The sequence below is a fragment of the Impatiens glandulifera genome, chromosome 5, assembly GCF_907164915.1.
Source record: "Impatiens glandulifera chromosome 5, dImpGla2.1, whole genome shotgun sequence".
NCBI lineage: Eukaryota > Viridiplantae > Streptophyta > Magnoliopsida > Ericales > Balsaminaceae > Impatiens > Impatiens glandulifera.
This window is the reverse complement of record NC_061866.1, coordinates 16343937-16416025: the sequence shown is the minus strand read 5'-3', so window position 1 is coordinate 16416025 and position 72089 is coordinate 16343937. Positions and strand designations below refer to the sequence as shown.

The 72089-nt window shown below is 35.1% G+C and overlaps 3 protein-coding genes across 4 annotated transcripts; 1 reads left to right on the top strand and 2 right to left on the bottom strand.

Moving 5' to 3' along the window:
- Positions 1 to 22155: 22155 nt before the first annotated feature.
- On the top strand, positions 22156 to 24805 carry LOC124938727 (V-type proton ATPase subunit D-like). Its single transcript, XM_047479227.1, has 2 exons — positions 22156 to 22422; positions 23767 to 24805. Exon 2 carries the CDS (start codon positions 23802 to 23804, stop codon positions 24573 to 24575), a length of 774 nt encoding a protein of 257 aa, XP_047335183.1. The 5' UTR covers positions 22156 to 22422; positions 23767 to 23801; the 3' UTR covers positions 24576 to 24805.
- A 2043-nt stretch (positions 24806 to 26848) lies between these two features.
- On the bottom strand, positions 26849 to 32110 carry LOC124938168 (cleavage and polyadenylation specificity factor subunit 3-I-like). The gene is made up of 5 exons (XM_047478557.1): positions 31923 to 32110; positions 31743 to 31840; positions 29412 to 29457; positions 29182 to 29331; positions 26849 to 28568 (listed from the first exon to the last, which is right to left on the bottom strand). The coding sequence occupies exons 1-5, from the start codon at positions 32076 to 32078 to the stop codon at positions 26919 to 26921; spliced, it is 2100 nt and encodes a 699-aa protein (XP_047334513.1). The 5' UTR covers positions 32079 to 32110; the 3' UTR covers positions 26849 to 26918.
- A 31965-nt stretch (positions 32111 to 64075) lies between these two features.
- Positions 64076 to 69454, bottom strand: LOC124939920 (NAC domain containing protein 50-like). 2 transcript variants are annotated; one of them, XR_007099425.1, is made up of 6 exons: positions 69142 to 69454; positions 68787 to 69008; positions 68118 to 68395; positions 67853 to 68032; positions 65605 to 66202; positions 64076 to 64582 (listed from the first exon to the last, which is right to left on the bottom strand). XR_007099425.1 is itself a non-coding variant. In XM_047480383.1 (5 exons), the coding sequence occupies exons 2-5, from the start codon at positions 69001 to 69003 to the stop codon at positions 65672 to 65674; spliced, it is 1206 nt and encodes a 401-aa protein (XP_047336339.1). In that variant the 5' UTR covers positions 69004 to 69008; positions 69142 to 69454; the 3' UTR covers positions 65451 to 65671. The 2 variants fall into 2 exon arrangements, 1 of the variants encoding a protein (XP_047336339.1); XM_047480383.1 differs by lacking the exon at positions 64076 to 64582 and having other exon boundaries at positions 65451 to 66202.
- Between the last annotated feature and the right edge of the window lie 2635 nt (positions 69455 to 72089).

The window sequence follows — 72089 nt, the reverse complement described above, 5'->3', positions numbered from 1 at the left end:
AGGTCCATTAGATATCGAATGACAACATAAGACCAGTTCCATTCAATCGGTCCATGTTCCAAATTTTCACACATGGGTAGAAATCTATTTTTGAAGCAATGTGACTCAACTTATGGATTTAAATCGTATGTATGTAATTTTTTATCTTATTTTGGGCATCTTGCCTTATTTCATAGCTACGTCGTATTCGAGGGATTCAAGCTAAAATCAAGTTGAGAGGAATTGTAGAAAACTCTTATAGCTTTCCAATACAACTAAGATCATCCAAATTCATTTAGAATTGAGGTTTGGATTATTTTTAGAAATTGAGGTATAATATTGATCTTTATCCATCCGGGTGATACCAAATGTAGAACACACTTATATGTTTCTTATGTTTTAAGCCCGCTGATGTAAGAATGACATCACTCACACTTGTTGACCGGTCTAAGCGCATTTGACTTGCGTTGACTTTCATTGACCAAGCCTTGAATCGTCCGGTTTGACTTGTTTTCTTCTTTTTGACTTTTTGAACACATTCCTTGCAAAATTGAAAAAAGTAATATTACACACAAAATTTATAATTTTTGAACCGGTTAATTTGATCGTATAAGGTCCCCCAAATTTTGAATATTTATGAAAAGTTGTATTTGGGCACAAAAACAAGCATTACAATATATGTTTTGCACATTTGGCTAAATAAAAATATTATATATAAAATTCATGAATTTTCGAACGTATTGATTCATCCAAATTTTGATTATTTTTAGAAATTAGTATTTGGATCAAGTTCAAAAGGGAAACATGGGCCTATTTTGAAATTATTTTTTCTCTTTTTTGGTCTCCTAGTCAAGTAATCAAGTATGATCATCATACAACCGACAAATTTAGGTTGTAAAATTGGGGTGTTTAAAATTTTCATGCAAAAAAAGTCACATTTTAGTGAACTTGAATTTTAAGGTCTCGTTTTTGTAATCTCATTTCAATTAGATTTGTCTGTTGATTTCTGTTAGGATCGGGGACGCCCTTGGAGGACCGGGGTGTTTCCGGTTTTTGGTAAGGGTGGCCGCTTACAACACACACACTTTGGTGATAGTCCAGTTAAAGACTATAACCGTTCTCAGCACTGCACAAACTGTCATAGACTCTTGAACCGGGTTCAAGGGCGGAAATGTCTGTTTCAGGTTGAAGCAACGTTTGCGACTTTAGATGATATTTTAGGAGGAGTCGGTTTTGTGGATGTGAGTGACCGGTTTTAGGAGTATGATTAGTTTGAGGTTAGATAATGAAAGCAACGAAAGAACACGAGACAAAAGATTTGTTTATGGATGTTCGGAGCAAACCCTCCTACGTCACCCCTTCTTCTCAGGTTATGAGAAGGATTTCCACTAACTCTTAGAGTTACAACAATACTGGCGGTCGAGCCCAACTTCGCTACTCGCCGGTTACACCAAACTCACTCTTTGATGTAATACAACAACTCAACACAACAACACACAAAGAGCTTCCGGTTTTAGACACACCGGTTTTACAGTATAGGACTTTATCTCTCTAGAACTTAATGCTTTTCGTAATTCGTAATCTTACAACTTTCAGAACTGATGATGCTCACAACTGCATTAAATGAAGACGTTTGATCTTCCTTTTATAGCTGAAAGTAGCCAACGGTTACTTTCTTCTCTCTCCTCTGGATTGGTTGATCATTATCACGCCTGATGCAGAGAGGTTGCTTGCACGCTTCATTTTCCTCAACACCTGGCAGTCATGCAGGCAGCTCTGAGCAGAAGATGACATAGCCGGTTTTAGGAGGAGTCGGTTTTGTGGATGTGAGTGACCGGTTTTAGGAGTATGATTAGTTTGAGGTTAGATAATGAAAGCAACGAAAGAACACGAGACAAAAGATTTGTTTATGGATGTTCGGAGCAAACCCTCCTACGTCACCCCTTCTTCTCAGGTTATGAGAAGGATTTCCACTAACTCTTAGAGTTACAACAATACTGGCGGTCGAGCCCAACTTCGCTACTCGCCGGTTACACCAAACTCACTCTTTGATGTAATACAACAACTCAACACAACAACACAAAAAGAGCTTCCGGTTTTAGACACACCGGTTTTACAATATAGGACTTTATCTCTCTAGAACTTAATGCTTTTCGTAATTCGTAATCTTACAACTTTCAGAACTGATGATGCTCACAACTGCATTAAATGAAGACGTTTGATCTTCCTTTTATAGCTGAAAGTAGCCAACGGTTACTTTCTTCTCTCTCCTCTGGATTGGTTGATCATTATCACGCCTGATGCAGAGAGGTTGCTTGCACGCTTCATTTTCCTCAACACCTGGCAGTCATGCAGGCAGCTCTGAGCAGAAGATGACGTAGCCGGTTTTAGGAGGAGTCGGTTTTGTGGATGTGAGTGACCGGTTTTAGGAGTATGATTAGTTTGAGGTTAGATAATGAACATGCACCTCCGGTTGTCAATTTCAGATCAATAAAGCATCATTGCTTTCCTCGCATGCTTCCGATCGGATCTGATCTTCTTTTATTCTTTCAAGACACGTTTCTTTCGTCATGGTGCGTCACTCTTGAAGTTTGAATTTTCCGGTTTTTGTGTCTTGTGCTGTATGATCCGGTTGGTATGTAAGTTTTTGTCTTGGCTAACCGGTCGCTTGAGAAAGTGAAAACCAGTTCCTCTTATCTTTAACTTGATCACTTGAGACTAGTTTCTTTGAAGTATAGTAGCAACCGGTTTTGAAACGCCAACCGGTTCATACGGTTTTGATCTGTACCTGCACATGAATGTTGACAACTGTTTAGTTCGTCTGGCCGGTTCCAAAAATTAACTTACTTAATTTTACTATCAATTTCTCCCTTTTTGATTATTTAGAATAAATATTCAAAAATTGTAATGTGTGGCCGGTTTAAAATTAATCTACTTAATTTTTCTATCAATTTCTCCCTTTTTGATTATTTAGAATAAATATTCAAGACATGTAATGTGTGGCCGATTTTGAAAAATTTGCTTACTAGCCAGTTAGAAAAATTAACTTACTTAATTTTTCTATCAATTTCTCCCTTTTTGATTATTTAGAATAAGTATTCAAAACATGTAATGTGTGGCCGGTTTTAAAATCATGTGTTTTGATTGTTTTTGAAGAAAAATGTTTCAAAAGCATATGTTTTTCTAGCAAATATGTGAAAACCATCAGAAAAGTGTAGTGCGGTAACCAAGTTCAAGAACATAATTAGACATAATTGTTTTTGAGATAAATAAAGAGAGATTTAGGGCTTGGATGATCCCCCCTTGTGAAGCTCTTTTTCTTTTTCAAGTTCCTTCTCCAACCGTCTTCTTTCCTCGTCTTCTCTTGCCTTCCATTCTCTATCACGATGTTCAGCATCAATCAGCACTCCGGCCCATACACTTGAGTGGCCGGTACCCCTTTTCTTGAACCCAAAGTTGGCGCAAACCGGTTTTGGTGGTGGAGGCGGTGGAGCATTAGATGGTCTGAAGCTTGGAATTGAGGGTGAGCCTGCGGTTGCCCTTCTCTTTCGCCGGTTAAGTTCCTCAGCATCTTCTTCTTCTTCTTCTTCATCAAGCGGTTGCGCATTTATCACGACCGGTATAGCTGCTCTTTGTTCTGCCCGCTTGATCACGTTCTTAACAACGCTTCGTTTCTTCTTATTCCGTGTATCCATTGAGTGGGACGATTGAACCAGTGGAAGTTCCTGGATGTTGGCATGTTCCTCCTCGGTAAACTTTTGAGCGAGTTCAAAATCTCTTTCTTCAATCTCCTTCTGCAACCGGACCCTTTCAATTTCTTCCTCTTGCAGTTTCTTGGCGGTTTCAGCGTCCGATTTTATTTGTGTTTGGGTTGTACTGACCTGGGCTTTGGACATGTCCTCAATTTGGATGGCCATTGCCTGCAGCATGTCTAGAAATGGAGCGGTTGCGGCTTGGACAGACTCGGCAATCATGGTTTTAACTGAGGTCTGCATAGCTGTGTCCATCATGGTCTTTATAGAGTTTGACATGTTATCTTCAGCCGTTGCAATTCTTTCGTCGGTTACGGTTTTAAAATTTCCAAGGCATGAATCAACTGTTTTAGCCACCGCTTGCTTGATTTGATCAATTTCCGGAGCTTTGACCGGTTGAGAGGATTCTTGTTCTAGGTTTTCAGTGGTTCCGGATGTCTCTCCGCCTATATAGAATGGCTTACTTTGATATAAGTCGGCATTGTTGAATTGACGTTGGCAACCTTTCCTCCACTGCATGTCAAAACGATCAAGATTTTGTACAAGCTGTTCTCGCACCGCAATAAACCGTTCGGCCATTCTCATTTCAATCGGGTTTAGCGTCGATCCTTTAGTTTCTTGAAAGGCATTCTCCACTGCCTGTAACCGAGCGTTTTCAAGGATGACTGCAGTTTTGCTAAAAGCAGGTTGAATGAGGTTGGTGTTAGCTAACTGAAGTGCCCTCTCTTCCAGCTTGATGAGCCTGTCCCAATGCTTATTACCGCTCAGACCTGGAGCCATGTCGGATAATTTCGTTTCACATCTGAGCTTCACCCACAAGAGGTATGGAGCTAACGCATCATTCGCACCTTTGTTCATGTCTCGAATAAGTTCCTCGAAGATCTCATCTTCTTGTTCTACGGTGAAAAGGACCTCGTCTCCGGTTATGGTTTCTTGTTGAGGACCGGTTTGCAGCGTACCTTGTCCGGTTGCGGTTGAATCTTTAATGAGGACCCCTTTGCCTTTGTTGATCTGAATAGAAACTTCAGGTATTGTGGCTGGCTGGTTTTCTGGAGCTGTCTTGCCCCCTGCGGAACCGGAAGGTTCCTGTTCTTCAAAATTTTCCTCCTGAGCTGGAGGTGTAATCTCTGTTGTATTGGCCGCTTCTTCGGCCGGTTGAACTTCACTCTGATCAGGTATCTCAATCTGATCAACTGGCCTACGACGACTTGACACATCGTCCTCTTCAGTTTCCCTTGCAATGTCTTGGATAACATCCTCAATTGCTTTGGAGGTGTTTAAGCCTACGTCGACTAATACCTCTTCAATTCGCTTACTTGGTGACTTGGAGGTTTCAGAGTGAATACTTACCTCTGCTTCCTCCTTGGAAACTGACTTGTTTACTTGGCTCCCCGAGGATTCGGTTTGCCTTGGAGAATGGGATGGAACGGGGGTGGGAACGACGGTGTTGATGGGAATGGGTTGAAAGACGTCTGCGGTTCTTTCTGGTGGATTATCCGAGGAAAGCGTTTTCTCGGAGTCCGCCGGTTTCTTTGAACTTTTCTTCGCAGCTACCTTCTTCCTCCTCTTTGGTTCTGGTGGGGCTTCGGCTTCAACATCTTTTCTTGTCGGTTTCTTCTGTCTGGTTTCTTCTTCAGCCGGAACAGAGGAACTGGCTCCCTTGGACGACTTTGTTTTTGAGGATTTGGGTTTGATCGTTTTCTCCGGTTTTTCGATCATTGACTCTGAATCAAAAATAGTGGAGATTGGAAGCGGTTTACCTTCACCCAGTTCCACATTGAGGAACTCAAGGATTTTAACGATCTGCATAGCATAGGCCTGCACCCGGCCATCTTTCTTTATCACCATCTGGCAGAATTCTTCGTAAATAACGTATCCCCAGTCCACCTTGTCACAGCGGACAATAGCCAACAGCATTCTGAGTTTCAGTTTAGTTAGGTTGTCGAAATTACCTCCCCTTCCCTGGATTGACCGGGCGATGACAGTCAACAGCCATCTGTATTCTGGTTTGAGCTTATTCCTCCGGCAGTTGTGGATCACCAGATCCTGACCTGAGAAAGATACCACCAACCGGGCAGCATTTGATTCTGCATCGGTTAAGTCAATCTTTAGGTCCGAACCTGTGTTAGGCAGACCGAGAGCTTCAGCAAAAAGCTCTTCGGTGATGAGAATGGCCTTCCCGTTGACAGTCGCCGAGACCTTCCTCTTCGATAGTGTCACCGTCGCCAAGAACTCCGTCACCGCCGCCGGATAGATGATGAATGGACCAGACAGAAACTTTTCCAGCCCAGAATCCCTCAGAAGTTGAAGAACAGCCTTGTTCTTGTCTTCGGCATGTTCGTCAATATCTGTGAAATCCACTTGTAACATCCATTGGAATGGAGCTTTGGTTAGATCAATGATGATTTTGTGAAGAAGATATGAAGATTGATGAAGATTGGAGAGATGAAAGCTTTGAAGATTTGAAGATTTGTAGAGAGAGAAAGCACAATTGTTGAATAGGATGATATGAACTTATATACATGGCGGTTCTGAGCGGTTTGAAGATGAACCGTCAATTTGATGCTTTTGGCGCCAATTTTCTCTCCAAAAGTTACTGCCGTAACTTTCGGCGGTAAAAGCGGAAATTCAATGGGCGGTAAACTTTGGGGGGTGAAACCGTGGGCGGTTAATATTTTTCAAATTTTCACTTTTGCTCGAAGTTCTGGTTTCGCTTGAAGTCTTGTTAACCGGAAGTTGTTAAGTTAACTTTATAAGTTTGAAAAACCGGAAGGAAAGATATGACTAAAAACCGGAGACTTTGAAGATTAACTATTTCATTAATAAGAACATTGAACATTGAGCGGTTTTGGTCGTACAACAAAATGACCAGAAACCGGAGAATAAAAAGAAAGAGAATTTAGTCTTCTGTGAACCATCCTCCTTCTATCCTCCTTTCATACCACTTTTCAATGGTGTTTTGAGGAAACCGTTCCTCAATTCTTGATAACCACCTATGTATCATGAGTATGGTGATGGTGTTAGATGGTCCAACCGGAACACCGGTTCCAAGGTTACGACGCTTGGACATCAGGAACCGGGTGATTTGAGGGGCGTAACTGATCCTTTCTCTTGCAGCGGTCATGAGCTGCTTCAGTTTGTTGTAGAGGTAGGATGCCTAGTTGATGGCGGAGTTGCGAATGATGGCTATCATAATGTCGAATGCCTCCCGGCTGTAGTTCTGGTTCGGCATTCGGCCTATGATAGACCTTTGGACCAAATCATGAAAGAGTTGGTAGTGAGGAGCGAGATTTTCTTTCTTCCCAAAGTCCTTGATCGGAGTGTAGGAAGAAGAAAAGATCTTGAAGAAGTCTTCCTTAGCCGGTAAGTATGGCGTTGGGAAATCAGAAAAACCTTCGGTCGGAAGGTGAAAGAAGTTGGCGAATTCTTCCTCGTTGAACTGGAAGAATTGGCCGTCGACGATGGTGCGGATGCTTCCATCATCTAATATATGACCATTGTTGAAGAATTCACACACCTCCTCTACGAGGATGGTGTCTGAACCCTTAAGGAAACCTTGCAGCCCAGAATCTATGATATGCGGAAAGATGCAATCATAGTATGCGCTATCTTTGATATCTTCAAAGTCGATGATAAGTGTGTTTCTTAGTTCGGCAGTCATGATGATGAAGAAGAAGTGAGGAAGGATTTTTCTTAACTTTCAAATTTTAGAGAGAAGGAATGCTTGGAGGCGTGTTTTGAAAATGGATACAAGCATCCCCTTTTATAGCTTGGAACGGTTGAGAGCATTTAATGAGAATATTTGAAAAATCTAGCCGTTTATGCTTAGTCATTAATGACTTTGTGATTTTTCCAAGAGAATACAAGCATGTCTTGTCTAATCAAGTCAGGCATGCTTATTTCTGTTTCCAAGAGATTTGATATACGGCACATTGAATATTTGGTCATTTATGATTTTAGATTTTGACTTAACATAGGAAGGAAATCTACTTCATTGATTGAGGTGCAAAACCGGTAGTGCAGCAAAATTACCGGTTTTGTGAAAAGAGATAAAAGAGCAGAGAATGGACAAGTTAGACGTTGGATGACTCAGCCGCTTGATTTCTTCTAGCTTTCACCGCTTCCCACCGGTCGATCATCTCCTGTACTCTTTCCTTGGTGAGCACATGCCTTGGATGGAGAGTTACAAATGGTCCGGAGTGAATGTCCAGATTTGCACAGAAACCGCTCAGCTAAGGAGCGTAGCCAGTTTTGTTGGAAAGGAGCATCTTCTTCAGGTTACTGAAGATGATCCAGGACCAGTTAACCGATGTCCCAACCGTTACAGCGATCATCATCTCGAAGAGCCTTTGAGTGTAATAGTAACTTTTCTCTCTGCACAAGACAAATTTTCCCAGAATCTCGCAGAGAAGCTGGTACTTATGAGAAAGTTGACTTTTGGCACCACAGGGTTTAACCGGGATATCTGATCCTGAGAACCGGCGACACATCTCTTCCATTGTCACCGGGGAGTATGTTAGGTCGGTTACCCCTTCATTGGGCAAACCGCAGTATACAGCGAAATTCGTCTCGCTGAATAGGAATTTTTGACCGTAAACTTGTGCAACGATGATATCTCGGTGCACTTCCTTTCCGGTTTGGAAGAGTTCTTCGACTACGAGGTAGTCAAGGATGAATCTGTTCTCAAGGAAACTTCTTAGCCCGCTTCTTTCTACGGCTAAGAACATTTCTTTGACTTCATGATCTTCATATTGGTAGATTGAATCAAAATCTGCCAATATGATTTTCTTTGCTAAGGAGTTGGTGTTCATTTTTTGAGAGAGAGAATTTATCTCAAAAATGAAACTTGTGAATAGTGATCTTGTGAAGTTTTGTGAAGGATCATAGTTGGTTTATATAGCCCGGGGTTCGGCTGGTTTTAAATGAGTTTAAGCACGCTTGATGATGTCATCAGCTACTTAATAGACTATAACTTGTTGAAGTAACTAATGGTTATTTCCAAGGTAAAATCTAATTATTACTAAGATAATAATGATGACAAATATCTATTGACAAGATGTGAGTCTCCCTCTCTTGATGATGGACACATGTCGTCATCTCGATTGTGGTAGACTATTTTTATTGATTACAGTCTTCATTTGTCAAAATATGCATGAGAACTCAGTCAGTCATCCCAAGTTAACCGGAAGAGTTCATTCTATCAGACCAGAATGCATTTGTACTAAGCAGTTTTCCATGACCGGTTTTAGTAGGATACTTTCTTCCAATTATGAAGAAATGTTGATTTTCGTCAACACTTGTTCAACTTCGGATTTATCTTATCCACTTCAACCCGGTCATTTCAACCGTATAGTAAATATACATTTGATTTGAGATTATGAAGTAATCGGGCATAACCGGAGACTTCCTCCCGGTTAGCATTTTTGACTTATCAACGGCCTATCTGAATATGGTTTGAGAAGCTTTAGCTTCTCCCTGAACACATATCCCGGTTTCTTACATGCATACATGATTATTATATCAATTGATTAAGATTAGTAAGTCCCAAGATATTTCGAAAGTGAGAAAACTTAGCTACCTGTAGCGGTTTTGTAAATATATCCGCTACTTGTTGCTCGGTAGAGACATATTCCAGCCGGATGTGTTTCTCCTGAACATGCTCCCGGATGAAATGGTGTCGGATGTCGATATTCTTTGTTCTTGAGTGTAACACCGGATTGTATGTAATTGCTATGGCGCTGGTGTTGTCACAAAAGATTGGAGACTCCTTGGCTTCTATTCCGAAATCCCTTAGTTGCTGTTGGATCCAGAGGAGTTGTGCACAGCAGCTTCCAGCCGCTATGTACTCTGCCTCTGCGGTTGATGTTGCAACGGATGTTTGTTTCTTGCTGCTCCAAGTGACTAACCGGTCACCCAGAAACTGACAGGTTCCACTTGTACTCTTTCTGTCGATTTTGCATCCTACGTAATCGGCATCTGAGTAGCTTATTAGATTGAAGCTCGAGTCTTTTGGGTACCAAAGTCCCACTTCTTGAGTTCCCTTCAGATATTTTAGAATTCTTTTGGCCGCCGTATAATGAGATTGCTTTGGATTTGCTTGGAACCTTCCGCACACTCCAACCGCAAACAAAATGTCAGGTCGGCTGGCTGTCAGATATAGAAGGGATCCGATCATTCCTCGATAGGCTGTGATGTCAACGGCTTGACCATCATCATCTTTGTCCAGCTTCACGGAAGGACTCATTGGCGTGGCCGCTTCTGCACATGTGTCCATCCCAAATTTCTTTAGCAGTTCTGCTGTGTACTTCGGTTGGCTTATGAAGGTTCCGGCTTCAATCTGCTTAACTTGAAGTCCTAGAAAGAAGCTCATTTCCCCCATCATACTCATTTGAAATCTATCAGTCATCATTTTCGAAAAAATTTTCACATAATTTTGGATCGGTTGACCTGAATATGATGTCATCAACATAAATCTGAACAAGTAAGATTTGTTCCTTTCTTTCAAATTTGAAAAGTGTTTTGTCTACCGAACCTATTGTAAATTTGTGATCAAATAAAAATTGTGTCAAAGTATCATACCAAGCTCTTGGAGCTTGTTTCAAGCCGTAAAGGGCTTTATTCAGCCGGTAAACATGATTTTCATGTTCTGGATTTTTAAAACCTGGAGGTTGGTTAACATACACCTCTTCATTTACTTTACCGTTTAGAAAAGCACTCTTAACATCCATTTGATAAACTTTAAAGTTTTTAAAAGCTGCGTATGCTAAAAATATTCTAATTGCCTCAAGTCTAGCTACAGGGGCAAATGATTCCTCAAAATCAACGCCTTCTTCCTGTTTATATCCTTGAGCCACTAACCGGACTTTGTTCCTCGTAACTAAACCGTCTTCATTGAGTTTATTTCTGAATACCCATCGTGTACCTATAACCGGTTTGTTTTTCGGTCTAGGAACTAAGTACCAGACTTTATTTCTCTCAAACTCGTTTAATTCCTCTTGCATTGCCAAGATCCAATCTGGATCTGACAATGCTTCATCCACCTTTTTCGGCTCAATTTGTGATATGAAAGCAGAGTTTTCATAGTGATCCAAATTTTGTTGCCTAGTTCGGACGGGTGAGGATATGTTACCTATTACTAGTTCAAGAGGATGATTTTTGTTCCTTCTGAGGTTAATCCGAGACGTGTCTACCAAGCTTTCGGTTGGCTGATCAAGGTTAGACTGATCGGTAGGCTGAACAGAGTCAGACGGACCGATTTCTTCAGTAGAAACCGAAGCGTCAACTTTCTGCGGTAAGGCAGCTTGATCAGGCTGAATTTCAGCATCAACCGCTTGGTCCTTGACAAAGCGTCTAAAAATCGGAACCTCGTCTTCATCATCAGAATAGATATTAAAATTTTCCATTCTATTATGAAGGTCGAAGGGTAATGCAGTGTTTCGTTCAACCGATTCATCGAAAACAACGTGTGCGGTTTCTTCAACTGTTAAAGTCCTAGTATTGTATATTCTGTAGGCTTTACTCACAGCTGAATATCCCAACATTATTCCCTCATCGGATTTAGCATCAAAAGCGGTCAAGTAATTCTTGCCGTTATTGTGAACAAAACATTTACTACCAAAAATTCGAAAATACCGTACACTTGGAACTTGATCAAAGTAAATTTTAAAAGGAGTTTTGGAAAACCGTTTAGTTACTAAAGATCGATTTTGTGTATAGCAAGCGGTGTTGATAGCTTCAGCCCAAAACTTTTGAGCAATACCCGAATCAGCTATCATTGACCTTGCGGCTTCCTTGAGAGTTCGGTTTCTTCTCTCAGCCAGGCCATTTTGTTGAGGAGTTCTGGCACTAGACAACTCGTGCCTAATACCGGAATCATCAAGAAAAGTAGTTAAATTACTGTTTATAAACTCAGTTCCTCTATCACTTCTGATTTTGTTTACTCGAATGGATTTTTCATTTTGTATTCTCAAAATCAGTTTAATCAAGTTTGGAGTTGCTTGATTCTTAGAAGCTAGAAAAGTAACCCAAGTAAATTTAGAATAGTCATCAATAACTACCATAGTATAATGCATGCCTCCTAAACTAGTTACTTTAACCGGTCCAAACAGATCCATATGCAAGAGTTCCAAACATCTTTCAGATTGATAATTTCCTTTACTTTTGAAAGATGATTTTACTTGTTTCCCCATTTGACATGCAGCACATACTTTATCTTTTGAAAACTTAACGTTTGGAAAACCGTGAACTAGTTCCTTGGAACAAATAAAGTTAATTGTTTTGAAATTCAAGTGGTTTAACCGTTTATGCCAAAGCCTAGTTTGGATCATTTCCGGCTATCATACACACAGGTTTTTCGAAATCAGTTTTCCAATTTACTTTGTAAATGTTTCCTATCCGGTTACCGGTTAGCAAAGTGTCATTATCTTGATTTTTGACTAGGCATGAGTTTTTATAAAATTCAACTTTGTATCCCACATCACACATTTGGCTTATGCTTAACAGGTTAAAACGCAATTCTTCTACTAAGAGTACATTATTTATAGACAGATTACCATGGACAATCTTACCCTTTCCCACGGTTTTACCTTTTGAGTTATCCCCGAATGTGATGACTGCTCCGGTTTCGTACTTGATGTCGGTTAGTAGCTCCTTGTTTCCGGTCATATGCCTTGAGCATCCGCTGTCTAAGTACCATTCCGAATTCTTTAGCCGGTTGCTCCTCCTAGCCTGCAACAAACAATTATTTACACCTTTTTGGTACCCACATTCAGTTGGGTCCATGGTTGATTAGTCCCTTTGGGATCCAGACTTAAATGAGTCGGATCACTTTCCCGGTATCTGTTTTTATAGTCTTTGGCTTAACTTCTTGGCTGTTACTCAAGAATGCCTTATGTTGTGATGATTTTCTTTGAGTTTTATTCGGTTTACTTGGTTTCTGGTTGCCTTTCATTCTATCAGGATGAAGCCATTTTTCAGATTCATTAGGACTTACATATTTAAGCGTTTCTTCCGGTTTTAGGTCATTTTCGGTTTGTGAACTCTTGACAAATTTTATAAATGGAAGATTATTTTTCGTGAGTTTTGTTCCGTTAGACTGTTTTGTTTCATTTTGTTTATTTGGTTCATAACCGATACCATACCTACACTTCGGATGTCTTTTGTAGTTACACATTTGTTTCACTGCTTGACGTGATCTCTCCCACGCAGCAGTGACGTACATTGCTCGTTCATCGATTTCGGTTACCGGTTGAACTGTCTTCTCATTATCGGAGAATAGTTCATCCGGTTCATACATTTCGATTTTACATGTTTTATCATATACATTATTTATTTGTTCGGTTTTAGGTTCTATTGGAGTGGGTATGTAAGCAGATATGTTTCTGAACTCAGCAACCATTTGGTTGAGTGCAGAAACTAGATCTTCTTTGGTAAACTCATCACAAGAAAAATCGAATACCTCTTCGTCATTTGCCATGAAGCAGGTTACTTTCTCTTCACCATCTTCATTATCGGAGTATGCCCACTCGCTTCCACCGTCGGATGCAATGAGCGCCTTTTAAATTTCCTTTCCTTCATCAGCATGTTGATCATCGTTTCTTCGGTAGTCGTTTCGTTGGTTGTTGTTGTTTCCCCGATAGTTGTTCCCTTGGTAGTTGTTTCCCTGATACCGGTTGCCTTGATAGTTATTCCCTTGATAATTGTTTCCTTGATAGTTTCCTTCCGGTTTTCTATCATCTCTTCTTTGTTTTCTACACTCTGACCTGAAATGTCCAAAACCGTCACAGTTATAACATCTCTTGTTTGATTTATCTACATAGTTATAATTAAAATCGTTATTAGATGGTGGCTGGCTCTTCTTCATGAATTTCCCGAATTTCTGAGCTAGCATCGCCATCACATCTTCGGTAATTTGATCGGTGTTTTTGACTGGAGCCGATGCGGTTGATACTTGAGCCGCAGGTTCCACCGATGTAACCAAAGCTCTGGTTGCGGTTGATGTGGATGCTTCGTCTTCGATCCGAGACTTGATCTCGAATTCGTAGGCTTTCAAATCCTCAAACACATCATGCAACTTCATCTGCCCAAGGGTGCTTGATTCCCTCATCACCATGGTCTTGATATCCCACGTGCTTGGCAAAGATCTTAGGGCTTTGATGATCACTTCTCGGTTGTCATACTTCTTTCCGAGTGTTTGAAGCTCGTTGACTACACTGGTGAACCGGTTGCTGAATTCCTTCATGTTTTCCCCCGGTTTCATCCTTATATTTTCATATTTCTGTGTAGCCACCAAGATTTTGTTCTCCTTGGTTCTTTCGTTTCCCTCGTGAATCTGAATAATCGTTTCCCAGGCTTCCTTTGCATTTTCACACTCTGATATTTTGTTCAAAGTGTTATTATCTATAGCCTTATAGATGTGCCTCATGCAATGATTGTCCAGCTTACTCCGTCTTCGATCTTCACTCGTCCATAGGTTTGCCTCCTTGTTGATCTTGATCGGTCCCTCTTTCAGGACTTGGCTCATCTCATCATCTAACGTAATCAGATGTAGATACATCTATTTCTTCCAACTGCTAAACGCTTCGCTGTTTAGCATTGGCGGCTTGTCGCTGTGGGTCATGCTTCCCATCTTCTTTGGTTGCTTGAGTGCTAAGAACCTCGCTCTGATACCACTTGTTAGGATCGGGGACGCCCTTGGAGGACCGGGGTGTTTCCGGTTTTTGGTAAGGGTGGCCGCTTACAACACACACACTTTGGTGATAGTCCGGTTAAAGACTATAACCGTTCTCAGCACTGCACAAACTGTCACAGACTCTTGAACCGGGTTCAAGGGCAGAAATGTCTGTTTCAGGTTAAAGCAACGTTTGCGACTTTAGATGATGTTTTAGGAGAAGTCGGTTTTGTGGATGTGAGTGACCGGTTTTAGGAGTATGATTAGTTTGAGGTTAGATAATGAAAGCAACGAAAGAACACGAGACAAAAGATTTGTTTATGGATGTTCGGAGCAAACCCTCCTACGTCACCCCTTCTTCTCAGGTTATGAGAAGGATTTCCACTAACTCTTAGAGTTACAACAATACTGCCGGTCGAGCCCAACTTCGCTACTCGCCGGTTACACCAAACTCACTCTTTGATGTAATACAACAACTCAACACAACAACACACAAAGAGCTTCCGGTTTTAGACACACCGGTTTTACAGTATAGGACTTTATCTCTCTAGAACTTAATGCTTTTCGTAATTCGTAATCTTACAACTTTCAGAACTGATGATGCTCACAACTGCATTAAATGAAGACGTTTGATCTTCCTTTTATAGTTGAAAGTAGCCAACGGTTACTTTCTTCTCTCTCCTCTGGATTGGTTGATCATTATCACGCCTGATGCAGAAAGGTTGCTTGCACGCTTCATTTTCCTCAACACCTGGCAGTCATGCAGGCAGCTCTGAGCAGAAGATGACGTAGCCGGTTTTCAGATTTGGACATGTGTTGAACATGCACCTCCGGTTGTCAATTTCAGATCAATAAAGCATCATTGCTTTCCTCGCATGCTTCCGATCGGATCTGATCTTCTTTTATTCTTTCAAGACACGTTTCTTTCGTCATGGTGCGTCACTCTTGAAGTTTGAATTTTCCGGTTTTTGTGTCTTGTGCTGTATGATCCGGTTGGTATGTAAGTTTTTGTCTTGGCTAACCGGTCGCTTGAGAAAGTGAAAACCAGTTCCTCTTATCTTTAACTTGATCACTTGAGACTGGTTTCTTTGAAGTATAGTAGCAACCGGTTTTGAAACGCCAACCGGTTCATACGGTTTTGATCTGTACCTGCACATGAAAGTTGACAACTGTTTAGTTCGTCTGGCCGGTTCCAAAAATTAACTTACTTAATTTTACTATCAATTTCACTTGTCAACCTTGTCTACTATTATGAACTCTATAGAATTATTTATATATCCTAATCATCTACTAGGATATGTTCAAGAGTATACATACAAATCTTTTAGTTCAACACTAAGAGAATCTTTCACGTATCTCAAATTCTTAGTTCACACTAGGGGCATTATTCGGAGCCAAACATTAAGAACTCCAATCCAGACTAGGGGCATTTTCAAAAGTCACTCATGATGAATTCTTTAGTTAATGCGCTAAGAACTTCTTTCCAATGCATTAATGCAAACTCCCTGGCTCGTGTTTTAAGGACACTTTTAAATGTATAAATGCAAAAGCCTTATCTTGTGTTCTAGGGAAACTCTCATATGCATAAATGCAAATACCTTATCTCATGTACTAGGGACTCTTTCAAACGCATAAATATAAACATCATAGCTTATGATCTATGGACATTTTTCGACAAGACATATTAATGTCCCTAGTCCATACTAGGGGATTTTTTTGGAAAATCTCATCATAAAACACTTTAGCTCGCGCTAAGGTCATTTTCAAATTTATTCATCATAAAATTCTTCGGCTGGAGCTGAGGGATTTATTCTATACCCCAGTTTTGATTTCTAAACTCAAACTACATAAGGATCTGATTCCTCTCATCTAAAGATATGTACACAATCTATTTTGAAGATTCGGTCCCGTTCATCAAAATCATTTTCATTTTGATTTAGAAAGGACTACAATTGTCTTTGTCAAAAATAACAATGATATTAGGAAACAAGTAAGCTTTAAGATCAAAACCTTAAACGAATGACTATTTAGAGGAAGAGTTTGAAATCTCCCTAAAATTCGCACATATGGACATCCACTTAGGTTCTATCTCGTATCCCATGATCGCTAATTTTTTTCAAATTTAAAGAATCTCACAAAGATTGAAACCTGGCCCAAGCTGATGTGGACTAAAAAAATTGTCTAGATTCCAAAAAAACATTTAAAAGAGAGATTTATTTGAAACTCTAGGTAAGTGAGTTAAAAACTAATGTTCTAAAGTATTCATTAAAATGTTGAGTCATTGAAATCACCGCCATGCAAATTCATTAGTTGTACTGATTCTATTAGATATACCAATGATATTACAAAATAAAAATAAAACAAAAGATGCATCCGAGAAGGTTGAGACATAAAAATCACCACTAGGTGTTCACTAAGTGTACAAATTCTTCTAGATACAGCTTAATTGCCAAAATATTCTTAAAGGTGGAGATATTGAAATTACCATTTGTGCATTCCTTAGACTTAGTCTTCAAGTACAAATGTACCGATTATATCAAATACACCATGAGTGTTGGCTCACTAAACGCCAGAGATTGCAATAATTTCTCTATAATAAAACTATGTGGAAGCAAACAAGATTCTAAAACACTTAGCCCAAGGAAATTATTTGATGTAAAAGTCAAAATTTAATTTGGAGCAAAAATTCGGTCTCACGATGACCTATATAAGGTGATCACTCATATACGATTGTGAACTTACTCTTAATGACCTTTTGCGCCAAAAATAGATGATAAAACCAATCTCCTCTAAAATAGTTTAGAACCTTTCACGACTTTTAAAATGCTGAAAAATTTTCAATCCAAAGTCGTTCACGCGACAAAAGGATCAAAGTCTTTCTTCATTTTCGCATCATGCGCTCAAAACTCCCTAATTATACTAGGGGCATTTTTCAAGTCATGCATGTTTTTTTATATTTTTTTCAGTTTGATGGCATTTCAGTAATTTATGAAATATGACCCAAGAGAACTAATTTACTGCCTTATAGATAGATTGTGGCCAATAGAAAGTCCATGTTGGAATGCACATCGGGAGACTTGTTGGCGAGGCTCCGTTCACTCTTCTAACGAGCATGTAAAGTCCAATCGAATCCTAGGTCATTCTCTCTGACTCATTCCCGACCATTTTCATCACGCTCCAACTTTGTCGTAGCTTCAAGTGTTGCTCTGTAACATCCTTGTGAATAGAGAATGAATTCCAATCAAGTACTCCTCAACAGACATAATTATGTCGACCAATAGACAAGTTTGGTTCGATTTAGATAATCCAATATCTTTAATCTCAATGGTGTATGAGTTAATTTTACATCAAAATTAATTAATCATAAATTTCACATCAATTCTGTGACACGAGGATGCTATGACTGGTAGTTCACTCGAATGAATCCGAAATTCCGACGACATAGAAGTAGATCGTTGTCAAGTTTGGTTTATTAGTTTTAAGCACTCTACTCAATTTCTAAACAAATTTAGGCGTGTTATAGGATTTATTAACTGAGTTTTAAGCTCATTATTCTTTAGCCAAATCTTAAGAACAATGACAAACCTCTGATGAACTTTCTATCTAGTGTAAATTAGAGTATAAGGTGAATTTAATCGGCAATTCTACCTATATCTAACAACTAGTGTTTAACCAAGAAAAATTAAATTGTGACACCCTAAAATCCTAAATTCTAATCTAGGATAGAGGGTGTGGAACCTAACCTATTCAGTCACACATGCAAAAGGTATGTGGTGCCTTTTAACATTTCTAGCAAAATGGTGTTATAAAAAGTCGGTCATTCACTACATGTTTCTACAAAACTACGGTCGTACGGTCTCAGTTCCTCCTTCCACACGCATCTCATGCACCTTTCTCCACTCCAAGTCTCCCTTTAGCTAACATATAAAACTATGGCTGGGTACCTACACCACACAAGCATAGTGAGTCGATAGACCCAACAAGCATTTAAAATAAAAGAAAAGACATTTAAACAACATTGCATCCATATGATGTTTTTAAGAGTACATCATCAATAGTGAAGGTATAGTCACATCTTGAGCACATATTTTGACCATAATTCCTTCAGAGTTGATCCTGAAGAGGAGGAATCCATATTCGTCAATTCGTTAGCCAATATTTTGGATTCAGACTACTAGAACTTATCATGGTAGCCCTCCTCCCGTATTCATTCGTCAATTCCTTCATCATTATTTTATCACTATGATTCCATAACCCTTAACATAAAGTTCTATTAAAACATCATTCTTTAGAAATCATAGATATGCAATGAAATCATGCTTTAAAAACAGTATGCATCATTTATATAAAATACATGAATAAATAAAATTGTGTGGGTTTCTAAAGTGGTTTAAAAAAGATTGTTATCCTTAATTCCGAATGTACAGGATCATCTGTCAGACCACTCGGTTCTGGGTTACAATATCCTCGGTCCTAGGTCTCAAACAAGACCGAAGATTCTCGGTCGAGAAAAGTGGATTTTTAGGATGTGACACAAACAATCATAGATAATTCCACTATATTTTATACAAGATAACTCAAATTATGTAAGAATCTACATGGAATTTAGAATTGGTATTATGAATTGTTTAAGGTCCTCACAAATTCTCCAGAAGTACCTTATAGCATGTTTAGGAAGTAGAGAAAATAATGTGAGCAATTGTAGAAGCTTTAATCGGTAGTTGGACCCCAACGAGAGGATCTCCTTACAGTCGAGGTGCGGTTACAAATAAACTTTTCTCTCTCTTCTTTGTCGATTTTTGGGAGATGTAGCTTAGTTAGGCAAATGAAATGAGAATGCCCAATTTATATTAGTTAGGGAGGGAAAATTTGGCATTTGAATTTTAAGTGGGCTTTTTGGTTTTTTTGGAGGAATTGGATCTTAATACTAGGCCAAATGGGTTGTACTTGGGTTTTTTGGAAAGCCCAGACCTAGGTCCATAAATTTCATCTTTTAAGTTTTTAAATGGATGGTTATGACTTATGTCATTTGAAAATGAAATATTTTGGTCATATATGGTCTTTTTCAGTTCGGTCATTTAAACATTGAACTTCACCAGGCTCACTTGGACATCTTAAATCGAGTCATGAGATGAGTCTAGTACCGTTGGAAATGTATGCTCAAAGGCTACACTTTTGGTGTCAAATGTTTTGGACGAGATAACTTTTAGTTGAACGAATCATTAAATGAACACACATTGTCCAAAATGACCAAGGTTCCTTATAGGCGACCTAACGTGGGCTATGGACCGAACCATGCATCCTTAGTGTCAAAAGAAATCTAAGATCCAGAACTTTCTATTTGTAGGTCATATGTCTAATTTAGTTGAGTGTAGCTTGAGTTATGGACAAGTGAACACGAGCCTACCTCTAGTTAGCTTCTAAGGTTGATAGGTGTGTATACCTTGGCATATGTGGGCACTCGCGATCCTTTAAACATTAAATGCCATTATGAGATTGGTGTCAATCGCTTGGTATGTTTTTTTTTATCTTTTTCTGGTACCTCATGGGCCCAATTTGGTGGGCTACAACGCACTCCACTTTTTTTGAGTGCAAGTTGGCCAAGAGAAGACCTCATGTTCATGATCTTAACTTCTTCGAAAATTTCTGGAAAATCTGGTTCTTGATTTAGATTTTGATCTATAAAGAGCAGTAGATCCTCTTAGCTTTCTAATGCAACTAGAATCACTCAATTTGATTAAGTATCTAACATTGGGTGCTTTTTAAAAGAAATGTGTCAAACTGACTTTTCCTAGATTTTTCCAAAAATCCTAAGTGACCATATGAAGAACATATTTAAAGTGTTATTCGTCATTTAAAAGATTTGGTTGAAGATCCCGATGAACCGGTGACTTTGAGGCCCAAAGATAAAGATGATGGTGACGTGGCTCCTTCCAAAATTCAAACTTCGTGCCATAATGCATCTAGGACATTTGGGAATTGAATAATGCATTTGACTCATCTATGCATTAATTCATGCACGGGGTCATTTTGACGACTAATGCATCTATGACAACTAAGCATTATCTAATGCATCTTGCACATTTAGGCATTGACGAATGCATATGGAACATTTGGGCATTGACTAATGCATCTAGGACATCTAGGCATTGACTAATGCATCTTAGAGATTTAGCATTGAATGGTTCATTTAGGACATCTGGGAGAATTCAAGTCAAGGTGAAAATATTTTTTTTAGTAGACTTAAATATTTGAGTTTTCTTAATGAGACAACCTAATTCTATATATGCTAGTATTTATAGTATTTTATATCTGTTAGGATTCTATATTTGTTAGCCTTATTTAAAAATATAACCGGACACTTTAGAAAATGAAGTCTTTACCTTGAGAGCATCGGTTCTGTCCCAATTTTGTATTTGTTATGATTTTGGAGGATCAAGTGTTATATAAACTCGTGTCATAACATTATATTGTTATGTCGTTATCTCTATTCTCATTTTCTCAATAATATATTTTTCTTTTCTAAGTGGACGTATCTAAGATTTATCTTGGTGAACCATATTAAATCTATGTTTTTCCTTATTGTTATCATCATTTTTACACTCCGTTATAACAATGAGAATGTCTTCAAATGTTCAGTGCTATTATTTGAGGATCATTTCCTTAATTAATGTGCAAACTTCATTTTAAAGTTGTTGTGTTTTGTGAGTTTTATCACCATTATAAGCTCTTAGAGATGTCAATGACTTTCTAAGTAGTTCTTTTTTTTATATATTGCTTACAAATTATTTTTCTAGTTAATACTTTTAATAAGATTTTCAGATAATGATTATAAATTATATTCAAATACATGATAGAGAAAGAAATAAAAAAAGATAGAGGAGAATGAGTGCAAATTAGAAGAAAGAAAGACAAATCCAAATAATGAGAAAACTTTACTTGAAGACGAAAAATTAATCAAATTATGAATCAAATAAAATACCTACAACTTTGCAAAGACCCAATGCTATTAGATCTACGAGAATATCGTTATTGTGAGTTACCATTTATGATTATGGAGTCACTAATTTAATTGATTTAAAGATAGTAACTATTGATCAAAATAAATGTATGGTGATTAATTGTAGAAAGATTTAAGGAAATCATGAAAAAATATCTAAGAGTAGAAAACACATTTATTACTCTAAAGAAAAAAACTCTAAAAAAAATGGAAACATACTATGAAAAATGAAAACCCTCCCTATTATTTCGTTAATATAAAGATAGAAATAGTTTGGTGAGAAAATTTGAAAGAGAAAATGAGTGAGTAAAATATGTGAGACAATATGATTGAATAAAAAATAATAATAATTTTCTTTCTTATGTTTTTTCATTTTTTTTTAGTTAATCTCCAATTTTTATTTTCTTTTTTGTATATATATATTTATTGAGGAGGGAAATTGAAGAGTTCTTTATATAAATATAAATATAAATGAGTGAGAAAGTGAGAAATTGAGAAAATAATGAGAGAAATAAATTGAAGATAGAATGAGAGAAAATAACTTTGATAGAAAAAAAGTATGAAAAAGAAAAATTTTATTATTTTTGAGCTAATAAGATTTGCGCCACACGATCATTCTTTCTGTCCATTATTTGTCATATTTATTTATATGTTTATTTTTAAACCAACCAATCAACCTGTTTTTACCTGGTTTTGTACCATCATAAAAACAAACAGTCCCTTTAATGATACTTCCTATTTTTGTTTAAAATCATAGGTAAATACCCGTACAGTTATTAGACAAGGAGAGAGAGAGAAAGAGAAAGAGAAGTGCACAGCTCCTCCGGCCAGCAGTGCATCTAGTCCGACGCCGTTCGCAACGAGGATAACCTTCACTAGTCACCGGCAACAAACCCAGATACACGCCCTCTGATCCCTCATCAAGTCCTGTAATCGCTGCCATTGCTCGAGGATCGCAACCCCAATCGTCGCTCACCCTGATCCCATTTTGTCCTCCGATTTACCGTCCGGACTCCAAGAAGGTATAATCCATCCTCCTACCCCGCAGGAATTCTCTGTTTAATTTCCCCTTTATTGTGCCGCGTTTGTGGTGTGTTAGATCAATCACTGTTGTCTAGAAATTGATCATGTTGGTGAAAGAAGTGTTTCGATTCAGACGAGCTTGGCAAATGATGTTAGTATTTGGGTAATTTTTACTTCAGAAATTCTTGATGATATACCAATTGACCATCTCTATGCGATTCAATCCATCAATTTGATGTCTTAACATTTCCAAATGAAAGGGCAAGAATTCGAAAATGAATTTGCCTAATTTAAGGTACATAGATCTACAGATAAGCAGAATACTGGTCAACTTTCACCTGTCCTTGATCTTCTTGCTCTATATAGTTGCCTTCCACCTTTCCACCTCTCATCAATTTGTTGATAATGTGGATCTATTTTTGAAGGTTGCTGAAGTATGTTCATGATTTTTTAGGAAGACTCTAGTTTTTAACCTTTCTGTCTCTATTTAGCTATGGGCTTTAATTGGTTGAGCTTGTTGGCTGGATTTGATTACTTTCTTGTGGTTTTAAGAGCAATCAGTTGCTGCATTCTTTTCAAATTTACATTACCTACTTGGAAGAATGTTTTAGTAAATATTATTGAAGCTTGTAGCAGTTACTTTTTATGATTAGTTATTAAAATTGTTGTCTATGTACCCCTCCTACCTCAGTCAACATAACACAGCCATTCTCATAATTTAAAAAGAAGTCTCAAAGTGGGTTCTGTTTTGTTATTTTTTGTAAAGTCCTAACTCCTAATCCTTATTTTAACAAATCTAAAACCAGTGGTACTTACAAAATACAAGAATACAAAAGAGAAAAGTTTCCATTGTATCGCAAAATAAAAGCGCAAAGTGCAAACATTCCAAGTAAAGCAAAGGAGATTTGAAAGGCAAATCTATGTCAGTTTGCCAATCAACACTTAGATTATGTAGGGGCAATGAATGTTTGACTTCATACCCATTCTATGTCAGTTTGCCAATCAACACTTAGATTACTCTTGCTTCTACTTTTGAATATTACAGCCTGTTACAATCGATTTCCATATTCGTTTTTGAGCTTTTCCAGCTCTTCCTATGGATAAAGAAACATTGTCTTGTATAAATTCCAGTGTTCCATATCACCAAGGATACTGAGAATCATGTAGTCATCTAACAAAAGTTTCAGAAAAAATGATCTTTTTGATACAAGATATGTATGCATGATGTTTCTGCTTCCGGGTGCCTATTTCAGTTAATTAACTAAGCTTTTCAATTTGGGTTTCATGAAATTTTGTAGTACTGTTTATGATGGATTATATCTTACCAATTATGATTTCTACAGATTTGATTACCGTTGTATTGTAAAGTGTCGATAATATGTCGGGTCAAAGCCAACGCCTGACTGTGGTTCCAACTGTAACAATGCTTGGAGTTATGAAAGCTCGTCTTGTTGGTGCTACAAGAGGCCATGCACTTTTGAAGAAGAAGAGTGATGCTCTTACTGTACAGTTCCGTGCCATGCTAAAAAAGATAGTCTCTGCCAAAGAATCAATGGGGGACATAATGAAAACATCAGCCTTTTCCCTAACTGAGGCAAAATATGTAGCGGGAGACAACGTGAAGCATGTTGTACTGGAAAATGTCCAGACGGCGACACTCAAAGTCCGTTCCTATCAAGAGAACATCGCTGGTGTGAAGCTTCCAAAGTTCGAATATTTCACCGAGGGAGAAACGAAGAACGACCTGACTGGATTGGCGAGAGGCGGTCAACAGGTGCAAGCTTGTAAGGCTGCTTATGTTAAGGCAATTGAGGTTCTGGTAGAGCTTGCTTCTCTACAGACATCGTTCTTGACTCTGGACGAGGCAATTAAGACAACAAACCGTAGGGTTAATGCGTTGGAGAATGTGGTGAAGCCGAGGCTGGAGAATACTATTACTTATATCAAGGGAGAGTTGGATGAGTTGGAAAGAGAGGATTTCTTTAGGTTGAAGAAGATTCAAGGGTACAAGAAAAGAGAGATCGAGATGAAGATGGCAGCTTCTAGGTTGAATGCTGGGGCTGTGGAAGTGACTCTGAAAAGAGGTCTTTCTATCAATTCAACCAACATGTTAACTGCAGGTATGCAGAAAGACGATGACATTATTTTTTAGAAATTTGAGTTTGTTTGTTTGTTCTTTCCTTCTTGAAATATGCACTTTTGGGGCTACTGTCTATTTATTTGTATTTGGTCTTATTAAAGTAACTTGGGTCTTTTAAATGAATTTTAATTCATGCTATAAATAAGAGTTTGTCTGTTCGAACCCTACTTTTGTAATAGTGACTCAAACTATTGATTTGTGTTGATTGAATAATAATAATGTGCCCTGTTTGTTTATTTGGATGACCAAAGGGTTGAGATAACATTTTATCCATGCTATTATTGTGCTGCTATTTGATCAATCACAACCAACGATCTTATCTTGTTAGCTGAGAATGTGTTTTCTTCAGTCTCATGTGATTTCAGTTTTTGTTGCTCTTGTTATGGTTGTTTATATGATTGGATACTGGCAAGGGAATAATTAAGAGAGGATGGATCATAAGTAGATTGCCTGCCCAATTTCTTCAGCTTCTTCAATGGTTATAGCAAAATCTTCATTTTCTTCAATTTTGTGAAGACATTCAACAACTTGTTCATCTTGAACTTAACAATAATAGTTATTCATTGCATTACTTGTAAATATTTAACATGGGTCCATTTGAAAATATTTTTTATTCTATATCCAGATACAGACTTCATCTCAACAAGATAAAGATAGAAATAAGTTTAGGTCCTGTTTTGAAGTGTTCCTGGATTTGAATGTTTACTTGAGGTTGGATTAAAGTTAAAATACAAATATTGTTTTCAAATGAGTTAAAAAATATTTTTGTTAGTATTGTGTTTTTATATTTTCAAAATTCCAAGAAAACTGTAATGACATTAGGTTATGAGATGCAAATTCAAAATGAAAAAAATTAAAATAAAATTGAGAGAAATACAAAATTTATCAGTATTCAAGCCAATTCAACTTGCAACATAAGTTTATAACCCATTGTTGTTGGATCCACCAAAAGTCTTAAGTTTCAATTTGTTGCAAGCTAAACGGAGACAGACAAATCCCCTATAGGTAAACCGTAAACCATAGATGATATATTAGAGGGAAAATTCATGGTTGACCTAATTTTAAATGGGCAATTTAGAATTCGCAATGGAAAAATAAGCACTATTATGCATCACAATCATATTACATAAATAAATTTTATTTTTAATTTTTTAACATGACCCAATAGTCCTAATCTATATATATATAATGATGCTTAATTTTGAAAGTGTTCGAATTGCCGGATCGAGAGTTGTGGTTAATTTGGATATATATGTGAGAGTAAATGAATACTTGGGTCGGATTGTGGGTTCACCCGCCCATAAACTTAAAACGGTTAAAAATAAAATTAAAAATGTTATAGGTATGGTTCGAACTCGCAGCCTAACAAAACAAGTAAAAAAATTTAACCAACTAGACTAATTACATTTTATATCTTAAATTTAACACCAAATTTGATGAACGCGGAACGTTGTAACAATATATTTTTATCCGTATGCATCGCACGAGGATCTTCCTAGTAATCATTAGAATCTCTTAAACACCTACTATTATCACTCGAGTTATTCTAATAGTTTAAATATTAAACCAACAATTATTTTAATATTAAATATTTACTTGTTATTTTTAATAGTATAATTTGATTTTCTTAATTTTTGTTTATAAATTATTTTATTAATAATTGCTTTAGAGACCTAAACTTTAGTTTTTTAAAATAAATTCTTATGGTATTACTATTCCATTTATTTTATGGACTTACAAGACCATGACTTAAAATCTCATAGTATAGAATTCCTTTTAACAACTTAAAAATATATTTAAATAAATAAATTAATTTTGGTTGTTGGTTACTTTTAAAAATTGAAATGATAAATAATTTTATAATTATTATATCAAATTTTAAATTATATCAATTAAGCATAGAATTAACACATTAAGTAAAAAATAATAGTCAAAATTCTAATATCCAGTTTCTAAAGAATACTAAAATTTACAAAATTTACGGGTCTTTAAATTTATTAAACTATTAATTGAAATATTTAAAATTGTTAATATCTTTGGCCATGTGAGCTTTAGGATTCATGTATTTATGAGTTAAGCAAAGTTAGAAATTATAAATAAGAAAAACCGTAACCAATTGTCTAATTCAGAAGGTTATATATTGTCTTAATAATAAATTGGAGAACTACTGAGAAAACCACAACCAGGCTGAGTAGAGGACTAGTATAAACATTTTCACTTTTCTATGTTAATTTCATATAAAACATAAGTTATTAATATCAAAGTTACTAAACACGACAACCATCGAAGAAGAAAACCATAATAACATAAACACAGAAGATGAAAAGTAATATATACAAGGATGAAAATCAAATCCTATGCAGAGAACGGGATTGGATTGACCACAGATTGAATACGATTGAATGATACTCTTACTCGTTCCTTTAGATTAACATCGTTACTTTCAACTTCGCCACTGACTTTATCGAGTTGTGCCATCTTTCCATCAACTCTGATAACTAGCTTACCATTCTCCCCAGCCTTCACATCACCAAATATTGAAACAAGAAGGGCGTGGGAGATTTTCTCTGCCTTTTTCTTATTTTCCACTTCACTCAGTTCCGAGGATTCAGTTTCCACAACTTTAGGCATCTCTCGGCTAATATTTAGTACTAAAGCCACAATCGAATCTGATACCATATCACTAATAGGATCAGTTGTCCAATGAAGTGATATATGTTTTTCAGAATCCTGCTTTACTGTCACTCTTTGCTGCACAGATAAAGTAGGAAACCCTGCCTCCACCTCGTCATCCACAGATGATTCAACAACACTATCGTATATCTGCTTCAGCCTGTATTTGATTACCGCAAAGGCACCCGAGTATGGAATGGTAATCCTTTGTATGATATTTGTTGAACATAGCTGAGAATATACATGAAGATCTTCTTCAGGGCCTATGAGCTGATAAGTGAAACCCTTCTTTACCAAGAGACCACTGACGGTTTCACCTAGCTCTGGAACCGTCTCAGCTAGCTTTCCAATTGCTTTCGCCATTTTCTCCAAATTGAAATGCATTTCAATGGACTGGCAATTCTTAGGTGACATGATTTTGGTGTTAGTGCCAGCAAAGAGGGAGATAAGATTCTGTTTTAGTCTTCCCATCTCGTTAGCTCCTCCATGAACAAGGACTATGTTGGGAGGCATAAGCTCTTTCAAGAAAGTGCTGGTCTGGGCATAATCAGCATGAGCAGAGAAGGAAATGTAATGGATCTGCATATTCAGAGGAGCCATCAATCCATTCATGAGAGTGATTTCTGGGGGTTCAGTTATAATGGTTTTTGCCAGAGTCCCTTCCACTACATAACCTGGTATGACACAAGTATTTTTCTTATCAGAGCACCATCTATCAAAGAGCTGCCTTGATAATCCACTTTGAAGGCTACCAGGACTCGCCATCACCACCGATGGGCCCACGTCATTGAAATTCTCTATGCTCTTAAGTGGTAATATGTGCTTGAAATCAAAAGGATTTGAATTGGCATACTGATTTCTGATCCTCTCATTCATCGAGTTAATGTAGGTTTGGTAGACAGCCATGCATCTCTTTGCCAGAGGGGAAGCATAATATATGGGGATATTGTGAAGCTCGGGATGAGATGACCAATACTCGTCAAGGATCAAAAGGAGCTCTTGAGCACGCCCAAGGGCATATGTAGGTATTAGAACACGCCCTCCTTGGGAAACTGTAGCGTGAATGACATCTGTGAATCTCTTTTCACGGGCAGGTCGTGGCTGGTGAAGTTGAACCCCATAAGTAGATTCAATAATGCAAACGTCGGGCGAGAACTCTGGAAGTTCAGCTGCTCTGAGATGCCGATCTTCCTCACGTGAATAGTCACCAGTATAAAGGACCCTCACACCAGCTATGTCCACCATAAACATGGCTGCACCAAGAACATGGCCAGCAGTATAGCACCAAAACCGGATACCGTTTACTTCTAAAGTTTGATGAAAATCAACAACCTAGGAGGGGATTTTTCCATTGGAATTAGATGAGACTAACCAAATGCCTTTTGAAATATATGATCTCATCCCAATTCGCACCAATTTTTGCGCTTAAGACTTACAAAAAATGAGCAAGCATAATATGCTAGCAAAGTCATTATTTGATTCATAGAGCTCAATAAATTGAAAACCTGTAATATTTTATGATGTCCATTTAAGTTCAATGGTGTGAGGATCACTTTAATAAATACAAGATCAAAGATAGGTGTAACAGTTACAAACAACAACCTAGGAATTTTGCATATTCAATTGCCTTTCAGAGAAAAAGAGAAAAAAAAAACGTATACATTCCCATCACCTCTATTAAATCAGACTTTTTCAACACTTTATCATCTATAATTTATTATGTACACTATTATTATTTTTCTTAAACTGAACCTATTATATATCTTCTACATTACAAACAACAACTTCAATGTTTGTGAATATATAAATCAATTTTTCTGCAAAATATTGAAGTTTGAACTGAAACTATATGAATTAAAATGAGAACTCCAGACTTCAATGAAGAAAAAAATGAGTTACTGCTTGTATATAGAAATATCAAGAAAGAAAATAGCAAACATCATACCTCAATTCTATCCATGGAGCGTAGTATGTCTTGCTCATCAAACAACATGTCTTCAACAGAAACTTTGCTGACTTTAACATAGTCAGTCAAAAGCAACTTATAAATAGCCTTAGTTGCATGTGTCATGAAAACTCTCCCCTTAAAAGTGGTCTACCAAAAAGAATCAAAAAAATTGTTTCAGCACCAAGGTACAACATTTACCTAGAATCACTCTCAAGTAAGCAACAAACCTTCTCCAGAAAGTATGGAAGAGAAGCAGCATGATCCAAATGAAAGCTGTAGAGAACAGTGATAGCATTAAAACAAACATCAAATGTAATGGCAAGTAATACAAATATCAAAATGACAATAGCTCTATTAAGTGTGGTAAGTCAAAAGATACACATAATGAACAGAGTTTCCTAAGTATATATCCTGATATGTTTTACAGCTAAAACAAATTGTCAAATGAAGCGCTTTGAGTTTAAGCGGGGACTAGGCTATGGAGTGTCATGCTAGTTCTCCTTTAATTCAAAAAAAAAAGAAATTGTCAAATCAGATTCAAGTACTAGATCTAAAATTGCAAAAGAAAACCGGTTAACAAAACTATTGTACTTTGGTTAACTATAAATCAATATTCCTATAGTACATCCAATAGATACACAATATGGTCTGAAAATTGTAGAAAATTAAGCTCTTGAGAAGAGAAATTTGATAATATTATTCTGATATTACATATAGTTAAATGAGAAGGGTGTGATATATAAAAGACATTTAGTGTAATAAAAGTAGAACTGACAACAAATAATGTGTTGAGTGTAAACAGCTTTGAATCGCAGGAGGCTTTGAAACACACGCTGGATGTGGATGGCATTCTTTCAGTTCAGTGAGTGACTTTAAATTGCCGGAGTGTCGTTGAATTGAAGTGAAAAGTGTTTTTTCATGAGAGCGAGTGATTTTGAATCGCCGGATGTTGATGACATTCTTTCACTTCAGAAGATGGAGAGATAATTCTACCAAAATAACAGTTTAGCAAGTTCAATAAGTTAACTTGTTTTAATTTTGTCACTGTCAATTCATTACTTTTACATGCATTTTTATTCTTGTGTTTACAATATCAATATATGAGCAAAACTAATTCACGAGTCTATCGTCGTTCTCAAATTCTACATAATTTTCAATCTTGAGCAACAAATCTATCATCTTTCGCTATTTCCGCCAATGGACAGAGTAGATAGAGGGTTCCAATAGTTTCATCTCTACAAATATTAATCCAACTAGTCTAATCTTTTTTCTAGAGTTCTTCATCGTATTAAAACCAAACAGACCCAGATCATACCTTCAGCTGGCTACTGCTTTATAAAACTAGCCAAGAAAAAGAAAATAACGTCTACAGTTTTCTATTGCTTCCCAAAGACAATCACTAGTATGGAATCTGAGGTAAGATTCCGACTGAATAGAAACAGCCAACAGATTTTACATTTAAAGCAAGACACTCAGGCATGATCTCCGCCACTCGATGAAGCTAAAATGCATGTTTCACAAACTCAATCTATGTTGTTTTACGTATTGAAACGACCTTTCGTCGACCACAAACATTTGTAGCCATTTTCATAGTCAGTAACAGTTGGCCTTATCCAGACAGATCTGTCTTTTGTGCCATTATTGTTGTGTGTGACTTTGATCTCAGTGTTTTTGTTTTTCCATTGACAGAAAGAAAATCAACATTAATAGAAACTAAGCACACGGAAGAAAAAAAAAGGCCCAATTGAGTCATCTCTCACGTAGGACATCACAATCGAGCTAGGGCATCTCAAATTGGTCAACCCCACAATTTCAGAGCCCATTTTATAGCCGTTATACAACAACAAAAAGTGTTTGTGTAATATCCGCAAATGCTCTAGTGTCGTCACTCTCACAGAAACCAAACACCAACTATGTAGATCCAATGGTAGCCACTCTATAGGCGCTCAAACAACGCCATTCTGAAGAATCTTGGCATCGACCCTTTGTCCATCGCATGTACCACAAGTTAACTTGTTTCACTTTTTTTTTATACTTTTTCTTCAAAGGAATCTCAGCAACACTTGTTTCACTTTTATCATTGCCACTTCTTTACTTTTATAAATATTTATATGTGTTTTACCCTTTTACCCTAGCTAATATATGAGCAAATTTATTCATCAATCTCTCCTCTTTCTCAAATTCTACCTATGGAAACCAATAAATTCATCATCAATCTACATACATATATATAAATCGATATAAGCATTTCAAAATTGTAACAAGTATAGAAATAGAGAGAGGAGATGAGATCTACATTGATAGGGGGAGAATATAGACTTCCACACTATTTATTTCATGCATAAAGCCTAGTACTTTATTCCCTATACCTGACCAACTTATGGCCATGTCCCTAACAATGTTATTAAAATAAAGGACAATTTTCAGCTTGTATAAGCCGTTTCCAATGAGATTGAGATCAAAAGTCAAACCCTATATACATGTGAAATTGGGACTGAGATTGAAGCCAAGTCAAATAGAGCAAATATAGATGTGATATTTGAGGGTAAAATGCTTACTGAGTGACAAGCAGCACATCAATGGTAGACGGGTCAATTTCATCGAAGTATGGAAGAGCAGCCATTCCCGAATAAGCAGGATGAATCCCGCAATCAAACTGTACATATAAATGACAATAATTTCATGTAATAACATGAAGAGGAGTTCAAAATGTTTTAGAAAAAGAAAACAGACGTTACCAAAACAGTTTTCCCTTTGTAGGACATGTAAACACAAGACCGACCTACTTCACTTCCTGCTCCTAACGGTGTAATAATCAAAGTTTCCTCTTCTCTTGTCACTGAAGAGTTGCCTCTCTTCAACGAAGACGATAAAGGTGGACATGTCGACGTCATTCTCGGAGAGTGGGGGACTAGCAACAAGCCCTAATGTAATAATCAAATTTTTTATATAAGAGAGAAGGAAACAGGTGTTATGTTTTTAAAACATAACACGTATTGATCATGTATGTTGAGCATCTGTACATTAATTAACAGCATTGCACATTTCTCAGCCTTCTCTGCCCCCATTTCCTTATTAGATCAAGCTAAAGCAAACAGAAAGAAGAATATGAAGGTTAATTGGAATTCTGATTGGATAATTAGCTGGAATCATGGTTAGGAAATCTTTATCTACTTACACTTCACTATATTTAAAAATATTTATTTTAATAAATGAATTTAATTAAAAAAAAATCATTTTGATTAAAAATATAAATCAAGAATACATGTTTAAATGTTATATTTATTTGAAAAAGATATATGATAATTATGTTGAAATTGAGAAGATGATATAACTGTTTTTATTACTCTAGACATGATTTTGTGGTCGCGGGGACATATAAGTCGCGGTTGATGGTTATGAGTCCGCGCGGGATATCCAAGGCATATGACATTTAAATATTGGTTGATGATTTATGAGTTCTCATTATGATGTAGTCTTTATCATTGTTCTTCAGATCTATATATATGAACATTTATGAGATGAGTTTTAAAAGATAAAATTGATTTGTTAAACTGTTATATATGTTATTTGATTCAACTTTAAGTAGGTATTGTATTTCTTACTAGGCTAGTTGAGCTCATCCCAATTGATTACCATTTCAGATAAAGAACATGTGAAGCCGTAAATACTATAAGAGAAACAAAGAAATATGTACTATCTATATGGAGTTTGTTATGATTATAATATAACCAGTAGTTATAGATATAACAAATGTGTTATATAAGTTTTTGAATTGAACAGTTGTTGATTCTAATGATATATGATAATGTGGGAATTTTGAATTATATGATAGAACCTTGATTTATGGATTTATATTTGGTTTTAAATAAGATAACATGCGATGACCGTAGGTGGTTCTTTTAAAATCCTGGGTCTGGGGCGTGATAGTTTTAATGGTATTAGAGCAAAAGGTTCCATATATTCAAAAATATATATTAGTTAAGGTTTATTGAATTTGAAGATGTTAATTTTAGAGAAAATGTTATATTCTATTGCATATATTGATGCAATCATTTGACTCAAAATTATGGTTGATTTTTTTTTTTTTGAAAAAGGTTAACTTTTATTAAAATGAACGCAAGATGCGTTCAAACATTACAAAAAGGAAGTAAAAAACAAAAAATAAATAATAAAATAACATAATAATTTTAAATGCCAATAAGATAAAAAAAAATCCCATCCCGTACAAGCTCCTCTTTTTCGGATTGAAGCGAACGTGTGTAACATAAATCTTTTGAGACGCCCGTATCCATAACTTTTCCCTTCAAAAACTCTTCTATTTCTTTCTTTCCAGATTGTCCACCACATGATGAGGGGAATTGGTTTTCAGTCGTCCGCTATTTTGTTGCTAGAACACAATTCAATCCATTTGACCCAGAAATCAGCGACTTTTGATGGTGTATCCCATTGGAATTGAAGAAGGTTCTATAGAAGATCCCATTTGCTATTGGAAAGGTATGTAGAAGAATGTGATCAATAGATTCTTCACTCTTCAAACAAATGTTGCATCTTCTAGTGTGAAATCCTTTCTTTTTCAGTTTGTTAGTAATCAAGACTCCTCCATTAATAGCTTCTCAACCAAAAAACGAGATTTTTGATGAAATTTTTTATTTTCACACCTCTTTCCAAGGAAATCGGGATTGAGTATTTTGGAGAGACGCATGATAAATGTAACTAGTTTTAAAATCAAGAGAGTTAGACAGAGAAAACTTGTTGTTAGTCTCTAGGTCAATCGAAACGTTGGTAAGAGCATCTATGAAGAGAACTCGTCTCCCTTCCTCTTCGGTGAAAAGTTGTCTATTTAAAGAAATTCTACAAACAATTTGATTAAATGTGAGACGAAAACAGTCTGCCACTTTAGCCTCATTTTTATTAGCAATTTAAAAAAGATTCCGATAAGTGTCTGACAATTTTCGCTGGGGTGCCACAAATCATTCCAAAAATCAATTTTCTTACCATTACCAACCGTAAAAATGAGAAGGGGATCGAACTACTCCCATGTTTTACAAATACGCCCCCATAGGCTTCTACCCATAATCTTTCTCCCAGAAAGAGGTATCCATTCGTTATCTCGAAGTCCGTACTTGGTAATGATTGCTTTCTTCCAAAGACTCGTCTTTTCGTTGAGGAATCTCCACCACCATTTACAAAGGAGCAAAGTGTTGAAAAGGGAGAAGTCCTTGATTTCGAGTCTGCCGTCAACAACTTCAAGATTCGTTGTGTCCCATCTCACCAAATAAGTAGTTTTAGATGATTTAGAGTTACACTAGAGAAAATTCTTAATGATAGTGTCCATTCTACTGGCCATCGATGCAGGAATAGGGAAGATTGACATAGTAAATATTGAAATTATGGCGAGGGAGTTCTTAATGAGGACCAACCTACCGCCTTTAAAGAGAAGTTTTCTCTTATAAAGTACCAACCTATTTCCCATTTTCTCGATGATAGGATTCCAAAAATCCTTGTAATTGAATTTGGTGCCAAGAGGAAAGTCGAGATACTTTTATGGGAGAGAACCAGTTTTGAACCTCAGATTTTTGACCAATGACTGGGTGTCATTAACATTACCGATGAAAAAAAGTTCAAACTTTTCTCTATTAATCTTCAACCCCGAGCATGCCTCAAAAAGAATAAGAATCTTCCGAAGAGAATGAAGGTTTCCTGTTTTAGGTTTAGTAAGAAAAAGAATGTCATCAACAAATAGTAAGTGGGATATGTAGTTGAGTCTTCTCATCGTTCCTATATTAATTCTCGTGAAAAGACTAGCATTGATGGCTCTCTCGAATAGTTTTTACAAACCTTCTATAACCACCGTGAAAAGGAGAAGTGATAAAGGATCCCCTTGTCTAAGTCCTCTCGAACTCTTGAAAAACCTAGATATCGTGTCGTTTATAAGAATTGAGAACTTAGGTTCAGTAACACAAGTTTTGATCCAACTCCTCCAAAATCCATCTTTTCGAGGAGAGAAAAGAGAAAATCCCAACTCACGTGATCAAAAGCTTTTTCGATATCAAGTTTACAAAGGAAACTTGTCCTCTTTCTTCTAGTAATAGAGTCAATGCACTCATTTGCGATGAAAGAAACGTCAGTGATCTATCTATCTTGTACGAACACCATCAGGTTAGGAGAAATGAGTTCTGGTAAAAGAACTTTAAGATTATTAGCTAAAGTTTTCGCCAAGATTTTATAGAAGCCCGTCAAGGCTAACAGGTCTAAAGTGTTTGAGTTCTTTGGCCCCTTGAATCTTCCTAACAAGGACAATAAAACTAGAATTCCAACATTTCTCAAAGGAAGTTGTAGCATGAAAGTGCTTGCACGAGCTCAAATAGTCCTCCTTAATAAATTTCCAAGACTCTTTAACAAAAGCGATTGTGTATCTATCCGGGCAGGTGATTTATCTCCATAACAACTTGTAATAGTTTTTCAAATCTCTTCAATTGTAAAATAATGTTTGATAGAGTACTTTTGTTGCTCGCTAATTTTGTTAAAGTCGTTTCCTCCCAAAATTGGTCTCTCGCAAACTGGCTCTATGAGAAAATTCTCATAGAAAGAGATAATGGAATCTCGAATGGAGTTTGACTCGACAATCTCAATCCCGTTCACCTTAAGGATATATATCTTATTATATTTTCTTCGATAGTTTGCAAAGTTGTGGAAAACCCTACTATTAGAATCCCCTCCTTAAGCCATTTACACCGTGATTTTTTTCTTGCATTATCTTCTTCCCATTTATAAAGAAAGTCAAGTTTTTCCATGAGGGTGCATCTTTTAAAGGTTTCCTCTTCATTCAGATCTCGTTCTTTTTCCAACCTATCAATGATATCAATCTCCTGGGAAACGTTAAAAAGGATATAACGAAGAGATCCAAAGTTGACTCGTCTCCATTCTTTAATGAAATTTTTAAGATTTTTCATTTTAAAAGAAAGGATAAACAATGGTCTCCCCTCAACTGTTGAGTAATCTACCCACCACTTCCCCACTTCTGACACAAAATTATGATCCGAGAAAAAAGCGTTTTCGAATCTGAAAGGTGGTTTAGGATGAGAGGTTTGACCGTAGTTTAAGAAAAGAGTTTTATGGTCAGAAAGACGTCTTGTTTTTGCATATTGGCTTGTTGGATGATAAAGGTTCTCCCATTCTAAGTTGTAAAGAAAGCTATCGATGCGAGATATACTTCCATTGTTGTTATCACTTTTCCTAGTAAATTTGGCACCGTCGAGAATACGGTAAATTAGAAACGGTCCATCTCTGTTGTGAAACTACTTGAGTTTTTTCTTTCTCTTGGAGCCCTAACTAGGTTGAAATCGCCACAAAAACACCAAGGTATGGGCCATTGATTTTGTAAATCATATAGCTCCTAGATAAAAGTAGTTTTCTTATTATAGTCGATCGGTCCATAAACATCACTGAATGCCCAGATGTTCCTTTAGTGATGCATTTGAACTTAATGGATATTGAAAATACCCCAAAAATAGTTTTTTCCGCTTGAAAGAGATTTGTGTTCCAAAGAACAAGGATTCCTCCTGAATGTCTATTAGCGTTTAGATTCGCCCATTTAAAATTTTTCCTTCTAGTTAAGCTAGTAAGGAGGTTTTCCTTGAGATTCGAGACCATTGTTTCTTGGAGAGCAATAATGTTGCAATTACAAGAGTTAATGAAAGAAAAAACATAAGTTTTTTCTAGGGTTATTCAAATCCCTCACATTCTATGATATTATCTTGCTTAACATAAAGATAATTAGGTTGATTGAGGTTCCGGAATCACCATTTCCGGTGATGCTTGGGCAGTAATGATCGTGTTAGTTGCCTCTACATGGATCGCACTTTCCTTATCGTAATTAGATATGCAAATCCATTCCTTACACATTTTTTTAGGATATTTGAAGCCTTCTATCCTCTATCTATAACTTCAATGTGAACTGCATTTGCGAAACTCATCATATCTTCAAATTCTCATTCAGATTCGTCGTTAGTACTTTTTTGTGAATTGTTAACATCGGGTGTTGTCGCCCATACTGGAAAAGTTACTTTAAGGGTATTCAATATTGAAGATGTAGTGTGTTGAACTAAAATGTTATAAGAATGGATGATGATAATCTTGCCAATTTGGTACGTCTTGAAAGGAAAAGGTGGAATGCCAACAATAACAAACATCATACAGAAAAGGGACAAGAGACTAGAGAGTCTTCAAGAGCTGTAACAATTGAGGATATTGTTAAAACAATGGCAGGAATAGCACAACAACAAGCACCGTCTAATATGTTTCTGAATTTAAGAAGTTGACCCGCCATACTTTGAAGGTAAAGTGATCCAATGGAAGCTAAAAAGTGAATATATGAATTAGAGAAGATCTATGAAGTCCTCAACTGTAGTGAGACAAAAAAAATACAATTTGCGGTATTCCATTTGCAAGGAAATGCACGCAACTAGTGAGAAATGGAGAAGCTAACCTACGGGCGTGGTATAAGTAAACTCTCTTGGAAAATTTTAAAGAAGCTTTCTATAATAATTATTTACCTAAGAGTTTATGGCAGGAAAAGAAGATGGATTTCATGAACTTGAAATAGGGAAATATGACAGTAACCCAATATCAAGCCCGGTTTGTAGAATTGGCAAAGTTTGCTCGAATATGGATCGGAAACGAGATCACAAATGGAAGGAAATTCGAGATGGGTTTGAGCCCTCATATTCGACAAGTGGTGGTTCCTTTTAAACTAAACTCTTTCATTGATATCGTGGAGAAGCCACGATTGATAGAAAGAGAGTTGGGCATTACGAAGAAGATAGACGAAGAAATTTCAAGGAAATAAAGCAATCCAAATATCGGTGAGGGGAGTCGAAGTTCATATCGACTTTGCAGACCCCTACCTATAGATAATACGACTCGAGGATCAAGGAATATTTCTTCACATAATCAATATGTTCAATGCTCACATTTCTTTAAAAATCATTGTACCAAAGAGTGTCGTTGGCTCACTAGAGCTTGTATCAAATGTGGGAAATGTGATCACAAAAGAGATAATCGTCCAAGACTAAGAAGTCCATTTACACATCCTTATGTACGTGAATATGGAAGCTTAGTGAATCAAAGATCAATGCCAAATCAAAACAGGAGAATTGGGCAAACACACAGAGGTTAGGAACAAGGAGGCCAAGTTAGAGTATTTTCTATAATGAATACTGAACAAGCACAGACTTCTAATAGTATAGTATTAGATACCATTTATGTTTCTTTTAATTATGCTCTAGTATTATTTGTTTCTGGTGGTACAAATTCTTTCGTGTCCCAATAATTTGTTACAAAGAATGATTGGAGTACTGAACCCCGAGATGTGAATATAAGTGTTGAAACGTCATTTGGTGATAAGATAATTGCAAACTTAATTTTTAAGTCTAGAAAAGTTTTAATAGGATATAATGTGCTACTAGTTGACCTTATAGTACTAAATATGTATGGTTTTGATATTATATTAGGAATGGACTGGTTAGTCACAAATTTCGCTACAGTTGATTGTCACAAATTTCGCAGTTATTAATAAGATGGTTATTAATAATGTGGTCATGATCCCCCAAAGACAGAAGAGAAAACTAAGGGTATAAAGACGTGGATAAAATAAATAATTATTTTATCACACTCTCGCTCTGTTTCTAAATCCCCATCATCAGAGAATAAAGGAAACTAATGATTTCTGCCATTTTGGAAGACCATTTCATCCAAACATCATGTCTAAGGATCCAAATATGTATTCCGCTCTTATCTTTCATATCAGGAACAAGTATTATGATTTAGGGCATTACAGTTTATGATTTAGTTTTAAGTGGAAATTATTTCCATAATTTCGTTCCTAGCTTGGTCTGCGCTTGGACGTGCCTTAGTCTGAACCCGCGAGCCTGGGTTTGGTCTTGGCCGAGCCATGCCTGCTCTGTTTCCACTCTGTTGTCCATTACCACTCCTATGTTCGTTGTTGTTGTCGCCTACTGCCGGCTCCGACTTACGGCGGTTTCCGACCATTTTATTTTTTTTTATTTTTTTTAATATTCTATAAAACACAATATTATTATTATTTATTTAACAATGGCTTGGTTTATTCATTTATTTATTTATTTATTTATTTTTTTCATTTTAGTCTTATTTAAAATGTTCGTATTTTTAATTAATTTGGAATCCAATGAATACGACACAATTTCTAAACTAATTATTTATTTTAATCTCGTGTAATGATTATATAAAATTTAGAAAACATTTTTGTTGGCTCGGGAGTTTTTTTTTAAGTTATTAATTCGGGTGTAAAAATCGATTATCTACATAATGTCCCTCTTGGACAAAGTTTGTATGAAACATCTCGTTTTGGGAAAATGCATGTCCATGTTTGACACTGTCAAATGTAATTTCATTCTTAACCCTGAATAGGGTTTGTGTAGAGTATATATATACATGATCATTCTATAACCTAACGGGTCGTATCTCCGGCCCATTTTAATCATATATAATAATAGAATATCAACTAATATAACATAGTCTAACACCCTTTCTCAAGTTGGAGCATGCAAATCACAGATACCCAACTTGGATCTAAAATGGTCGAATAATTATTTCCCAAGAGGCTTAGTGAGAATATCAACCAATTGAAAAGTCGTGGGAACATGGGAAACAACAATAGTCCCATCCTGGATATGATCCCGTAAGAAATGTAAATTCACTTCAATGTGCTTGCTACGCTCATGAAACACTGGATTCTGAGCCATATGAAGAGCTGATTGGCTGTCTGAGTACACATGCATACCCGATTGAGGTACTCCAAGGAACACCATGAACCCTTGTAGCCACTTCATCTCACAAACCAAAGCTGCTAAAGATCGATACTCAGCCTTAGTAGAAGATAAGGCCACAGTTGGATGTTTCTTAGACTTCTAGGACACGTGAGAAGAGCCAAGAAACACCAACCATCTAGCAACCGATCTGCGAGACTTGGGACAGGATGCCTACTCCGAATCGCACCGTCCAGATAACTGAAGATCACAATCACTCCTCAAGAGTATATCCTATCGTGGGGCATTCTACAGATATCTCATAACCCGTAATGTTGCCTGATAGTGATCCTGTAATGGGTCATGCATAAACTGAGATAATATATGTACATAGTATGCTATATCAGGTCTTGTGAAAGACAAATATATCAATCTCCCCACCAACCGTCGATAGCTCTCCGGATCCTCCATCTACGCACTCACTAACTCCCCCAACTTATGATTCTGCTCCATAGGAAAACCAGCAGGCTTAGCACCCAGAAAACCACACTCGGAAATAATATCTAGAACGTATTTCTGTTTACACAAAGAAATTCCCTCAGCACTCCTGGCAATCTCAACCCCCAGAAAGTACTTCAGATCCCCCAAGTCCTTCATATGAAAAATGATGATAAATATTGCTTGAAGGCCTCTAGTGTCCCCAAATCACTCCCTGATACTATCATATCATCCACATATATCAATACATGTAAGACAATATCACTGCTCATAAAGGAAAACAAAGAATGATCCAAACGAGACTAAATAAAATCATAAGAAAGCAAAGTAGTTGTCAGTTTGGTAAACCAACAATGAGGCGCCTGTTTCAGTCCATAGAGAGACTTACGCATGCGACACACTTTGTTGGTATGACCGAACTCAAAACCTAGTGGTAGGCGCATGTATACTTCCTCTGCCAGATCACCATGGAGAAAGACATTATGCACATCCATCTGGTGCAAGTGCCAACCCCGAACAACAACAACTATAAGGAAGGCCCGAACAATACTCATTTTGATAACTGGAGCAAATGTCTCTAAGATAAACTGAGATAATATATGTACAGAGTAAGCTATATCAGGTCTCGTGAAAGACAAATATATCAATCTCCCCACCAACCGTCGATAGCTCTCTAAATCCTCCATTTGTGCACTCACTAACTCCCCCAACTTATAATTCTGCTCCATAGGAAAACCAGCAGGCTTAGAACCCAGAAAACCACACTCGGAAATAATATCTAGAACGTATTTCCGTTGACACAAAGAAATGCCCTCAGCACTCCTGGCAACCTCAACCCCCAAAAGTACTTCAGAGGGAATCTCACCACACAACTTATGATCAATGATGTTTAATACCCATTAAACTAATATTGCCTGAACAACATGCCAATCCTCCAATCGTGCCAAATCACACTCTAGTTTCACCACAATACTATTTAAAAAACCCATCTTACGACGAGTCACCAAAGATAAACGAAACGATTTTGACCACTCAGCATAATTATTATCCTTTAAAATAACAAGAGTAATAATGAGACCGGGCAAATCAGTACTACAAAAAAAATGGGTCCTTCAGAGGCTAGATTCCACCAGCTGTGCCTATACGAACTAAACCAGCAGCTCCACCGAACGCCGCTTGCTGCAGCAACGTCGCAAGCTGTTGAGCAAAACTCGTCTCCGCGGTCGGGCCACCGGAAGACTGCAACTCCGCGTCGAAGACGGTGGAAATATCATCACAATTTGACATATCGGCGGTGATTGGACAAAATATTAGGTATAGTTTAATATTTAGATAGACTCTGATACCATGTCAAATGTAATTTCATTCTTAACTCTAAATAGAGTTTGTGTAGAGTATATATATATACATGAACATTCTATAACCTAATGGGACGTATCTCCGACCCATTTAATCATATATAATAATAGAATATCAACTAATATAACATAGTCTAACAGACACATAGGCTAATTTATAATCCTAAATCTATTATCTCTCTCGAACTTAATCTCTCTCGAAATTAATTTTTTATTTATTATAAAAGAAGTAAAGGGATAGAGGGATAAAGTTGTCGACGCCCGTATTTACCTATTATTCCAACTCGAGGCATACCAAGCGATCATTGAAGATCTCAAATTTTGATGGTTCTCTACCTCATCTTACCCGGTTGTGTTTTTATGATGTTTTCAAAAAATGCTCTAGTGGTGATATGAAATATTCGATGTCACAATGGTTATACCTTAAAGGACGAACATACACTTCAACGTATTTAAATGATGGGTGGTATAGAATACTCTATGTCACAATGGTTATACCTTAGTAGCTGATCATACTCTTCGACCTATTCGAATGATGGATATGGAATACTCGATGTCACAATGGTCATACCTTAATGAATTACCATACTCTTCAGTATTTTCGAATGAGGAGTGATATGGAGTACTCAATGTCATAATGATCACACCATAACGTATGACCATACTCTTCGACGTATTCAAATGATGGGTGATATGGAATACTCGATGTCACACTGATCGTGTTTTTGATGGTCTATACATTATCGATGTATTTGATACTCGATGTCACAATGACCGTTTTCTTTTTCTGACATCCAATACCCTATCGAAGTATCTAAAGAATATATGATGTTCCAATGATTATTAACGATCATACTTTATCATGTATTTAATGAAAAATTATTTTTCTACAATCAATACACTTTCGACGAATTTGATACTCGATATCACTATGGCTGTTTTTTAGTCTAATGGTCAATACCATATCGAAGTTTCTAAAGACTATATGATGTCTTAATGATCCCTTTTGACTAGGGACCATACTCTATCAATGTATCAAAAATAGTTATCTGACTCGTTTTGGATTTTCATTAAGTTCCCTTTTTTATTTTTTTAATGAAAACCTTAGAACTTTTGGTTAAAGAATTTTTTGATACTTAGAGTGTATCTGGTAGAATCGATACATTTAATTTTGAGACTAAGTCTAGACGAACATCAAATGTTGATTTCAATATCTCGACCAATATGAATATTATTTAGTGATTGTTATGTCTCTAGTAGAATCAATACACCTAACAAATACATAGTGGTAATTGTAATGCCTCAACCAACACATAAGTTTTTCCTCTTTTTTTTAGCATCCTTGATAAATTTGACATAATCGATACACTTCGAAAATGCATAATGGTGATTTTAATGCCTGAACCTTAATGAATGTTTTCCCTCACTATTTTCTTCTTCTCCTCCTTAAGTTCTGAGTTATTATTATTTATTGGAAACAAGACAATCCTCTTAGTCCACATGTGTAGACATTCGAATTTTACACCTGAATATACTATAATAAAATAAACCTGGCTTAATATGATGACCATATTTGATTACTTAATAAAATAAATAATTAATCAAGAAATGACCCTCCTTGGTCAGTTTTCAGGTTGATTGAATAATAAATATTTTGTAAAACATCCAAAATATAAAATATAAACAAATATAGTCAATAATGCGAGCATATAGAGCGTTTTGAGACTTGTACGTGTTTTTTTTGTCACCATTCCCCTACCGAGGAGGTGGATAACATTTTTGTGCTTCATTTTTTGAAACGCATCTTGAAGGGCGGTTTGTATTCCAAAGTTGGTTTGAGTCTCATGTATTACCTTTTTTCGCTGCTCTCGCAGTAGGGGGACGAGAGATTGTTATGGTAAACTCAACCTGGGTACTATTTTTAGAAAAATATTTTCGAATGTTTTCTTTGTTAGATAATCCATTGGCTTACCTTCCCATTTTTGTGGCAACAGCTCCAGCCTCCAATGTGGCAATGACTAATGACGATTTGAGAAATTCACAAACAGATCTTGAAAATGAGAAGACAAATGGAAGAAAGAGATCTTTGATTTTTATTTGGGTTTGTAAGGAGAAGAAATGGGAAGAAAAAGAAAGGAAGGGAGAGAGGGAAGGAAAAGAAAGGAAGAGAGAGATTTGTTTAATAATATTTTTGTTTGGATTTATTGTTTATTTAGTAAATTTTTAAAATTACCAGATCGGCTTCGGGTATCTGAAATATTTTTTGCCCGATCTGTATCCGATTTGGATATTCGGTAAAAATATCGGATTGGATCAATATTTGAATCTGATTCATCAGATTCAGAGTTTTTCGGATCGGATCGGATCGGCCGGATCAACGAATCGGGTATTTCGGATCGGATTTTTTGGCCACCCCTACCAAGTAGCATACATAATTCAACCTACAACTCACGTGAGGTTGTCTAAAGTCATGTTGGTCTAAAATGAGTAGCTTGTGTTCATCTGAAGATTGAAGGAGCTACAATCCATCTCATTTGACGAATTTGCTACCAAAATTGTATCCATTAACGGTATCTATCCAACACGCCTAAGAATAACTCGTGACTCCTATTGAGTTGATCAAGAGAGATCATACAAGGTTGTTGTCTATTTGGCTGAGATAAAGAAGACCAACTGATGATGTTTTCCTTCATTAGAAAATGATGTGAAATACACTCATCCATTTGAAAAGGTTAAAGAACAAAAATTATGGGCCTAAGTTTGGGCTTTCCAAAAAGCTCAGATACATCCTGAATGGCCAAAAAACGTGGCTCAATTTCATGAATTACCATGAAGTCTATATGATCCTCAAATGGAAAAATAACCCCCATGCATTTATATATATTTGACATTCTATTTCATAAGCCCTAACGAGTTTCACATTCCCGAAATTCAAAGCGAGAGAGCCTCTAGTCTTCTCTAGTAATCGCTACTTGGATTTGAAAAACATCATCGTCGAAGCTTCAATTGTTGATCGAAACCTCACTTTTTGTGACTAATTCTCCTATTCTCTTTCAAGCTTCATTATCGACTAATCTAATATATTTGTAAGGTTTTTAAGCCATAACAAATCGTTTCTACGAATTAAAAGTTTTGAAATCAATTATTCATTTAATTTCAATTCATTTCATAGATTGATAGATTATTTGATCACATTTTTATTGATAAGTTGCTCAACATGCTTGGTTTACCCATTAGTTGCTAAATTTAGTTATAAATAGAGTCTATGAATGACATTCGCGCATTGAATACTATTTCTAGCAAAATGTTCATCAAAGAATTCTCGTTGTCGTCCTTGAGCGCTGATCATTTAGTTAATACCTAGGAAATGCTTCTAATATGGTCGTTTAACTAACCTAAATTAAGCCTAAGTTAATCGACCTACTAAGCCTAGCCATTATGAAATTCTGAAGCTCTATTCGACTTCATCAAAAAGTTATCACGAACAGGAGGCTTCTCTTGAATGAAGCCAACCGCCATCGTTCAAGCACATGATGAGGATCTCTAGACGACGACAAAGACCTACCTTAATTTGTTTGACGCATATGCAATGAAAATAAGGAAGAATCTCAGTTAGAGCTCGCTATTGACAAGGAACTAACGAATGAGGTGAAGAAGGCTGCAAAAACATGAATGCTACTTTCACCTACATGGTAGGATGTTGTAGTTTATATGGAGAGCAGAATCTCTGATTGGATGGTCTTTCGTCCAAGTAGAATCCCTTTTCGGTCAAAAGTCAGATTTGACTCGAGACCGCAAGGCCAACTTGCATTTGTTGTTAAAGGAAGAGCGGACCATCATATTAAGCATCTAGATGCGCGTCCAAAGGAGTTCCCAAGGTCTAAGTCCGTCCTCCATCTTCAGAATACTTTTGGAAAAACGCGTTTCTTTATAGTGTCATGAACAAGGTTCTAAAATTCCAAATAAATTCCAAAATATTTTCAATCACTTTCTATCTTCTCATGCTATCAATCTCTTACAATCAAGAAAATTCGAACATTTTACTTCTCGTCTTTGTGTTTTCAATTCTTGACCGGGATGCATTCTTGAATCTTAATCTTATCTAAAACTCGTAGATTCCTAGATCCATTTCTAGGAAATGAATAGGGTTAGCCCTTATTTAGACATTGGCTAAGATGTACACAAGATCAAAGCAAGTTCTGAGCTTAAAACACACGTGTAATAATCCTTTAAACATAAAATGACTAGTTATTTTGGAGTAGAGTTTATCCATTTAGGAGAGGCATGTGGGACATAGCACTACGACAATTTCTCACACGTAACCAAACACCAAACCTTTTAACACAAAATCTTTAATTTTCTTCCCTTAGTTTCTTTGTTAAGTAACTTAAGTGACGACTCTCAAGTCAATTAAATGAATCTGTTCAAACACACAATTTATTTAAAACATGTACGAAGAAACTTTTAAAAGTTTATGCTAGAGAACTATATTTTTGGTTCCTCATCTCACTTGAGACGAGACGATTCTAAAGAGAGTCGTTTTTCTTGTCTGTTTTACGAGATTCAATAGGAATATAAGTCTAGGGGTTCCCTAACATATTCTAAACACCACAGACAACTTTTTTTTGTTTAAAAAAAGTACATAGGTTGGACCTACCATCGAAAATCCCTCTTCACATTCCCCAAGGCAGAATTCGAGCAGGATTGGTAAAGCATAGAGTTTCTGATCATTTAAAGACGAGGAATTTGAAAAAAAGATGATAAATGTTTTCAGAAAAAGAGAGGAATCATAAAAAAATGAATACAAAAGCGAAGTGAGTTTGTTAGTCGAAATATGTAAGTTTAACCCAAATTTGAGAAACACGATCTAGTTAGAACTTTAGACGATTGATAATTTTAAATTAATTATCGAGAAGGTTCAAATTTCGACTATAAAATAATAGTTGTTCATACTTGAAGTTGGATTATTCATTTTGTACGTTTAAAAAAGCCTAATTTTTTTAAACAAAAATAAATGAATAAGGAGTTATTTTAAATTAAGAAAAATAAATATATAAAAAACAGTTTCAAACAAATTAATTAAATGTAAAAAACATATCTATATTTTTTTTTGTATCATCTAACACTAATCTATCCTTATTTTTATTTAAAGTACTATCATATTAATTGATTCTAAAAAATATATATTTACAACGTATAGCTTCCTTTCATTTTGGCAAAAAGCTAACTCCTAAGTCTTATTTTAAAACTAATGTTTTTAGTTTATATTTATGGTTTTATACTATTTCTTATCTTGTGAGAGTTTGATTAAAAAGTAAAGGAAACTAAATTAAGGTTGAATAAAATTTACACAATCAATATTAGTATTTAATGATTTAAATGGAATAATTTTGTGAGTATTTTTTTTTTCTGGTTTCAATCTTTGTTAGTAATAAAATCATGAAACCTAGATGTGCATTTTTAAGTTTATTCTTTTTAAATATAGCATCAGTCATTTCTTTGTTAGAATCAAATTCCTAAGAAATTAATTCAAAAAAATTTATATAGAAATTAAATCATTAGAGGTCTAGTATAATCAAATCACTCTTTTGATTAGAAATGAAAGAAGAGGACATTATCAGTTATCATGTAATAGATTTGTAACGTCTAAAAATGATCAACATCTTATAACGTTAGTTTTGTCTCATTTACCTTCCTCTCCAATTTCGAGTGGGATGATGAAGCAAATTGATAGGTTAACTAGAGTCTAACTTTAATGTTAATTTCATTAAATCTCGTAGCTTACTTTCCTCACGAACCTTGTAAAATAAAATGAGAGCACGACTTCCTCAGAATTCGTCTCATATAAAATGAGGTGAGAAACCAAAATAAGATTTAATAATATCGATTAAACTAACTTTGATATTTTAGAGTCGCCACCCAATTTTTTCTTTAAGAAATTGGGAAAAGAAAATATTGCGCGTTCTCGAATGCGAATAAAAAAGATTCTGATTAAAGTTTGGGGCTTGGTTACACGTGAGAAACGATAACAACGCAATGTCTCTTATGCCCATCAAATAATGGTCTCTATTATAAACACTTGGCTATTTCACACGAAATATTTCTTTTACACTTCGTTTATTTAATCCACCTTAGTACATTCGTCTAAGGATAAATTCAAACATAATCATGCGACTAAAGGTTTGTATCAATCTGTTCCTAGGGCATGCGTTTAGGCTGTCATCATGGTACGTGAGAATAAATAGGCAAAATCAAGATGAATACATGTAGATGAAGGCGTGATCTCAATAGTACCAGTTGTTTCTACAACTTTGTAAGAACACTAGAAAGTTCCTAGAGATCTTTGCCAACTCTAGAACACAATCTCGACACCCCGCTCCAAGAATCTCACAGTGATTGAAGATGAGAATCGCTAAAATCTCCCAAACAAGCCGTCTTCTCCCTCTTTATCTAAAAATCTCCTCCCCAAAATTTCCTAGTTCTTCCCCTTTTATGTGGAAAAGGAAATTTTTTCCTCTTTATCTTGCCCTTTTTCTTCTTCTCCATCTTCAGGGCCAATTGCGCAATTCTAGTTGATAATAAGGTAGTAGGCCTTTTCTGGTAGATTCGCTATCGTTTCTTCTTGATCGTGGCTTCAAATAAAATCTCAATGGTGGTCTAAGTTTTGGGATTTTTATTTGTTGAGAGAAAAAAATGCTTCCAACGGCCTCTTGATGAAGAATAGGGTCCTTCTGCATGTTTGGTTATTAAAGAAGAAGATGTGAGTCCCGCAAGTTTCTTTTCCCATACTAATGTCTAACTACTAATGCCCGCCTCTTGCTCTATTATTTAAATGTCAATCAGATGACATTTTCCTATTAATTAAATGCCAAACTGTAGCCACGTTTGCTTGATGGTTAAATTTCACCTCATGCCTTGTTTGATCGTAGATTTCTACTTGGTTGACTAGGTCCTTAACATGGTTGACTAAATGCTTTATTATTATTTTTTATTCCTGCAAAATAAATAAACCAACATTAATATCAAGAATATATATTTTTCAATTTTTTATTTGGTTTGGTTTATTTAATTTGTTTAACTATTTATATTTATTTATATTTTATTTAAATACTCCGTAATTTAATTATTTTAAAATTCGGTTGATAGGTCATCGTTTTCTAAATTAATTATTTATTTTAATCACGTGCAATGAGCCGATATAGGAATTTTGAAAATAATTTCAATGGCTCGAAATTATTTAAAAATATAAATCCGGGGTAAAAAATGAGCGTCTACGGAATGCCCCTTTTGGACAAAATTTGGATACAACACTTGAGTTTTAGGAAAACGCATGTCACACTCATTCAAATCTTCCAATTCATAATTTTTCGGACTTATTTTATGTATAAAAAATAATGTAAAGGGACAGAAATTTTCAAACTTGAGAAGTCTCACAGAAGACCTGTGTTTCTGGATTGTTGATGACCATCCGATGTCGATTCCATACCCGCTCGTTATCATCCAACTTGATGTTTCGTTGGTAGAACCTGGTATCACATGGTTTTGACCCGACTAGGGTTAGCTTTCCACATAAGTTGACAATCAAACTAGCTTTTGACTTGACTAGGATTAGCTTTCTACATATGCTAAAAGTATCTAACTAATATTGTAACTTTTGACCTGACTAGGGTTAACTTTCCACATAAGATAAAAGTACCTAATAATCTAGATTTTTACTGACTATGGTTACCTTTTGACATAAGCTAAAAGTTGTGTAGAGGTAGAAAGACAAACCTGACAAATCTCATAAGAGACTTGTATTTCTTGGCGTCTTTGGTACATCATTATGGCTTCCATCCAAGATCCATGCTATGTTGAGTCTTCTTAATGTAGACTTATGGGCGACGTGTCTTGTTCAATAATGAGATTCATCTCACTTTGAAACCGTTTAACGTCTAGTTTTGCTAAATCAATTTCTTCTTGACGTAGACTTTTGGACGATGTGTTTTTTTCAAAGGAGACTCCTCTCACCTTGACACAGTTTAACATCTTGTTCTTTCCTACATAAAGCTCTCCTCAATATAGAATTTTGAATGACGTGTTTTTTTCAAAGGAGACTCATCTCTCCTTGAAACTGTTTAATGTCTTGTTCTTTGTTACGTTGAGTTCTCCTCAACAATGATTTTTGGACTACGCGTTTCATTCAAAAGAGACTCATGTCATCTTGAAACCGTTGAACGTCTTGCTCTTGCTAAATCAAGTTCTTCTCTAAGTAGACTTTTGGACGACGTATTTCGTTCAAAGGAGACTCATCTCATCTTGAAACCATTTAATGTCTTGATCTTTGCTACATTGAGCTCTCCTCAACATAGACTTTTGAAAGATGTGTTTCGTTTAAAGGAGATTCATCTCACCTTGAAACCGTTTAACGTCTTGTTCTTGCTAAATCGAGTTATTTTCGATGTAGAATGTTGGAAGACATGTTTCGTTCAAAGGAGACACATCTCACCTTGAAACAATTTAATGTCTTGTTCTTTGCTAGATTGAGATCTCCTCAACATAGACTTTTGAACAACGTGTTTCGTTTAAAGGAGATTCATCTCACCTTGAAACCGTTTAACGTCTTGTTCTTGCTAAATCAAATTCTTCTTGACATAGACTTTTAGAAGACGTGTTTTTTTCAAATGAGACTCATCTCACCTTGAAATTGTTTAATGTCTTTCTCTTTGCTACATTGAGATCTCCTCAACATAGACTTGAACGACGTGTTTCGTTTAAAGGAGACTCATCTCACCTTGAAACCGTTTAACGTCTTACTCTTTGCTATATTAAGCTCTCCTCAACATAGACTTTTGAACGATGTGTTTCGTTTAAAGGAGACTCATCTCACCTTGAAACCGTTTAACGTCTTACTCTTGCTAAATCGAGTTCTTCTCGACGTAGACTGTTGGTTGACGTGTTTCATTCAAAAGAGACTCATTTTACCTTGAAATCATTTAACTTATTGCTCTTTTCTACATTGAGCTCTCCTCAACATAGACTTTTGAACGACATGTTTCGTTTAAAGGAGACTCATCTCACCTTGAAATCATTTAACGTTTTTCTCTTTGCTACATTGAGCTGTCCTCAACATAGACTTTTAAACGACATGTTTCGTTCATAGGAGACCCATCTCACCTTGAAACTATTTAACGTCTTGTGCTTTGCTATATTGAGCTCTCTTTAACATATACTTTTGAACGACGTGTTTCGTTTAAAGGAGACTCATCTCACCTTTAAACCATTTACGTCTAGTTTTTCACTAAATTTGACCATTACTACACTCGTTGACCTTCTTAGGTCTTTGAAACTTGTTCATAGGGCCTAGTCCTCCCTTGACTTTAATAGATCGCCTCTCGCACTCTCAAACTCACTCACTCTTTGTATCCTAACCTTAAAGGAGATTGCACCTGCTCTTTATGTGTTATTGTGAACGCTCGTAGTTTTGAAGTATGTTTTTATTATCATTTTCTTAATAGTGATGGTGAAGACGAATCTTTTATTTGTCATTTTGTTTAACAAAATGCCCCTATTATTGACTTAAGGTTTTATTTTTTTATTTTTTTCGAAGACACCTATAACCTTCAAATGTAAAGCAATTTTCTCCTTTTTTTTTGTTTTTTTTTGTTTTTTTAAATTGTTTTTTATGTCATTTTGGTCAATATGCCCCTAGTTATAACTTAAAGGTTTATTTTACTTCTCGTTTTCGCAATGGAGGAATGAAGTTAGACTTGTCTAGTCCTGTAGTTGTTGTTGATTTTTTCATTTGCACTCATTTTTCATTCTTGGATCAAAACGTTTTCGAAAGTTGGATTCATCCATTCTTTTTGTGACTGTTTCAAAAAGAGACCAATGATCGTTACATTTCCTCGACACGAAATTCGTCAATCATAAAATCACTCTCTAATTCATTGAACGCTATAAATTTTCTTTTTGAGGGATTTTATTTTTCTCAAACATCAAGTATCCAAGTTTATTTCACGCTCAACTTAACCGTTTTATCAAGAGGTTCATCCTTACTATCGGATAGTTATGCGTTATGACCTTTATGCTTCATTTTTCTTTGTTTTCATTTTTATTTTTGCATACTCGGGATGTATATGATAGAATCGATACATTTTGTTCTTGCCATTGGCAATCAAGACAAGATTCTAGTTGAACAACAAACGATGATTTAATATCTCAATCTCTGTGTGTATACACTTTTGATTTTCTTTTTGTTTAGACCGGGGTAATGTTTGACAAAATTGATACATTTTTTCTCTTGTCATTCTTGGCAGCCAAATCAAGAGTTTGGATGAGTCACAAATGGTGATTTTAATGTCTAAACCAACATAGTCTTTTATTGTTATTATTTTTCCGAAGCACTCAAGTTCTCACGCATGACCATCATAAGTCACCTCTCTTTAATAACGTGGTTTCAAGTTTGAGTTGTGAATTTCCACGAGCATCACTTAGAAAAATCAGACATTTTAAGCGTCGTATGGATTAAGAGTATTTATTTAGATGTCCTTTGTTTGAGTTTCTGAAAACATTGAGTTTCTTTTGAAACAATCATCAAATTAAATGGATTATTCCTCATTCCTACTTATTTTCTAAATTCTTATTTTTGTTTATAATTTTATTTTATTTTTTTCTTTGTTGAAGGGTTAAATGAAATCTTATTTTCTTCAATGCTTTTGATAGAAGTGTGGTGGTGACCGGGCTTGAAGAGTAAGTTATTTACGTATCTTTTTTCAAGGCATCAGGTCATAACGTAGTTCATACACTCGTTTGAAAAACATTGTTTTTTTTTTCAATTCTATCTTTTCTATTTGGTTTTTGTGTATTTTAATGCCACTAGTTTTAGAACTAGGATTTTATTGTGATAAATTTCACCTTATTGTTATCATAATCATTTTTTTTTGAAATCTACTTACACATTTTGGATCACTCTCAAATTTGAAAACATGAATATTCCTATGTCATTCTTTGATCTCATCATGCATCCACATCATATCCTCTTTGAGTGAATTCAAGAAAAATACTTCTTCAGCATGTCGATATTGTACGGGCCGAAAACTCGTGTACGTTGAGTGTAGTCAATCGAGTCACTCCTCTTGAGAGGATTTTCTTGATTATAAACGGTCCTTCCCATTGTGGTAGGAATTTATCTCTCAGATCCATCAATTCTCGAGTCTTCTTTAGTACTAAGTCACCGTCCTTGAGGTTACGAGGTTTGACTTTCCTGTTTAAGGAACAAGCCATTCGATTTTGGTACATCTGAGTGTGACAAAGGGCATCTAATCGTCAATTTTCCATTATAGCCAACTGATTGTACCAGGCTTTCATCCAATATTCTTCCACAACTTAACTTTCGAGGAGTACTCTAAGCGCGAGAAATTATATCTCAATAGGTTGCACGACATCCATACCATAGACCAATGAAAATGGAGTTTCGTCCATAGACATTCGGGCAATCGTTCGATAACCCCACAAGGCATAAGGTAGCTTCTCGTGCCAATCTTTGTATGTTTGGGTCATCTTTCTTGATGACCGTGATATCATTCTTGTTAGCCGCTTCAACTACTCCATTAGTTTGGGGTCGGTATGTAGACTTGATGTAGTATTTTATCTTCTCAAAAGCATGTTGGAAAGCGTCATCCCATACAAACAATTGATCTTTTCGAAGATGTTTGAATATTATATCACAAGTCATAGTCAGCCTATTTATAAATTGACTAATATACTGAATTTTACCCAAGAAATCTCGCACTTGCTTTTTGTTCTGAGGTGGTGGCATGAATATAATGGCCTCAATCTTACTAGGGTCCACCTTGATACCTCATTATGTGATTAAAAAACCCAACATCTTGTCTATCGTGACCCATTGTAAGAACTTATCGAGGTTTTTTTAATGTGCCCTTCTTGCTTTTTGAACTTGACAATCATGTCATCCACGTACACTTTCACTTCTTTGTGGGTCATTTAATGAAGTATCATTTTGGTTGTTCTTTGGTACATAACACCGACATTCTTGAGTCCGAAAGGCATGACCTGATAACAAAATGTGCCCACTTCTGTGATGAACCTGGCCTTCTCTTTGTCCTCTAGTGTCATCAACACTTGATTGTATCTGGAGAATCTGTCCATGAATGATAGTAATTGATTTTCCGCGGTGTGGTCATCTAGTACATCTATGTGAGGTAGCAGAAAACTATCCTTTGGGCTTACTTTGTTGAGATCGCGATAGTGTACGCATACCCAAATTTTACTATCTTTCTTGGTAACTAGGACCACATTCTCCACCCACTCAAGATACTCAATAACTTCTAGAAAACCGACCTCCAATTGTTTCTTCACTTCCTCTTTGACCTTCTCAATAATATCAGTCTGCATTCGATGAAGCTTTTTCTTGATTGGCTTGACATCTAGATAAATAGGTATATTATGTTGAATAACGTTAGGATCAACTCCTGGCATATCTCTATACGACCATACAAAAACGTCTTTATTTAGTTTTAATAATTCAATTAAATCATTACGTTCTTGTTTGTTTAGGCTTTGTCCGATTAAAACAATTTGAAGGGTCGTCTCCAATGTTTAAGTTAATTTCAATCAAATTAGTTGTGGACGCACTTTCGTGTTCATTATTTTAATAGCATTTCATTTCAAAGTTTATTTCGAAGTTAAAGTTATCATCACAAAACACATACTCAAAACTCTCTTCATTAAACAAAATGATACCATCTATTACATCATCACTCATGCCAGAATTATTATGTGGGGGAGTGGAAGTAACATAATTATAAAGGGGATAGAGTTTGTGAGTGAGTTTTCAAATACAATCTCCTCTGTTACTAGTTTTCCCTCCTCACGATTCCTAGTTCTAGTGATATCAAATGTCTTCTTAACAACATAAGGACCGTCGTTGTCAGTATCATTAGAATCTGTGTAGATCAAGTTGAAGGAGATTTCCCATTTAGAGAGTTCGTTGTCCACCTTGAGGATATACCTCGTTCAACTCGAGCTTTCCTTTCCAAACCTCCAGGTTTTAGGGATAGCCCTTCCATCTCACTTTACCACCTCTCGATTCCTTTCCTATTCTAGCCTTTTCGCCTTCTATCATTTGATAGTCCAACGCACTCTTATCGTACCTCTATCGAATAACAAATATTCTTCCTCATTCTTTAACTCATAAAGTGATCTCCCCTCTTCCATTTGGGCATTCTGAATAGGTTATGATAAGCGTCAGTGTTTGGGGTAGTTTATAAAGTAGGGATATTGATGGAGGTTTTTGGGTTTGGGCGTGCATGGATAACTTGGAAACTCGATGTGAGTAGAGCTAGCAGTTTCGTCACCCCAACCATGAGTAGAACCTTGAGAAACGGTGTTGTTTCGGGCTTTGTCTTCTTCCATTCCTTTTGCTACGAAGCATCCTATTTTGGGATCTCGAGGTATATAAGCCGTGATAAACCATGCGTGACAATCGAAATAAAAAGGGTTGAGAATAAAGAGATGTTCGAGATCTTTGTGACAACCCTTGTTATCATTTATGCACATACGTGTTTCCTAAGGTGAGATGCACATTTACTTTCCAACTCGTTTTTTTATAAAAGATAGGTGTATTAAAATATAAAGGGTTAGTGTCCAAACATACAAACCAGAATTACAAGAATTCACTACACCCTCTTCCTCGCACTTAATTTTACACTCAAATGTTTAGAAAACATAAGAGAAGGAATTACATTCAATACATTACAAAAAGGAAATAATCATAAAATAAATCTAAACTTTCCTCGAGCTTGTCTCCTCTTTGTTTCTTATCTTCATTCTCTTCTTTCGAGCTTGCTCCGCCTCTTTTCGGGGATTTTTCAAGTGATTCACCTTCTTCATGGGCATACTCACTACTTTTCTTGTTTCCACTTCTTAAAGTGAGAGAGATACATATTGTAGTCAAAGTTCCTATCCGTGGCCAAGACATCCCATTCAATGGGAGGCATTATATCTTGGCTAAATTGCCTGAACAAAGGCAAAGTGTAGTAAGTTATTATAGACTCAAACCCGAACAATGTGATCATCGGCTTGTCATCCATTATGTGAGCCATCTCTGATATATGATAATGAGGCATAAGATCTCGAATGATGATATTGTCCTTGATCATAGGCTTTGGATCTTCCATGTTCAACCTATTTCTTTGAGTTATGGTGTTGAAATAGAGGTCGTTTGACAAAAGAGGGATCATCTTAAGTTTGTTAACCAGCCAAATATAGAGGATCAATGGGGGCACCCCTCCTTGATATTGCATTGGGATAATTTGGCTCGCTTAGGCTCAAAAGTGTCTCGGCTAGATGAGCTCGGATGGGTCCTAGTTCCCCATTTCTAGGTGGTATACCATCTCGAGTACCTTGGATGATGGTCTCCCGTCGAATGGAGCCAAAAATAATGAGTTAAGAGAATAATGATCATCATGAAATTTGACTTCTCGAACCTAGGTATGATTTTGTCTTAGACCACTAAGGCGTGCCACTTCTTGAAGTCCATGAAGCCTCCTCTAAGAAAACTATCCGAATTATTCTTTTTTTAGTCAAACTCTTCTTGAAGCACCTTCCTCAAAGACATAGACTCAGATAGTGATTCAAGGTGTAAGAGGTTATTACTCCTTATCATGAGGATTACTCAGAACTCCTCCAAAGTGGGACATATCAACCTCTCTCTAATGTGAAAGGCTTTTGTCGTAGAGCTCCACCTCTTGTACATATGGCTCATGAGCCTCTCATTGACCTCAATGTCTATAAACAATAGAGTTTTGTCTAGCCCGAACATCTCGAAGTTGAGAGGACGCTCGTCATAGTGTGCATTCCAAATAGTTAACTCTCCCTCGTCTAACATAGTAATGTCTATAAAACAAATACAAAAACAAGAAAACCGTGATCGTTTGTTTAATCCAAACGTACCAGTAAACGTCCATCTATATTATAATGCATACATGTGTCTATATATATAGTAGTCAAATAAAAAAATCTGGCGTGGCTATCGATAAATAGTAGTGATCCAGTTTTTTCCATCTAATTAAATCATAAGAGAAGGTTAGATCTCCGACATCTCAAGTGAGGCCTATGATGTAAGAGAGTGTGCCCTCAATTGGGAATTTCACCCCCTTCACTTTAGCGTTACCTCTAAAAGGAAAACACGCTTGGAAGAGGGGATCGATCCTGAAACCTAGGTCAAAACTCACAAAACATCACTCAAACATTTGAAGTAGATCGCTATTCCTCATTGACTAATTTTTTGCACATAATATTATAGGTGTACAGATGACGTCCCACAACGCATATCGTGTACTACCTCAAAAAAAGGTGAAATGCCCAAGATTAGAACAAATGCACATAGAAAGACGAATGTGTGTAATGTACCTTTTTTGCCTTTATTCTTTTTATTTTTATTTTTTTTGGTATTTTTTATTTATTTATTTATTTTAAATGTAAAATAATATTTTAAAATGGCCAAGAGTTTATTTACAGCTAAGACTCAATGACTATCCCCAACAGAGTCACTAGAAAAGTTGTAATGTCTAAAAATGGTTGACATCTTAAAGCGTTTAATCGACTCGATAGTTTTCGCCTCATAACTTACCTTCCTCTCGAATAATGAGTGGGATGAGAAACCAAAATCATAAGCTAAACTAGAGTCTAACTTTAATGTCGATTTCATTAAATCTGGTAGCTTACCTTCCTCTTGAACCTCATAAAATAAAATGAGAGTATGACTTCCTCATAAGTTATCTCATATAAAATGAGGTGAGAAACCGAAATAGGATTTAATGATATCAATTAGACTAGCTTTGAACTTTTAGATCGCCACCCAATTTTCTCTTTAAGAAATCGGGAAAAGAAAATATTATGTGTTCTCGAACGCGAATGAAAGAGATTGTGGTCAAACTTCGGGGCTTGGTTACACGTGAGAAAGGAAAACAACGCTATGTAACTTATGCCTATCAAATGATGGTCTCTATTATAAACTCTTGTCCATTTTACACAAAATATTTCTCTTACACTTCATTTATTTAATCCACCTTAGTACATGTTTCTAAGGATAAATCAAAACTTAATAATGCGACTAAAGGTTTATATCAATATGTTCCTAGGGCACGCGTCTAGGTTGTCATCATGGTACGAGAAAATAAATAGGTAAAATCGAGATGGATACCTATAGATGAAGGTGTGATCTCAATAGTATCGGTTGTTTATACAACTTCATAACAACACTAAGAAGTTCCTAGAGATCTTTCCCGACCCTAGAACACATTTTGGACACCCGCTTCAAGAATCTCCTAGAAGTTGAAGATGAGAATCGCTAAAATCTCCCAAATAAACAGTCTTCCCCCTCTTTCTCTAAAACATCTCCTCCCAAAATCACTAGTTCTTCCCCTTTTATGTGGAAAAGGAAATATCTTCCTCTAACGTCCTCCAACTCAATTTTCATTTTTCCCTTTTTCTGCTTCTCCATCTTAGGGGCCAATTGGGCAATTTAAGTTATAACATGGTAGTAGGTCATTGTTGTTAGATTCACTATCGATCCTTCTTGACGTGGATTCAAATGAAATCTCATTGGTGGTCCCAATCAAGTTTGGGATTTTTATTTGTTGAGAGAGAAAAAACGCTTCCAACGACCTTTGATGAAGAATAGGTCCTTCCGCATGTTTGGTTATTGAAGAAAAAGATGTGGGTATTCAAAGTTTCCTTCCCCATACTAGTGTCTTCCACTTTCTCTATTAATTAAACTAGCATAATGTCTGTGCGTTGCAAGGTTAAATAAAATTCACATTTATAAAGTTGAAATAGACAATACTCACATCTTTGTCGTTGTCATCATCATTATCGTTTTCACCGCCTTCATCATCTTTTTCGTTGACAATATATTTGGTCTGAACATGAGGGACTTCAATGATTGAGAAAATCTAGTGGTCGTCTTACTCATCTCATTCAACATTGTTTTTGTTATTCATCAAAAAAGAGAAATGGGATAACAAATTTGATAATGAGAAATTCATTTAACTTTTTTATCATTAGTTCACTGATTTTACCTTTATTTTCTGTGAATCAAAAGTATCATTTATTACATAATAGACATCTCATATTACTAATCTCGTAACCTCAATTTTGCACTCAACTATCACAACAATACCAACATCTTTTAATTTCACTTTTGACAAACCAATAATCTCATCATATCATTAACCTCTTTACCTTAACTTTTTTAGTAGACCAACAATCTCATTCATATATTTAACCACCAATATTTGTTGTTACCAATTAGTCTCTCATATTACAAATCTCTCATCTTATCCCTCGACAAAGCAACAACTTATCATTGACAAACCAATGTTATCGGTCTCTTATCCCTTGGTAAACCAACCATAAATCTTAATCACACGTTCATACCTCTAATCCCTTAGTAAACTAAGCACCACACTCAATCACACTTTCACACGTCTTTTATCCCTCGTTAAACCACATCTCAATCACACAATTTCACAAGTCTTTTATTCTTGGAAAACCAATGTTATTGGCCTCTTATCCCTCTTATCAAACCAACCACAAAATCTCAATCGACCTCTTATCCATCGACAAACCACATCTCAATAGATCTCTAATCGTGTGAACTCACGATCCTTTGTTACTGACCTTTTATCCCTCGGCAAACCAAGCACAAATCTCAATCATACTTTCATTGTTTCCAATCTTAATAGACCTCTCTAATCGCGTGACCTCACGATCCTTTATTATCGGCCTATTATCTCTCGGCAAACCACCATCAATCTCAATCGACCTCGCAATCCAATATTATCAATCTCTTAACCCACGTCAAATCAACCACCTCTCATTTATTATCGGCCTCTTATCCACACATAATTTACTTAAATTTGTATTTGCAAGGATTCAAACTCTTGTCTCGAGTGTGGGCCTCTTATCTACAAATATAATTACTTAAATTTTCATTTGCAAAGATTTAAACTCTTGTCTCGATTGTGGAAGATGATCGTTGTAACCATTAAACCAATTGATGTGTCTTATTTATAATTTTATGTATGTTGTTATATATATTATAACTAATAAAATTTCAAAATTTTAATTTTTTTGATTATTTTGTTTGTTAAAATTCAAAAATAATATTAGACTTATTTTTATTAATAAGATAAAACTATATTTTTAATATAAAAAATATTATTTATCATTTTGCATTAAATATAAAATATAGATAAATAAGGATAAAATTAAGTTTATTTTTAATTATTTTTTCAGTATATAAAATATTAGTTACCAATAAGATATAAATTGTATACAAATAATGAAAAATAATAGTTTTATTTTATTTAAATATATAGCAAATTAAATTTTAAATAAATTGTTATATGTAATATATAATTTTAAAAAAAGGTCTATATATATATATAATATAATAATATAACTAGAATTATTGATATATATAAATATTTATTAAAAATATTTTATAAAAAAACACTTATGTTAATATAATTAAATTATTATTTTTTTTAAAAATGATTAATTCTTGAATAGTTAATGTTTCATTTATTTATTAAACATATAAATGAAAAAAGAATAAAAAAATTTATATGATTTTAAAAAATAGTATATATATATATTTATTTATTAATGTACACTTATATTCTAATATAATTAAATTAAATTATTATTTTTAAAATTTATTAAATTTTTAATGTTGATTATACATTTCATTTATGAATTAGAGAGAGAAATGAAAGAAGTAATATAAAAAGTCTTATTTGTTTTTTTATTCAGACCCATATGGGCGTACTTATTTACTCTCACGCACCAAGGGTCAATAAATCGAAAAGAAGTAACACGGGATCGAAACAGTTTCTCAACCACCACTAACTGTGTGTCCTAACATATGGACTTCTATTTTGGCCAACTGCTCCATAAATATGCACATGAGGCCAATATACGTCCCAAAACACTCATCCCCTCAAAGAAAAGAAAATAAGGTCTTCACTCGACAATCTAGTTTAAGTACAAAATAATAAAATTATTTCAACAATCTCAAGTGGTCTATTGGTTAAAGTGTTCATATTGCATTCTTAAGACCAGAGTTCGAATCCCAAAATATGCAAATTTAGATTTTTAAGAATGCATTCTTGACTATAATATATGGTGGCACAACTTTTATACAAATGTTGGTTTGGAAAACATTTGAAAGTATGTAAGGTCACGAGATGGAGGTCGAGTGGTGGGTGGTTTGTTGAGTGTAAGGTTGGAATTAGTGGTTGATTTGGCGAGTATTTGAAAGTGTGAGGTCACTAAATGGAGGTCGAGTGGTGGGTGGTTTGTCGAGTTTGAGGTCAGAATTAATGGTTGGTTTAACGAGCATTTGAAAGTATGAGGTCACGAGATGGAGGTTGGGTGGTGGGTGGTTTGTCAAGTGTGAGGTTAGAATTAATGGTTGGTATAACGAGCATTTAAAAGTGTGAGGTCATGAGATGAAGGTCGGGTGGTGGGTGGTTTTCAAGTGTGAGGTCAGAATTAGTGGTTGGTTTAACGAGCATTTGAAAGTGTGAGGTCATGAGATGGAGGTCGGGTGGTGGGTGGTTTGTCGAGTATGAGGTCACAATTAGTGGTTGATTTAACAAACATTTGAAAATGTGAGGTCACGAGATGGAGGTCGGGTGGTGGTTTGTCAAGTGTCAGGTCGGAATTAGTGGTTTGTTGTTGATTTATTGAAGTGGGAGTACAAGAGAGGTCGGGTGGTGGGTGGTTTGTCGAGGGATAAAAAAACATATGAAAAAGTGCGAGTAATAAGATTATGGTCAGTGGGTGGTTTGTCGAGGGGATAAAGAGACATATAAAAAAGTATGAGTCACAAGATAAGGGTCAATTGGGGGTAGTTGGTTTTGTTTGACAAAAGATAAGAGATGTGTCATCAGTTGAGGTCGACTAAGATTGGTGGGTGGTTTGCCGATGGGATAAAAAAGACATATAAAAAAGTGTGAGTCACAAGATGATGATCAATTGAGGGGTGCCGAATGAATAAAATATATGTTAACGATAAGTTTAAGATTATTCTTAATTTTTATAAATTAAAACCAATTTTAAATTATTTAGATTTCAATAATATTAATTTTATCTAAAATAAAATTTACAAATAACATTAGACTTTTTTTCTAATTAATAATCTAAAATTATATTTTAATATAAAAAATATTATTTATCATTTTGTGTTAAATATAAAATATAGATAAATAAGAAGAAAAAATATTTTAATTGTTTTTCAATATAAAAAATATTAGTTATCTACTAAAAATTAAAAAATTTAGATAAATATAAAAAATAATAATTATTTTTTTAAAATATATTAAAAATTAAATTTTAAATAGATTGTTATATATTATAGTTTCAAAAAATTGTCCAGATATATATAATATAAATATAGAAAAATAAAATAATTAATACAATTAGAATGATTGATGTATATAAATATTCTTAAATGGTTAATGTTATTCTTAAAATTGATTTGTTCTTAAATGGTTAATGTTTTATTTATTTGTTAAAAATAAAATTAAAAAAAGAATAAAAAAAATATATAATTTTAAAAAATAGTGTAGAATTATATATATAAATATATATATATATATATATATATATATATATATATATTAATGAACCCTTATTATTCTAATATAATTAAATTAAATTATTGTTTAAAAAAATAATAAATGGTTAATGTTGATTATAATATTTTATTTATTAAAGTGAGAAATAAAAGAAGGAATATAAAAAGTCTTATCTATTTTTTTATTCAAATTGGAGGTTTGACCCATATTGAAAGTACTCATTTACTCTCACGCTAATATTCAAATTAAACATGGTCTCAATCTGTCAATCCAATTTTAAGTATTATTATTTTTAATGCCATTTGCCTATTAATTAAATGCCAAGCAGCCGTCACTTTTGTTTGATGGTTAAATCTCTCTAAAGGCATGAGAAGACATAGAATTCGACAACAGCACAAATCTACAAACGTTGGGACGAGTACTCATGATTGAGCAAAACTGGAAACTTAGCTGGAACTGGAAATTATATCCCGAAAATTTTTAGTTAGACAAGCGTTTTCAATTATTAGTGTGTTATGTAATTCATTTGTTTTAAACGGTTACGAACTAAATTTTCCTAATCTTGTCTAGGAAAATCCATAAATTTATTTGTTTGTTTTTTTTTGAAATTTTTTAATTAAACGACTAAATCTTTTTTTCAAAAGAATCTCTTTAAAGGCTTATTTGATTTACATTTCCATTTTGTTGACTAGGTTTGTAATCTGGTTGACTAAGTGCTTTATTATTATTGTATTTTATACCTGTAAAGTAAATAAACTAACATTAATATCAAGAATATATATATTTTTAATTTTTTTATTTAGTTTGGTTTATTTAATTTGTATAAGTATTTATAATTATTTATTATTTTAGTATTCGGTTAATACCTCTATTTTCTAAATTAATTATTTATTTTAATCATCAGTTCTATAGGAATTTAGAAAATAATTTGAATGACTTGAAATTATTTAAAATTATAAATTGAGATAAAAAAAAATGAGTGTATACAATATTATTCTATTTTTTTTTTATTTTGTCCTTTTATATTTTTATAAAATATTGTAAAATTGATGTTATTATTTTATTATAATTCATGTAATAAACTAAGTATCTTTCTTTATTAGAAGTGTAACCAATAAATATACATATTTAATTATTGCTTTAAATTTTATATATATATTTTTTGAATGTGTTAGTTATATATAACACAAACATTCAAAACAAAAAGTTTTAATCAACTTCAGTTTTATTTAACATATAATAAAGTATTCTCTAGTTAAAACCTGAGTTTACATTCGGTTGATTAAAAAAAGTTGTTAATAAAGATAGACTAGAATTTTAAAAAAGTTAAGAATGATTTAAGAAAGATCTTTCAACTTAAATAAGATTTCTATGTTTTCGTGGAATGGATATTTTTGGGTTTGAGTGATTGGATGAAAGGGTAGTGAAATGATGTTTTTCAATCGAATGAAAATAATATACAGTTTTTGTTTGGGGGCCTGGGATTTGTCACGGTTGCAGGTAGAGAAGATTTACTAGAGACGTCGCAATTACCTTAGATCTCTTACTTGCATCATTCACAGTCTGTCCTTGTATTCTGGTCAGCCTCCTAGCTTCATCTAATGTAGTCGGTTACAATAAAGACATTACAACTTTTAAATTTTTTTTGCTCAAATCACTTACAAAACTATTGATATGATAATCTTCACTCTGCAGGATGACAATGCCCTCAACTATGTCCATTTGAATACATAGTTCTTCAAACTTGTCATCCTGCTTAAGTGCTTAAGAAGATGACATCTCTATGTTCTTTCTTTCGAAAGGTCGCCAAAATAGCCTCTACATTATGAACCAAACATCAACCTCTCCTTCTAAATAATAAGCAGCACTTCCATAAAAAAGAATGAAATCTATTTTTGGTTTGGAGGTTTTGCCAATGAACTTTTGATGGAGATCAACTAGCAATTTCGCAATGAATACTCTCCAACGATTGCCTGTGTTGCTCCACGATTGATTATATTGCTCTCTTTTCAGTGCGAATAAACCATCCATAATTTTCTGCAATACATCATCTCCATTCCTAGATCTCATCTCCAAGCAATTCTTCTGGTTCGAGAGGACTCTGATACAAAATGTAATAATACAGTTAAGACTCAAACAAATATTGATATGAAAATTGAACAGCAAGAGATTGGAGAGAAACTAGAGCCAGATGAAAGAAAAACAATGAAATTACTAATAAGTAGAAGATAAAAGGAAGAAGTAGACTCAAGGCTACAGGTACAAATTGAAAAAGAGAGAATGCAATTATCCAATTATAATTTAGCCATTGTGAATGAAATAAGTTATTGATACATACTTCTTATAGACAGTTACTCATACTGGCCCTAAGGGTTTAACTTCCTCTACTCATACTCTTCACAACATCAACTAACACGCCATCAAAAGGAAGAAGGGAACTTGAGACATTGCAATGTTGAATAGTTTGAAATCACAGGAAACGGTCTTTAATAAACCATCATGTGAAGAATCAACCAAGAAATCAAAAGGATTGGCATACATGGGTTAGATCCTTAGTTTGTGTAATCATGTCTCTAGAAAACGTTAATCAGTGGTGTTTCTATTGCTATGGATGGGATTTGAGGGTCTTCTGTTGCAGACCCAGATTGCAGAGGGGAGAAGGGAGGCTACAAATGAAATCTCAGTTCCTCTGGATCGGGTGTGATTTGGTGATGGTGAGATAATGAAGAGGTGGGAATCAGTAAAAATGGATAAATGTTATGGTGAGAAGGCATCTGTCACCAAAGTCCAAAACATAATCCAGCATCAAGAAATAAAAAAATATAGCTACATATCCAAAATCGGAGCCTTAAACCTAGTAGAGGGAGCTTCCATTGGAGGCAATAAGGAGGTTGTGGCTTGAAACCTAGTACTATTCAAATTAGACAAAATTATAGCTAAACAAATCAACCACCAAAACAATTGAGATATCTAGGCAAAATTCAGACCCATTGTATTATTCTAAAAATTAAGTCAAGAGAACAAGTTTTTGAAGATATCCAAGTAAAGTACCATAAAGAAACGAACAAGAGATTACATAACGGCCATTCTTAAATGGCTAGTAATCTCAAACAGTTTTTATACCAAGTTTCTTGTGTTTTTCTCCCCACCAACAATGAGAATAGCACTTTCTTGGATCCAACGGTTGCTTCTAAGGGCCTCGAACAACCTTCCTCAACTCATCATTTTCCTTATCAAGGGTATCGATACGCGACTGCATGACGTTGATCATTGCTTGTGCCCTCATCATTTCTATCTTTAACGTCTCCCTTTCCATTGAAACATTGAGGATTTCATGCTCCAAATTGCTGATGAATTTCAAGTAGCCAGGTGGCACAGATTTTTCAAGATTTGAAGCATGGAAGGGAACAGTATTGGCATGCTGATTTACTTTTGGATCCCTGGATGCTAACAAAGGGAACTCCAATAGGGCAGAAGAAAAATTGTTTGCAGCCACAGCAGTTGTCGATTTACAAAGATCATGGTTGGTTGTGATAGAATCTTCTGAACCATTATTTCCATTGTTCATGTTCAAATCATCATGCTTTCTTCTTTTACTCTGGCCCAATGAAATTGGCTCTGGATCTACTATCATTTCCCTCTTGCAAGCCAAGTGTATATTTCTTGACCCATCTGGAAGCTCAGTCAGAAGAGGACTAGCTTTGACCACAACAGAATCATCCTGTAGCAATTAGTACGGTTTATTAGATAATTAAAAAACACCATATAATTCCAAATAAGACAATGAAAATGGAAAGAAATATGAGGATTAAGGAAAAAATATTAAAAGAATTAAGACAACCCTTCCCCCTCCAATTCAAGTCATCAAGCTAATGAAAGAAAAGATGTAATCCTGGAAAACATGTCATTGGATGAATGAAGACTCGGTTGATCTAAATAGCATCAATGGGGATTAATAATCCATTAGTCAATCCATCCTCTGTGCACCCTTTTAGTCCAATTAGTTAAACAAATACTAAATCCTTATTTTTATCTCATGTTCCTATGAACAACCATATCAATAGTACCACCTTAATGAAGTCCAGTCCTTCAAACACTGCTACAGAATTTTGGCGTATAATGGCAAGCATAAACCTAATGCAACAAAATTATTTATGTTCACAAGCAAGGAAACCTACCCTAGAAAAATGCAGTAACATCTAATACCTAATACATCTCGAGAAGATTGCCTTTATGGTTTTGTCAAACAACAAAAATTTCCACAAATGGAAGACTAGCTGTTTGATCTAAGATTATTTCAAAACAATTTGATTATTTGAAAATACTCTTGTTTGTTGAGAAAATATTTTAAAATGTTATAGGTATTTTAGTACTCTAATTGATGGGATGTTGGATTTTTTTGTTACAGAAAGAAACTGGTGGACTATACGACAATGTTCATTAAAAGGAACAAGTTAAATAATGAAAAGAAACATAGCATAGCTACTAGGGCTATTTATTGCTACCCATGAATCCTGAATCTCCTTGTTTTATGCGGCATTAAAACTGAAAGGAAACGACAAACATATCGTTTCAATACCAAGATCAAAGAATGTGTTATGTACTATACTATTAGTGATAATTAAATAGTTTTAAACACATCTTAACATATATTGTCCATCTCAATATGTAACTTTTGTTTTCATTATCCTTTGTTCAAAAATAACTGGACACTTTCCAAATAAATGAGTTATCTGACATAAAATTCTTACAACTATCAAGATCAACCTAATTTACAAAAACAAAAAGAAGAGAAGTGATGATTTAACATTACTTACAACTATCATAATAAAAATTAATTGAAATAAACTGAAATTTAAATGAAATAGTACTTTAGTTAAAACCTTGATCAACACGTAAAGCATTAAAATATGTTAAAACCCGACAACGTCTCATTAACTTAGGAAGGATATATACTATGTGGCAAAGGCGACTACAAACAATTCATTCCATCATGAATGTTTATAATGCCTAAGAAACAACATTAATGAGATATAATAACTATTAGTTCCTGAAAGTCTTAAGAAAATAGTTACACCTTCAACTTTTTCAAACCTATCACCATAAATTTCAAATTATATTAATGTAAAGTACAACATATAATTATTGCAACGCTAGACGACAAAACAGAAAGAATATTTTGTTAAATCTTTCCATTCCTTTCCAAGACGTATCATGAAGTCACTTCCAAGACGCATTTATGTATAATGAGAAGTTAAATAATAAAATATAGCTTATTTGTAGACATTGAACGATACCTTCTACTAGGACAAGTTTCTTTGGCTTAAATATCAAGTAAATTGAAAAAGCTTATTTATAACAGCAGTCTAACCTGTTCTCTGTCATTTGCTTCAACGAGAAAATGTGAATCATCTCTATTTCCCATTTCATCTCCAGCATCATTCAAAGGTGCTTCATCATCCCACTCCTCCTCGATGAACGGAGCATAGCGGTCACCATTAGGAGGTCCTAAACCACTCTTTTGAAAGATTCTACACAGTACAAAAGCATCCTTTTTTTTTCCAACAATACAAAACAATAGCAATGAATATCCAGTGAAATTAGAATTCAAAAAACAATATAATATAAATAGAGACCTGTACTACCCCAGCCTTTTCCAAGTCTTCATCAGTAAGTCTGTATTCATGCATCACCCAGTTTGTTCGTTTTCCATCAGGTGCTCGTCCGCTATGAAAGACGAGTGTCTTCTTCATCCCAATCTTTTTATCTTTGTGACTGACACATCGATCTTTACCAGTTGCCTTCCAGTAACCTTTATCAGTAGCTCGATTTAAACGAGATCCATTTCCATATTTCTTGTCTACAGGACTGAAGAAGTACCATTCTAGGTCTCGGTTCTTTAGCTTTGAATGGACTATATAAGAAAGATAAATTAGTATATTATTTTAGATTAGTCAACAGGAGAAGTGATCTCAAACCAAAAATAATAGTCAATTTGGCCACCAACTGAAGGAAATTGTTATTTTAAGTTTTTTTTTGGTTTTTCCTTTGAGATTGTTGAACTCAAACTCTCTTTCTTTCTCTCTCTTTCAGAGCTTTGTCTTGACATGCAAACAAAAAATTACAACAGAAAAATGAAATCAAACATAAACAGAAAAGATCTCAATTGAAAGTCAGATCAATGAATTAAGAACCCATCAAAAGCATGAAAATTTTAAAAAAGTTTGAACATTGATAGCAAATAAGAACACATAGATTAATGAACTTGAATTATGGTAGCAGCAAAATCAGATAGGAATGACAACCTTGAAGCTCCCAAGGCTCAGCCTTGTAGACATCTATGTCTATCACCGCATCATATCTGAAGGGCTTTCCACAAGTCTTTCTCTTAAGATAGAACTGAACCAGCTCCTCATCTGTTGGATGGAAACGAAACCCAGGAGCAAGAGAAGTCGGCGGAGGTGGAGGAGGAGACTGCAGAGCCGCCGGAACAATTTGTCTTAAGGCCAGATCGTGACCCATCACACCTTGATAACACAACAGACAGATGAAAAATTAGACAGATTCTCAAAATGATTTAGGGCTTTATATATCAGATTAAGATACAATTGTGTAAATCGAAAGACATAGTATAAGAAAAGAAAATGAGTTTGGACTAACCCAGAAAGAGAGAGAAGAACAGGAGAAGGGGGGAGTGATGATAAAGTTGGTTGAATGAATTGAAGAACACTTAGGGTTGAAAGTGAAGCAACTTATTGCCCATCTGTTAAGAAACCTTGAGAAGCTTGTATGTCACGAAATCAATTCAATTTTTCTAAACAAGCCATCTTATCTTATGCTTCTTTGCTGTGATTATCATGTTCAAATGGATTGGAAAAATCCCATTTCAAATGTTCTTGCTTTTCTTACTTTTTCTCAATATATTTTTACTTTCTCAAAATATCCTGTCATTATCTTTTTTCAATACACACTTAAGCACTCTGACACACATCTCTTCTCTCTCTCTCATCTGTTCTGAAAAAATCTATCTTTTGCTAAGAAAGTATTTGTTAAAGAAGGCCTTATTTGATTTGGTATTTTGATATATTTTAATAATTATATGGAACAAGTAATTGATAAACAAATATTATATTTTTTTATTTTTTTAAAATACACTTCAAACAAGGCCTAAGAGATCTGACTTTGTTTGAAGATTATAACAATCTGTTCATCCATAAAATTAATTATATTTTTTCCTTTTCAAAAAGTTTAATTATTTTATTCTTTTACAAACTTTAATTAAATATATATATATATATAATATATATATATAATACATATATATATATATAATACACTTCAAAATTGGCCGACAAATGTTATATTTTTCAAGATTATAACAATTTATCTATCAATCAAATTGATTATATTTTTTCCTTCTCAAAAAAGTTAATTATATTTATTCCTTTTCAAACTTTAATTATATATTTTTTAATTAAAAAAAAACTTTAAATATTTGAAATCTAGACAAATTTATACTATAAACCAAATATAACACGTTACAATGAATTTGGGTTTATCTACCATTCTTAAAATTGTAACATAATATTAATATTAAAAAACTAATATATTATAATTAAAGTATCTGCATTATTAAATATTGTTCAATTTTTCATAAATAAATAAATAAAAAATCATTATTCTACTCTTATCTCTTTCTTCTTATTTTTTACTTATTATTTTTTTTCCTTTGTACTTCATACTTCTTATCTTATGTGTAATATATTTTTTTTAATTTTTAATTATTTTACTTTCTTATAATTATATTTTATTTGTTTTAATATATGCAATTGTTTCTGGTTATAGGTACATTTATCTAATTTATAATTTCATTTGCACTAGTTTACACCTAATTTTTAATGAAATCGTCTCCACACTAAGTTAGATTGATTAAAAGAAAAATATTTAAACTCTTGTTTTCAAAATATCTTAGATAAGATGAGGTCATATATTTTTTCTCTTTTTATTTAACTTATATTAGGGCTTTCAATTTCTAAATAGAAGAGATGATTGCTCGATTTCAAATTTTATTTGTCGTATTATGTAATTTGTTAGAATTTATTACTTTCTAAATTAAATTTTACTCGTGACAACTTTTATATACTTTATTATTATATTATTACAATTTGGTAACTCTTTCTTGTGCATTTTCTTATTTACTTCTGATAAGATCGTTGCAATCAATAGAGACGGTGTCTGAATATTGTTAGTAACTTCGGATAAACGGATTGATAGAAATTATGTTAGGGATTAATATCACTTTCTATTCTTCGCAAACTTTCACAAACTCTTGAAACGATTCAAGTGCGGAACTGTTTGTTTGGGTTTGAAGCTTTGAACCAATGAATGATGAAAGACAGAAGATAAAGAACACAACAAGTTGTTTATGGATGTTCGAAGCTAACTCTCCTACGTCACCCATTCTTCCAACAACCAGAAGGATTTCACTAAACTTCTTTGAATCAAATACAACTTACTGAATAGCTAACACTCTATTGAACAGAACAAACTCTATTCAACTTACAATATGATCAATAATATCTCTCAGCTAAACAATGTTTTTAATTCTCTCTTGAACTTGGAAAATGATGTACAATCAGTAAGTGCAAAAGTGATGAGTTAGAAGAATTCGATTTGATAACTGGTAGACCGAGAGATTCGATCGTTGTCCTTGAGCATCTATTTGTAGTAGAAGGACACCAACGATCGAATCTTCTACGTGGACACGTGGCACGCGCCAATAGGATGACTACCTAAAGGACATAGTACAACAGACTCTATGCTCATGGAATGTGGCCGTACTGAACGGTAGTACACTAGATATCCTTCTGGAACTGTCTTGTACTGAACAATTAGTGGGAGGAATATACGCGTACGTGGCATTCATTCATTTGATGCAAATAGTTGGCGTACTGGTCTGCAAGAGAAAGTGGAGTAGAAGTAGCGTACAACTAGTTGATTATGGGTAGACGTATGCTAACTTCAAACGGCTGCTGAAGCGAGGCATTAGACATGCTCCATTAGACTATCAAGTCTAAGGGAGTTAGATGCCAATGTCTAACAACGAGTTCTATTAGACCACCAAGTCTAATAGTTAGACTGCAACGTCTAACTTTGCATCCCATTAGACTACCACGTTTAATAGAGTTAGACTATACCGTCTAACTACATATCACTTCAGACTAATCTGAAGGAGTTAGACGCCAACGCCTTACTATGTATCTGTTAGACTTACACGTCTAACTATGTATCTGTTAGTTTGAAATGTCTAACTATGTATCTGTTAGACTAACATATCTAACTACGTATCTGTTAGACTGACACGTCTAACTACGTATCTGTTAGATTGGCACGTCTAATTGTATCTATTAGACTGACACGTCTAACAACGTATATGTTAGACTAGCATGTCTAACTACGTATCTGTTAGACTAGCACGTCTAACTAGCAACACGTCTAACTAACTTGCTTAAACCACGTCTAGGTTAGCCAAATCTGATGCACCTGCATAGAAACAATTAGACGACATAAATTCTTTCATATTAAAGATTATAATTAAGTTTTAATCG

Coding starts and splice junctions, on each gene's coding strand:
- LOC124938727 (XM_047479227.1), top strand. CDS start 23,802: ATGTCGGGTCAAAGCCAACGCCTGACTGTGGTTCCAACTGTAACAATG.
- LOC124938168 (XM_047478557.1), bottom strand. CDS start 32,078: ATGACGTCGACATGTCCACCTTTATCGTCTTCGTTGAAGAGAGGCAAC. Junction 29,458..31,742: donor GATGTGCTGCTTGTCACTCA/GTAAGCATTTTA, acceptor TGTTCTCTACAG/CTTTCATTTGGATCATGCTG. Junction 29,332..29,411: donor TTCCATACTTTCTGGAGAAG/GTTTGTTGCTTA, acceptor TCTTTTTGGTAG/ACCACTTTTAAGGGGAGAGT.
- LOC124939920 (XM_047480383.1), bottom strand. CDS start 69,003: ATGGGTCACGATCTGGCCTTAAGACAAATTGTTCCGGCGGCTCTGCAG. Junction 68,033..68,117: donor AAAAGGCTGGGGTAGTACAG/GTCTCTATTTAT, acceptor GGAAAAAAAAAG/GATGCTTTTGTACTGTGTAG. Junction 66,203..67,852: donor AAGCAAATGACAGAGAACAG/GTTAGACTGCTG, acceptor TAATTGCTACAG/GATGATTCTGTTGTGGTCAA.